Source organism: Anas acuta, chromosome Z (genome assembly GCF_963932015.1).
Source record: "Anas acuta chromosome Z, bAnaAcu1.1, whole genome shotgun sequence".
Classification (NCBI taxonomy): domain Eukaryota; kingdom Metazoa; phylum Chordata; class Aves; order Anseriformes; family Anatidae; genus Anas; species Anas acuta.
In genome coordinates, this window is record NC_089017.1 from 62,700,923 (window position 1) to 62,773,011 (window position 72,089).

At 38.8% G+C, this 72,089-nt stretch overlaps 1 long non-coding RNA gene across 1 annotated transcript; it reads right to left on the reverse strand.

Annotated features, from left to right (window-relative positions):
* Nucleotides 1-12,286: 12,286 nt before the first annotated feature.
* On the reverse strand, nt 12,287-33,812 carry LOC137848439 (uncharacterized). Its single transcript, XR_011091352.1, has 4 exons — nt 33,175-33,812; nt 19,676-19,822; nt 13,623-15,976; nt 12,287-12,446 (listed from the first exon to the last, which is right to left on the reverse strand). It is a non-coding gene; the product is annotated as an uncharacterized lncRNA (long non-coding RNA).
* Nucleotides 33,813-72,089: the final 38,277 nt, after the last annotated feature.

Sequence of the window (72,089 nt, forward strand, 5' to 3'; positions counted from 1 at the left end):
ATAACCACAGGTCTGACCACATCACATTAATATTATTATAAGCCTTAGATCAGTTTAACAGTTGCTAATCACAGTGTTCAATTCTTTGATCTCAGGTCTGATGTGCCTGTCTTCAAAATTGTGTTATATAGCACATTACTGTATGTGTTCCCTGTTGTACTGTTTATCCTTTCTAGGGGCTGGTTTAAGGTTATTATTTTGCTGTACAGTGTAAGACTGGCTTATGATACAATAAAATTACTGGTCATGAGACTAATTTGGCATTTGTACTCAGTATTGATGTCACCTTCATACTTAAAGAAAGTATATATCAGAAACTATTAATAATTCCACTTTTTAACTTTTCTCCTCAGGGAGGGATAAGTGGAAATACTTTTCCCCACTTCTTCACTCTCCCTTTCTCCTTCACCTCCCCCTTCTCTTCCACGCCAGGTACGATAGCTCTTCTAAATTAGAATATCTCTGGGATGTTCAAACCAGCATGTTCCTATTGTTATGTCTCCTGAATGTGTTTCAGGATTTGTTTGAGGTTAAATTACTACTTAGGAATGCCATCCACAGACCTCTCCTGAGGCAGGATAGTTAGGAGTGGCAGGGAGTGTGGGAGGGTATGGGCAGGCACCTCCAGCAGAGGGCACCTCCAATGCTTTGGCACTTCACCCCTGAACAAGTGCAGAATCCTAAAAACTGCTATAATGTTTGAAAAGGTGTGTCATAATCTGGGCAATTCCAAAGAGACACAAATCACTGCAAGATGCAAGGTCTTGGCCTATGCAAAGTCTTTTAAGTTTAAAACTGTTGAAACTACCTGTTGGAAACCTTTAACTTCTCTTTTGAAGAATTCGTAATGAATAAATGAGTAAAAGGGATTGAATTATACAGAATTAGTGTGTTTCCAGAGAACACTCCCTGGAAGAGGGAGAATGGGGGGGAGGGGGGAGAAGGGAGGGAAGGGGTCTTTAATCTACACCAGAAGAATCCTTATTAGTTTGTGATTTTTATTGTCCTTAACTATTATTTCATAATTATTGAAGGGGTATATATAAATTGCAAGCTTACCTGTATTTAAATATTTTTTCCTTTATTCAATAACAGTTATCCCTTATAAATTTTCGAAATAAATCCCTGTTGTGGGATTTTATGGTTGTGCAAGCAGACAACCGGCAATGTTGCCACCCAGATTCACCATCAGAATTCACAATCAGAATGTTGCAGGAAGGCATTGTGCCACTCTAATCAGTGATTGTGCAGACTCCGCTTGAGTATCACGTATGGGTTTGGGCACCACAATCTAAGAAGGACTCAAACCTATTAGAGAATGTCCGAAGGATGGCTATGCAGATGAAGAAGGGTGCAAAGGGCAAGATGTATGAGGACCTGTTGAAGTCACTTGGTTTGTTCAGCCTAGAACAGAGGAGGCTGAGGGGAGACCTCATCATAGCCTCCGGTTTCCACCCAAAAGAGAGAGAGGTTTCCACTTCCTTCCTTCCTTCCTTCCTTCCTTCCTTCCTTCCTTCCTTCCTTCCTTCCTTCCTTCCTTCCTTCCTTCCTCCCTCCCTCCCTCCCTTCCTTCCTTCATTCCTTCCTTCCTCCCTCCCTCCCTCCCTTCCTCCCTCCCTCCCTTCCTCCCTCCCTCCCTTCCTTCCTTCTTTCCTTCCTTCCTTCCTTCCTTCCTTCCTTCTTTCTTTCCTTCTTTCCTTCTTTCCTTCTTTCTCTCTCTCTCTCTCTCTCTTTCTCTCTTTCTCTCTCTCTCTCTCTCTCTTTCTCTCTTTCTCTCTTTCTTTTTCTCTCTTTCTCTCTTTCTTTTTCTCTCTTTCTCTCTTTCTCTCTTTCTCTCTTTCTCTCTTTCTCTCTTTCTTTCCTCTCTCTCTTTCTCTCTTTCTTTCTCTCTTTCTTCCTCTCTCTCTTTCTTTCCTTCCTTCCTTGTTTCCTTCTTTCTTTCATTCATTGTTTCCTTCTTTCCATCCTTGTTTCCTTCTTACATTGTTTCCTTGTTTCCTCCCTTCCTTTGTTCCTTCTTCCTATGTTTCTGCAAAGACCTTACACTTCTCAGAGAAAATCATTGTGGTTTCTTCTTCTTGTTGTTTTTTGGTACGTTGGTTTTTCAATTGCCAGGGCCACGTGGATTCCTGGCTTATCGTCTCTTTTAACAGTTTTTCCTCTTTGTTGCTGTGTAACCTGAGCCCCTGAAGCAGACTCTGGACTCACCGTTACCGACAACAACCTGCCTGCTCACACCATGTGCCCCAAAATAGCCTGGCCTGAGCTGGTGACATCCACAACATGACGGTGCTGAGACTAGCCCATTGCAGCACCTGCTAGCCTCCATGCAGGCAGACAGGTCCTCTGGCTCCCAAAGGGTTGGCCCAGTTCCAGGAGCAATTTCAGGGACAGAGTCCAAAAGTCCACTCTTATTCACAAAATTTATTATGTCCCTTATGCTCTATTATTTAGCATAATAAAGTTTGCTTTCATAGGTCAAAAAGCAGTATGAAGAAATGAAACTGGTATATGTTTGTCTCAACTGAGTAAGCAAAGGATACACTCATAAGCTGTAGCTTTTGAAAGCTAGTCTAAAGAAGCAAAGTAACAAAAAATGCCAAAGTAACAAAAACTGGCCAAGATGCCAGGTCTTGGCCTATGCCTCCAAAACCGCAATCAATACCACTACAACCCTTTGACAGCCATGGTCTACAGCCATTCCAGTCCCAGTGAAAGGCCCCACTGCCAGGCCAGGCATCCAACAGTGACAGCATCTGTTGCTCCTATATGCAAGATGAAACAATGGATGAGAAAGTCAGGTCATTTAGAAAGCAGAGGAACTCCTACTAAGAAAGGGGAGGAGAAGAGCGCAAGGCAGGCTACTCTGAAGTGGCTGGCCCATCAGACAAGCAGGAAGATGAAGATATGAAGGCATTAATGACTCCTGAAGCATCGCCTGGTGCACCTCTGTACTGACATTGGTGTCTGCAGGGAGGTTTCCCACTCTTTGCTCTCCCAGCTGCTGTTGTGCAGCAGTTTTTTCTAGTTTTTTTCCCTTTTTTTGGATGTGCTCTCACAGAGGAACAAACTGCATTGCTCATGGTTTGCCTCTGGGCAGCAGTGGACCCCTTTGGAAGCGGCTGACACTGGCCCTTATTCTCACAGTGGCCACCACTGTAGCCCCTCTACTACCAGAATCTTGCCACATAAACCCAATACACTGGGGCAGCTAGCCTGTAGAGTACCAGGGCTTGAATTAACTAATGAAACCCCAAATATAATGGGGTGTAGAGGGGGCTGGGATAACAGTACTACTCTTGGGTGACACCAAGCTGAGTCTAGGGACAGAATGCTCACTGGGCAATTATTGTATGTACCCGAGGCAGGGACTATATTGTTGGGAAAGGATTTGATAATGAAAGTGGGCATTCAAATAGTGACTTGTTAGACTGGAATAACGGTGTTATTAATGGGTTGCCTTTGAGAGGAAAGACCCTGAAATGGGGCAGAAGCAACAATACAGATGGACAATTTTATCTCATGGATTTACAGGGCCACTGAACTTATTTGGGCAAGTTCTAGAACAAATTTTGGAGTAATTCCAACCTCCTGAGGAGGTGTTACTCTTACAATATGTGGATGGTTTTTTATTGTCAGAACAGAAGAAAACAGCTGTGAAAGAAGCTACTAACAAACTATTCAACTTTATGGGAAAACAGGGCTTGAAAGTATTGGAAAATAAATTGCAATACGTGGAATGAAAAGTCAAGTATTTAGGGCATCTAGTGTTTGAGTGAGAACAGAGAATAAATCCAGAGAGGATTCTGGAATTGTTGAGCTACCCCTACCGAAAGCTAAAAAGAATGAAAAAGTATGAAGAGAAAGAAGTTTTTAAGGAATTAAGAGTCACGAAGTCCAATGGAAAACAGTTACTCCCTGGTGAGAGAAATGCTGAATAAAGTGATAGCGAGGCAAATATTAACTGTTTTGCATCAGTAAGGTCATTGGGAAATTCAAGCAATGCGTGATGCTGTGCTATGGAAATATGTATGTGTAGGATTATATGTACCCTGGCTGAACAAGTATGCAGGAGTTGTGTAGTATGTCAAAAGCTAAATAGGAAAATTATTCACAGTCAGCCCAAATGGGGGTGAGAACCAGGAATTCAATGCTTCCAAAAGGTGTAGGTAGATTTTACAGAACTCGTAAGAGTAGGCAGATTTAAATACTTATTAGTCTTGGTTGATCATTTGTCAGGGTTATTGGAAGCTTTCCCTTCAGTATCTGCTACTGCGAACATAGTAACTAAAGTAATTCTAGAACAAATAATTCCCAGGTATGGAATTATTGAGAATACTGCCTTTGATCAAGGAAATCACTTTATATCAGAAATATTGCAAGGGCTAACGTGGACTCTAGGAATTAAGTGGAAATTTCACACTCCTTGGCATTCTTCCTCTTCTGGAAGGATGGAGCAGATCAGACAGTAAAGAAGCAATTGACTAAACTCTGGAAACTCAGCTTCCCCAAACAAAGTGCTTACCTTTGGCACCTCTCTGAATTCAAACTGCACCAAGAAAAGATGTGGGAATTTCACCACATGAAATATTATTTGGATTGCTGTACCTGGACAAAGGGAATGAATTACCTCAATTTGAGACAAAAGATGCTTTTCTTAAGAGCTATATACTTGGGCTGTTGTCCTCTTTATCATCTCTCAGGACCTACAGACTGTTAGCTCAAACTCCACCCTTAGAAGCCCTGATCCATCTAATCCAAGCAGATTGGAACATGGAGAGAATGAAAGCTGCAACCTGAGTGGGATGGACTGTTCCAAGTGCTCCTGAGTACTGAGATGGCAGGAAGAACAGCTGAGAAAGGGAGGACTCACACCTGGGTAAAAGCATCAGTTAACCCCGATACCTGAGACACTGTGTTAACAAAGACTTTTAAGGTTAAAACTGTCAAAACTATTTATTGTAAACCTTTAACTTCTCCTTAGAAGAATTCATAATGAATTAATGAGTAAAATGGATTGAATTACAGAGAATTAGAGTGATTTCAGGAAACACTCCCTGGAAGAGGGAGAAAAAGAAGCAGAGGGGTGGGGGATGGAAATAGATAAGGAAAAACAGGATGAGCAGTACAAAATCAGTAAGAACAAAAATCACAGGCCCTCCAGTCATGAGAGAAGAAGGAAAAAAAAAAAAAAAAGGAAAAAGAGGAATCAATGGTTGATCAAATTAAACTGATTAAACTGTACATATATGGTATAAAAGTGTGTTGAGTAGGTTGTGAACCTGTAGTACTCAGCCAATGAGGAAACAAGGGAGAAATCAGGTGTCAGGTAATAGGGAGTATAGTGTTATGATAAACTTTTACTGTGCACTCCTGCTTGTGGGACACCTGCCATTGCAATCACGAATAAAATAGTTTCACAGAAGATCCTGTCTGAAGAAAATTATTGAGATTTTTTTTCTCACACAATGGTAATTAAACATTATCAAATGTTTATCAAATTAACAAATCTCTCTGTCCTGAATCTAAGACTAATGGTTTGTTTAAAGGACCCCCTTGCCCAGGATGGAGTAATGTATGGTGGACAACCACTTGTAAAGTGTGAACGTATACACCCAGTCCAAGTGATACCTTAAAGTGGTTAAAGAGCCAAATTAGCATATTTAAAGGAACTGTTCAGTCCAACTGTCAGCTTCTATAATGTAATCTCATAATTATAACAATTAATAAGGCTGATGACCATATTAACCATACTTTTGGTTTCAGAGCAAATGTGACAGGGAAAGGTCCAGCAGACAGATTTAGGATAGCTATGTGGGAACCGTCTTCCAATGTCACTAAAAACAGGGATAGGCTTGAGAAGGGAGCAGGAGGTCCTCTTCAAAATCTAGCAGTTGTCACAGTTAAGGAAATAAAAGATCTGAGGCAAACATTTGAAATTGAAATGGGTTATGGGGATGTGAATGCCTGGTCAGATATACAGTCCAGAGTCTCAACCACAGCAATTGCTATGCTTGTGCCTCAGGGTGACTGTTTGCCCAGATAGTGCCCTTCCAATTGGAGTGGAGCAAGGATTCCCAGGGGATGCAATGTATGATTGCATTGTACCAAGAAAAGACTGCCTGGGGAAACGAGGCCTGTAAGTCTCTCTGTTATTCCCCTCGTTGCATGTCAGAGATACCAGGATTCCCCCTGTATTCTCCACAGCCGTAGGTAACCATATAGCTTGCTTCTCACTGCACGGCGTGAATGCTACCCGGCATCTGTGAGAATTTGTGTTGTGCACTGGGACCCTGAAATTTACCAAGGACTTGATAGGAAACTACTCAAGACTTGAGATCCCCAGGGCAGATTTCTGGTGGTACTCTGTGGAGGGAAGATCTTATGGTCCACCCTACTATCTAACTGGGTAGGCATCAGTGCACTTGTTCAGTTAGCTATGCCTTTCAGTCTGGCATTTGAAAGAGCACCATCACATGTATCCAGAAGAAGTAGAAGAAGTTTAGGAATGCCATTTGATGAAGGAGTATACATAGATTCACAGAACTCCTAGAGGAGTTCCCAATGAACACAAAGCCGGAAATCAAATTGCTGCAGGTCTGAGTCATCACTGTTCTGGTGGGTAATAATCAACAAAAAATGGATTGGATCAATTACATGTATTGAAATCGAGAGATTCATAAGTTACACAAGGGATGCAATAAGAGGAATTGCTGAGCAACTAGATGCCACCAGTGGAATGGCTTGGGAAACCAGAATAGGATTAGATATGATGCTCACACAGAAGGCAGATGTGTGTGTAACACTGGGCAACCGTTGTTGCACGTCTATCCCCAACAGCACTGTCCCAGATGACACAGTAGCTAGAGCATTGCAAGGCTTACCATCCTTGCTGATGAATTTTCAGAAAGCTCGGGGACACTTCCATCACAGGATGGTTGGAACCTTGGTTTGGTAAATGGAAAGTGATGGTAATGTCCATATTTACATCCTTGATCATAGTAGCAGGAGTTTTGACACCCATTGGTTGTTACATTATCTCCTGTGTGAGATAACTGGTCCAGCAGTTAATTGAAAGAGCACTACTGAAACAAACGACCATGGAGCCACCACCTTACTCAAATAAGATGATATTAGAGGAGATGGAAAGCGAAGGAAGGGAAGAAGAGGAAGATATCTACCAAATTACACCTTAGAGAGAGTTTTGCAAAAATCAACAAATTATAAAAGAAAGGAAGGGGAGAACTGTGAGAACAAAAATGTTGTTTTACACAGAATCACAGAATTATTAAGGTTGGAAGAGACCTGCAAGATCATCCAGTCCAACCATCACTCTACTACCAATGTCACCCACTAAATCACGTCCCTAAGCAACACACCCAACCTTTCCTTGAACACCCCCAGGGACGGTGACTCCACCACCTTTCTGGGTAACCTGTTCCAATGACTGACTGCTCTTTCTGAGAAGAAAAGTCTCCTAATTTCCAACCTGAACCTCCCCTGGAACAACTCGAGGCCATTCCCTCTAGTCCTATCACTAGTTACCTGTGAGAAGAGGCTGACGCCCAGCTCCCCACACTTTCCTGTCAAGTAGTTGCAGAGAACAATAAGGTCTCCCCTGAGCCTCCTCTTCTCCAGACTAAAACTTAAAACCTCATTCATCATGTGTAGGAGGCTGAAGTACACAAGCTCCAGAGATAGCCCTAAAATTGTCATTTTCCAGCTTTTCACTACGGTACAGAGGGAACATGGCAGTAGTTTGGCTAATCAGAGCTGCCCACAGAACACCGCAGGATTCAGCAGGATTTCTGAAAGGGAACATCAGGAGTCACAAAGGCAGAGCTATTCGTGAGATTGTCTTTGCCCAAGGACCTGGGTGCACTTTTTAGGTGATGTGAAAGGGTGGAGATATCAGGTATGTGCCTCAGGGACATTTAATCTTGGGAAGAATATAGTCTGTAATCTGAATTACATGTATGTGTTGCAGGAAGACACTGCAGAACCAATGACAGGTCATCTTTGCAAGGAACCAGGAAAGTGCAGCATTGACTCAAGCTAAGGCAGTGCTGGCATCCAGAAGTCCTGCTTCTCCTGTTCTGAGCGACCACCTTGGCAGAATGAGGCCAAAGTCCTTGCCACTTCTTATGGACTTTTGGGGAGAGGCTTATAGGATGGGGAAAACATATCTGTTAAGGACAGGGAATAGTGGTGATGTGAATGTACATATCTGTGTGTTGGATGGAACAATGATCAGATCATACAAATGTACTAGAGTATGTGGAATCTGAATATGACACAAATAGCACGGTGTAAAAGGTGGAGGTTATGCTGCATCTGGCTGGGATGGAGTTAACTTTCCCAACAGCAGCCCATACAGTGCTGTGCTCTGCACTTGTAGCTAGAACAGCGCTGGTATCACACCAGTGTTGTGTCTATTGCTGAGCAGTGCTGGCACAGCATCAGGATTCTCCCCAGCTGGACAAAGCCAGCAGGCTGGAGGTGGCAAGAGGTGGGGAGAAGGCATCACTAGGGCAGCTGAGCTAAAATAACCGAAGGAATATTCCATACCATGTGGTGTCACACTCAGCAATAAAATGTGGGAAAAGGGATGGAAAAGAAGGGAAAGGAGAGAGAGAAAAGGAAGGAGAAAGAGAAGGAAAAGGGGAAGAAAAAGGAGAAGAGAAAAAGGAAAGAAAGGAGAAGGAGAGGGAGAAGGAGAAGGAGAGGGAGAAGGAGAGGGAGAAGGAGAAGGAGAAGGAGAAGGAGAAGGAGAAGGAGAAGGAGAAGGAGAAGGAGAAGGAGAAGGAGAAGGAGAAGGAGAAGGAGAAGGAGAAGGAGAAGGAGAAGGAGAAGGAGAAGGAGAAGGAGAAGGAGAAGGAGAAGGAGAGGGAGAAGGAGAGGGAGAAGGAGAGGGAGAAGGACAAGGACAAGTTGTCCTCCCAAATAATTGTTACACATACTGAGGCCTTGCTTCCCAGGACATGGCTAAACATCACTCATTCATGGGAAATAGAGAATAATTGCTTCTTCTATCTCTTCACTTCTGCACAGCCTTTTCTCTCTGTCTCTCTCTCTCTCTCTCTTTCTCTTTCTTTTCCCTTTAATTAAATTCTCCTTATCTTAACCTGTGAGCCTTTTCCTTTCTCATCACACTTTCTTCCCTACCCCTTTCCCTTAAGGAGGCGGGGTGGGAGACTGGTTCTGGTAGAATTTAGCTGTCCAGGAGGGTGAAATTACCATAAGGATTCCGTACAAACTGTGGTTTTATTGTAACTTCATGTCCCATTTACAATGGTAAAAATTGAGTCATTCTTACAAATCCAGCAGGGGGCGATATTTTTCTACAAACAAGCAGAGACCCCCCCCCCCCCCCCCCCCCCCCCTTTTTTTTTCTATTATTATTATTGAAAAAAAGAAAAAAAATCTACGCGTAAACTCACCTGAACAATGGACCAATTCCGTCTGGACGTTGTGTTATTCAAGCCATTTTTGTAAGTAAGGACTGTGATTCTAAGTTTATTAACACTTTTGTTGTAGCAGCACTGATTGCACAAAAATAAAGTAGGACTTCTTTCGTCCTAACAACATATTATAAACACTAGCAGTAAAGCTGGCACTCCATCACGCAGCAGTGGAGGCTAGAAGATGTGAAGGCACACCTACGTCCTCAGCTGGGTGCACTTTGGCCCACCTGGATTTCGAGAGCAGGCTGCATGCTACTCATCCCTTACCACACATACATTGCTGTATTCCTGATAAACACTAGATGGCATAAATTTTGAGTAAGGTCAGAAGTAATTTGTTCTTCAAATATATTTGTAGCTCTTTATCAGTGCATTCAGCACTACTGTTAGCTCTCATACAGTACATAATGTTTTCTGTGTCACTCATCTACTACAAACTTTGATACTTTATTTATATATATATGCACACATATATATATCACCTTGTGAATTTAAATTGGATTCAAAATTATCTTGTTTTGCTAATATCCTTCTTCTGTGGAAAGGTTATTCAAGATTCTACTTGCAAAATTTACAAAATCTACATAGATAAGCATAAATAAAAAGTTGATATACTATGGTTACATTCATGTACAGTATACACAGATGGACTTCATTCATAGAGAAGCCCATAAAATTAAACACAAAATGGTGACCTTACTGAAGGATTCCTGCAGAATTGCTGCAGTGCAATAAGAACAGTATATGCTACATAATTCTGTGTTTTTTGAAAAGCTGCAGAAACATACAGTTCTCTATTAAACACGGAAGTTGTTGGGTAGTTTCTACAGACAACTCTTTGCAAAAGATATGGAATTCTATTTTCCTCTATAAGGTAGCAAGAACAGAGAAAAATCTTAATTTATGGGCAGTTTAGGGGCTGGCAATCTCCCTAATTTTTTTAATAAGGGAACTGTTCACATGGTAAAACATAAAGCATCATTCATGCTTTTATTCAGGTAGTAATACTGTACTCTTTCCACACCGAGTATTTATTCTGCTTTGAATGCACTTACACTGTTCCACTGCTATTGCACTATTTCCTGTGCAACTTCAAGGCATAAATGCTTGATGAAAAAAAAAAAAAAAAACCATGAGAAATTTCAAAAACCCATTGAAGACTTCCTGCCCTCTGTTGAACATGGGATGAAAACTCTTTTTGAGATATTTCTTTGCGTCTTGGAAAGTTAACAGTAGTTCCACAGAAATACTGGGGCAAAAGTTCATTTCAACTGAGCTCAGCTCAAAGATTTCTGATGGTGTTTGTGAAAATTACAATATGAGGTGTGCATAGCTGTGATAATCATTTTTTTTTCCCATGTGGGCAATAGCCAGCTAGTGGAGGAACAGGTGTGAGCCTTCAGCTCCCTGCTATCACGTCAGAATTGTGGTAATGGAAGGTGCATTAAGCAGTGAATTATGTGCTGGTGTTATCACGGATTCGCCTCTCTGCAATAAGAACACAAGGGGGCGCCGGTTACCTTGTGAAGACATTTGTTTTCAGAAACAACTGTCTAAGTTTGGGGTTGGAAAAGCTAGAGGTAAACACGCTGCCCTGAAGAGCTGTAGGCTGGAAACTGAAGTGATACGATCAAGGTAAACAATCTAGATGAAAGCACTGAAAGACCTATTTATAAACGCTGCCTTAACAGAACTGAAGTTACAGATAGGTATTATGTCTTTATTGTTTGCAACATCCATCATGCTTTCTTTGTCATTTGAAATCAAAGACAATAACATAAAAAAGGATCCAATCTTGTAGCACCATTACAGTAGATTCTAGACATTTGGATAAAGCAGCTGTGGTAGCTCTTCTGGATGAGGCTCTTGCAAAGTCACCACTGTTCAGAAATAACACTGGAAATCCTTCTCCTCAAATTCTGGATGTAATTTTCTACTCCCATTTGTCCAGGTTTCCAACCTCTCATTAATGAAAATATACTTATCCAGGTGAAGTTAAATATGTATACAAATGAATTCTTGTATCCTATTCTGCAGCAGAAGCTGGATGTGGTAGAGTGTGCATTGTGTTTGTGGGGATATTTTTGGAGAATAAATTAGCAGCCAATACAGAAATGATAGCATCAATTTACTGCATTATGTGTATCGTACATGAAAATAGGGGATCTGCACAGGTGAGTAGCCAGGAGCCCAAATCACCTTCCAGTTACTTAAGAAAACACAGTACATTGCTTGAAGAAATACTGCCTATAAATTAAAATTTATCCAGATTCAAAATTTATACAAAATTTATCCACTTTGAGAAAAGGAGAAGACATTTAAACATACACATGAGCAATTATTTGTGCTCTTAATGTTAATTTCTTGTGAATCATATATATCTATCAGTAAGTTTTTTGACTGTAAAACAAGGGTGTAAGAAATGTTGAATTTATTTACAGAAAGTATAGCTACTCGTGCTCTGTAGAGGAAGAGACATTTGTGTTTCTGCCTTTTTATTTATTGTGGTTAAAGAAAGATACATTTTGAAGTGGGAAAGATAATAAAAGAATGATTTGATAATATATTAATTTTAAAATACGTTAAATAAATTCTTAACAAGACATTTCAGAATTACTTATGTGCTCACACACATAGCTATATACCTATGAATCAACCAATAAACTATTTTGTATACACATATGCACACAGGTCTGCAGCAGAAATAAGCAAGTTTTATCAGGTGATGGAAAAGGAGGGAATAACTGAAATAGTTTTCCTTCTGTACGTGCAGACTTTCTTCCAATTCCTTCTTGTTCTTCAGCAATCAGAAGTACTTTTAGTACCATTATTAACCTTACCTTGTCTTTCTTGAATACTTTTTTCCTTCTTGAATGGCAACAAGTAGTCAGTCAAATTCCACTTCTTACCCAATTATATCCATCTTGTTTCTCCTTGCTCTCCAGTTTGGTATGTATTTCAGCACTAGAAAATCTTGCAGCTCTAAACACAGATGTAGCAGTGAACATAAATAGTAAACCCCCATAACTTAAATAAGAAATTAATCTTAATCACTTAATAGTGTGGAAATAATCAATCAGAAATACTGCAATTTATCCCTCAATGACTAAAGATCAACATGCAGAATTAACAGAAGTCATGAATAAAACTGCTTCTAATTACAACAAAAGTAGTTGGTATTAGGGAGCATAGTCGTATCATGGCTATCAAAAACTGAGTATTATTTAAGTGCTAGCATGAGTACAATCATGCTAACAACCATGACTACACATCATGCTTGAGTACAATCATGCTAACAATCTAAGAAATTACTTGGTTATGAAAGTATTTTAAGAAACTAACCAACAGTGAACCCAATATTCAAACTGACATAATTTAATCAAGGTATGACTTCGTATTATTCTGTATTTAAATTTATACTCAGTAAGACAAGCCAGCAAAACCTCTGTGATTTACTGGGGGGAAAAAAAAAAAAAAAAAAAAAAAAAGTGAAAAGCAATCGGTCGTTGAAAGCTTGGAATATAGTGCTTTGTCTGAGGAGCATTTCTTGTTTTGATTTATGTGGTAGGTCTGTGTGTGCTATGAGAAGTTATAATACTTCTCTAATAAAGAAGATTTGCAGCTGATTTGGATGAGGATAGGCTTTTGTATTCCAGAGCAATTTTGACAGCTACTCTTAAGACAAGTCAATGGACTGAAACCATTTTTCATTTGTGCCGTAATTATAAAAGTATGAAACCTTTGATACTTTGAAAGTACCAATCTTTGTTCTGTGCCTTTTCTCACCTCCCTGCATCTCTCAATTGTGATAAAAATTATCAAGTAGCCATCATAGAAGAGCAAAATCAATGCTATACACAACATGTAGTTGGTTGAAAACAGACATTTTAAGTTTCAAATCCAGTCCAGAGGGCAACAGGGATCACTGTAGATACAAAGTTTCTGCTTCCTCTCCCATGTTTTTCTGAACCTACTCCATGTTACTAATTTTCAATTACTTTTTCTTTCTTTTTTTTTTTCCTCCTTTTTTTTTCCCTCTAATGATATTTTCCTTTTTTGGACAACCTTTGTGCTATATTGACAGTATGTTTCCACGATAAGAGAAGCCCAGCTTGCCAACTGCTGTTTAATTTTGCTAATTAATGAAGGTTCACCCACTGGTCTGCCTCATGGAGCACTTCTGTGTTGAATTCCCAAGCTCCCTCCTGGGTAAAGTCTCTCCTGGGCAACACACTGAGGCCTCCACGTTCTCTCTGGTGCTGTGTCAAAGGGAGAGCAGTGAGTATATGCACTATGAAAAAGGAGTATTTGTTAGAATGATCAGTGAAGCACAATACCTGTGCATTTTGAATGACTATAGTTCATAAAATAAAAGTTAAAAATAGACCTTGTTAAGAGGAAACTCAATTACACTGCAGTATCTTCATCCTAAACAGAGACAGAACAGTAGTTACGCTGACACCCAGCAAGGTCGGAGTCTCACGCCAGGACTTTGCCTTCCCCTTTCTTGTAATTCTGCCCAATCTAGCTTTTGGCAAGAAAGACAAGAATAATTTTCTTTGTTCTTGTTCAGCTCTTTTCTGCTGCTAATCACCCTTCTGTACATATCAGGACACCTTTAACATAAATTTTAAATATATACACCCACAAAACAAGTAAACCCAGTTAACCTTACTTGAAATGCAGTTATTGAGAATGTTTCTCATGATACAGTATTTGTAATTTGTAGTGTCTGTGTATAGTAGCACTACTGTTTCTACAGTGCAGCTGCTTTCTGCAGAGGTAATGAGATTTTGCCATAATTCATCTATCTTCACAGAATATACTGATTTCTGTGTAGTTTGTTGAGGATAAGGCTTATTGCTTAGGCTCTATAGGTGTATTACTAAAACATTATTGAAGTTGGAGCTGCATCAAAAATATTCACTGTTGCTAAAATATACTTTTTTTCAGAAGGGCCAAGTTCAAACTTTTCACAATGTTTAAAAGTTTCAACTTCTTGGTCTAGTCCAGGAAACCCAAAAATTTTGGAATGTTGAACGAAAAAGGATGTTGGGTTTCCAATCCATTCTTACTTGAATTAAATCCAGTTTAAATTAGGAGACAAAATGGAATGTCTAGCTCACTTAAAAAATATACCTAAACAGTTGCCTCTTCTGATACACTCTGATAGTTGATAGCATTGTTTAATGTCTGATTACAATCAAAAGCATCCTGTAACATGCTCTTTTTTGCAATGAATGGTACTGTATTTCATTTAGTTAACTGGGCTTTAGTTAGTTCAGTTAATACCAACACTGAAACTTATTCATGATCCGCTGTTGAAATGCATTGTTTTCAGAGTGAAGGATATAAAAAACGAGCTTGCATGTCAGTACAGATCCACGTGTTTCTTGCTTGGGTTGTTTTACCAGGAATCACCTTTTTTACCAGTTTGAAGTTACAAGGCAGGAGTAGCCTATGTTTGCATTACAACAGTAATATTTGTTTGTGAAGAGGGCCAAACAAAGCATATTTTTGATTCATGGAGTGCTTTTTGAAAAATGCAACTGTTATCTGAAAAGAAAAAGTTTACTTGTCTCTGATCTGTTACTAAAAATTTGATTCTCAAATGGAATTTTGTGAATTATTTTCCTTTCAAATTTGGAGTTGTCATTTTTTGTTTCTAATTTTTGAGACCTATTCTAATTTAGCTGCTTCATGAACCAACATGGAAGAGTTAGTGCTTCTGCAGCAATTTCGGAAATAAAGAAGGCTGCCTGTCCACAACTGCTAGGCTGTTCTGAGTCACTCACTGGTCTCTCATAATACAGACTACAAAATTCAGCAACATAATCAAAACTTATCTCAAAATGAAAAAGCTGTCAGAAAATATCTACAAAATATTAGTATGCAAGTGTAAAATGATTTATTTATTTATTTCTTAATAAATTCAAAGGGGAATGAAAAAAAAAAAAATGCTTTCTTAAATGGTATTGAGAGTTTTAAACAATTTAACCTGTACCCAATCTGAGACAAGAAATACACGACCCATTCCGTTATCATATGATTAATGAATATAAGTTGGAAAGAAAAAAGAAAAAAAAGAAAAAGAAGAAGAAAAAAAAAAAAAAGAAAAAAAAAGGAAATAGAGTTTAGAGGAGAGAGGAAAATATTATAAGTATACACATAGAAGTCCCGACCAAAACAGTCTTAGGACATGCAAACTATCCTTTACACACACACTTTTATTTTGTAAGACCCAGGGCTACTATATATAATACTCTAAATCTGTGCTTTCCTGGTACTTGCACTGCATTCTGTATCTACCACTTCGTAGGAATAAAAACTAAACTGTATTGTCTAGGAACTGATAATCAAGACAGCATATTCCCTGAAAATCTGCAATCACCAGACAGTCATACCCTGCCTTTAGACAGGAGTAAAGTGCACTGTGATACTCTTCCTAAGCCATAGTTGTAGGAGGTACAGAAAAGGTGTCTTCTAAACAGAATAGCATTTGTTGGTGAACACTGGAAAAAAAAAAAAAAAAAAAAGTTTTAGTTTTAAAAATCTTGTGGTTTTAAATGTTAGTAAAACTACCAAAAAGATAAGAATTTTTCTTTTGATGATTTTTTTTTTGATATCAAGCCTAAATTTTGATCTTGACATACACAGAACACACAGACTATTGAGAATAGCAGATGTGTTATTTTATGAAGTTCAGAGAGTACACTGGATATTTAATAACCTCTTTTTTACATTTAGGATAACACGATCTTCAAATGGGTCTATTCTACCTGGAATTGAAAGAGTTTCTGAGGAACAAGACAACATACAATTATTATGATGCAAAGAAAACGTGCATCAGTCGGTACAAAGCATGATCCGTTCTGTTATTTTTGGTGCTGAGGTGATTTTGAGGCAATGAGACAGAAATGTGGAGCCAGTTCCATTGGCAGTGTTCAGATATCACACTAGTGGTACAATTTCCTTTGGACTTTAATTTTGTGTACACGATTTAAACTTGTTCCCTTTAAAGTAATGAATAATGGTACTCTAGCAAGTTCACTAAGCTCAGCCAAAACAATATATAAATGTCAGGTAATACAAAGGCCTAAGTTCTCTTTTAAGTTTTGAGAAATAGGAGTTTTTAACTTTGCATGAACAAGAATTTTGTCATCTCTGGTTGTGAGGGGCTAGAAGGAACACTTGTTTTACAGCAAATACAGGTCAAACTCAGTACTTAAGAAAACAATCCTAAAGCGTTAGACACATGAGATGTGAAGGGTTGTCACTGCAAATGGAGTGCTGGAAATGTATAAAACCTGAAGTCAATTTTTGCTTTGTTCCACTTTATTTACTTTTTAATAGCACTGCTGCTCCTGATCATGACTCTCATTTTAGATTTTTTCAAAGCATAACTATTTTTGTTAAGTAACATCATATATAGAATGAGGATATGAATTTTATCATTCCAGAAATATGGTAAAATCATTTCATCATTTAAATAATTTAATCAAGAAAATTTTCATTTTTTGTGGTTCCCTTTACAGCAGTCATGACACATTTGTCGTAGTTTTAACACTGATGGGCAGCTAGGCAACACACACTCGCTCTCTCACTCCCCTTCCTGAACAGAAGAGGAGGAGAAAGCAAAATAAAACTTCTTCTGGCTTGAGATAAGGACTGTGAGATCACTCACCGATTACTGCCATGGGCAAAACAGACATAGGGAGATTAATGTAATTTATTGCCTATCACTAGCAGATTAGAGCAGTGAGAACTAAAAGCAAACTAAAAACACGTTCCCACCCCCACCATCCACCCTCTTCTAGTTTCTCCCCCTGAGCAGTGCAGGGGAACAGGGAATGGAAACTGCAGTCAGTCTGCAACACTTTGTCTCTGCCCCTCGTTCGTTCGTGGTCACTGCCCCTGCTCCTCCACCGGGGGCTCCTCCACCCATGGGGGAGCTGCAGCATGGAGATCTGCTCCATGTGGGGCCCATGGGCTGCAGGGGGACAGCCTGCTCCACCAGGGGCCTCTCCCTGCACAGGTTGCAAGGGAACTGCTGCTGCCTGCCTGGAGCACCTCCTGCTGCACTGCCCATGGGGGCTGCAGGGCTGGCTCTCACCCCTCTCTCCCAGCTGCTGTTGCCCAGCACTTCTTTCCCTTCTTTAGCTCTGCTCTCCCAGAGGGCCACCCAGCATCACTCCCTGGCTCATCTCTGGCCAGTGGTGGAACCCTTTTGGAGCTGGCTCTGCTCTGACATGGGGCAGCTGCTGGGCTCTGCTCACAGAGGCCACCCCTGCAGCCCCCCACTACCAAAACCTCACCATGTAAACCCAACACAACCTTCTTCAAGACTGTTTTACCGATTTATTTATTTATTTATTTAAGATTGGAAAAGTATCAGTGAAATCAGATGACACCAAGCTATGCGCATGTGTCGATCTGCTCGAGGGTAGGAAGGCCCTGCAGGAGGATCTGGATAGGCTGCACCGATGGGCTGAGGTCAACTGCATGAAGTTCAACAAGGCCAAGTGCCAGGTCCTGCACCTGGGGCGCAATAACCCCAAGCAGAGCTACAGGCTGGGAGATGAGTGCTTGGAGAGCTGCCAGGCAGAGAAGGACCTGGGAGTGATGGTGGACAGTCGGCTGAATATGAGCCAGCAGTGTGCTCAGGTGGCCAAGAAGGCCAACGGCATCCTGGCTTGTATCAGAAACAGTGTGACCAGCAGGGCTAGGGAGGTGATCGTCCCCCTGTACTCGGCTCTGGTGAGGCCGCACCTCGAGTACTGTGTTCAGTTTTGGGCCCCTCGCTACAAGAAGGACATCGAGGTGCTTGAGCGGGTCCAGAGAAGGGCGACGAAGCTGGGGAGGGGCCTGGAGAACAAGTCCTGCGAGGAGCGGCTGAGGGAGCTGGACTTGTTCAGCCTGGAGAAAAGGAGGCTCAGGGGCGACCTTATTGCTCTTTACAGATACCTTAAAGGAGGCTATAGAGAGGTGGGGGTTGGCCTGTTCTCCCACGTGCCTGGTGACAGGACGAGGGGGAATGGGCTTAAGTTGCGCCAGGGGAGTTTTAGGTTAGATGTTAGGAAGAACTTCTTTACTGAAAGGGTTGTTAGGCACTGGAACAGGCTGCCCAGGGAGGTGGTGGAGTCACCATCCCTGGAAGTCTTTAAAAGACGTTTAGATGTAGAGCTTAGGGATATGGTTTAGTGGGGACTGTTAGTGTTAGCTTAGAGGTTGGACTCAATGATCTTGAGGTCTCTTCCAACCTAGAAATTCTGTGATTCTGTGATTCTGCAAAATGCAGCTACAACATTTCTTTAGTGGGTACTCATTCATCGACTATGATGGTATTCTCATTGCTCAAAATCCTTTACCTGACAGTTCTTACCAGAAAGTACAAACATTAAAAATGTGTATGTGTGTGTAGAGGGGAGAGAGTATATAATCAAGAGTATGGGCAAAAAATTATAAATGGAATTATTCCTCATGAAGGCTGCCAACTGATAACTCAATTTCTCTCTACACAGGTACAGGCAAGGCAGTGAAATGCTCAATGCTTATCCTGTCCCCTGACAGACTCCTCAGACCTTCCCAGACCTTTTCTTTCTGTATCTCTACACTAACTTTTTCAGAGCAAGTTAAACTGTTTGTCATTTGAGTAACAAAATGTAATCTGAAGGAGTCCACATTTACACAATGAATAACCACTTGCCAAATTAACTCAAAGATGGGGCCAGAGAAATAGCATTTCAAGATGTCTGTAAAGACTAAACCTGTTCCAAATGCCCATTACAATGTAGACTTTGCCTCTGCCGCAAACAGACAAGAAAGATGACAATATGTTGGCATAGCAGGTTTTTAGGTCAACAGCTATGCCAACATCTTGCCTCCTCTCCAGCTCTGCATAAAGGAACTTCTTGGAAAGGCACCTGTGGGAATTGTATAATTTCTTACTGCAATTAGTTTGATCTGAAATAGAAAACCAAAATTCAGGTAGAAGCTTCATATTTATGTAAAACACATGAATATCAATCTCACAATGTGGTGTACAGTAACTTTCATGTGAGATGGTTTTTACACTTCAGCCTATGTGATCTCAAAAAAGCCCTGTCAAAGGGCCTTGTTTTGACTTCTGTGCCTAGGACAGTTGCAGAGCAGAGTCAGTGGTTACTTAACTATTTTTCATAAAGAAACAATGTATTAAGGACTCTTCTTACCTATGCATCAACAAAATCCAACGTGGAGGACAGGAGATGTAGAAAAATATCCTCTATACAGAAACAGAAGCATATTCTGAGATCCCTTTATTTAATATATATACATATATATTTTTAATTTGGTCAGTCTCTTCATCCAAGATCCACCTAAAAAAAAGTGATGGCAAAGCAATAGACTTAGAACACAACCATTTACAGTTATATATTATCAGCCTATTCCATACTTAGAAATTATACTTCCACCTTCGTGTAATCTACTTCCATTTGCATGTATATGTGTAGAGGGTTTTTTAGGGGCAGCATTTGCCAGGGAGAATTTTCAGGAGGAAAGTGGTTGGCATTAAGGACACAAAGCCAATTTATTTTGCCCTTTGCACCACGCTTACACTTTTTTGTCATTTATTTTGTTGTTCTTGCAGTTTGTTTTTAATTTTACATAAAAGAAGGTAAAAATAGATGTTTGAATATATTTCTGTTATCATGTACCTTGTACTATACAAAATGATTGAAACGTAGGAGGCTAATAAGTTTGACATTTGATAACTAAAACACATCAGCTACGTTGGTCATTTGAAATCCTATACATACAAATGTTTACTAATCAGACGATGATGTCTGTTTGTACCTTTAATTTTCATTTTCAAGCTCTGTATTCAAACTTGATGCTTAATGTTAAGGGAAGGGAAGGGAAGGGAAGGGAAGGGAAGGGAAGGGAAGGGAAGGGAAGGGAAGGGAAGGGAAGGGAAGGGAAGGGAAGGGAAGGGAAGGGAAGGGAAGGGAAGGGAAGGGAAGGGAAGGGAAGGGAAGGGAAGGGAAGGGAAGGGAAGGGAAGGGAAGGGAAGGGAAGGGAAGGGAAGGGAAGGGAAGGGAAGGGAAGGGAAGGGAAGGGAAGGGAAGGGAAGGGAAGGGAAGGGAAGGGAAGGGAAGGGAAGGGAAGGGATTTATTTACATTGGCTGCACCACCTGCAATACGAAGGAGTGCATTCAAGGTCACAAGACAACATTTTATAAGTAACCTGAAGAAACTGTGTTACAGAGAGCCCTTTTAGATCTGTGATTGTTACACAATGTAGCCTTCTCCAGGTATTACTGTACTATCAGCAGTACAGTCAAGGAGCAATTTGCTATTACCATATACAACCCAGAACTCTTCAAAGAGAGGATTTTAGACAGGAAGGCGTGTTTTTCTATATTTCATAAATAGAACAGAAACCATTATATAACAAAGCACTTTACCACATTTTAAAATTCTGGAAGAAGGCATTTTGTTGTTTTAACACTTGTGTCTTTAATTAACATTGCAATTAGAATGCTAGTTGACATTATCTTACACAATTGGAGGTTGTGAGGAACTGATTATTCTCTTCTAGCAAAACTAGTGCAGAGTTTAGGATGTGAATGAGACTACATTCCAGAGTCTCTTCAAAATTGCTTTTAAATCCAGTTTAAGGATTAATCCACCTTTTAAATCTCCCTACTGGAAATAAGTGAATTTCATTATAACTTTCCATTTGGACTGCTCTGTCTCAGGATGGGAAAGAAGTTTAGTTGTTCAAAATGCAAAGCAATTTTTAAGTACAAAATGCTTATTTTATAAAAAGTTATGGATACGTGGAAAAAACATGCTTCTTTGCCTTCATTTGCCTAGTTTGTCTTTGCCAAACCTTTCTGCCCTTAGAATTTTGGTTTTAAATATCTTCAAAGCAGGTATGCTTACATACAACTTTTCTTCACCATAACCTTTTTATCTTATATTTATCTTATATTATCTTATATTTATAATTTATCTTATAAATTAGTACAGTTAGGAGAAACTTCTGCAATATCTTCTGCAATATTTTCTTAAACTCCTGACTTTTCAAAGACTTTCTTGTCTTGAAAACTGCCTATATTTGGGACCTGATTCTGCAGAATATTTGCATGTAAGTGTACTCACATCAGCAGAGGGTTTTTATACATGACATGACATACAAAAAACAAGAATTAAACTAAACCGCAGTGTCAGCAGACAAGATCAGGGTGTGTTAACACTGATGTTCTCTGACCTGCCACTCTGATGTCTCATACAATCACTTCTGTCCTAATGAAGCCTGTTGTTTTGGAGGGCAGTGTATAAACTGAAGCTTAGTCTGGATTTAAGCCAAGGGAGGTATTATTTCAAAGCTGCACATCCTAGCTGTACCACTAACCCAAAGAGGATTTGGCATGCTGTGATGATCCAAAATCTACTAATCAGGTCAAAACACTGGCAAGGTTATGCTTTGCAGCAGTAACAGGCTGCCTCTGGAAGTTAACATCCCATTTCAAAATCAGCTCATGAAACTGAAAGCAGAGCTCTATGACTTGCAGAACTACAATTAGCATCTTGCAGGACAGGGCTTTTATGGCAGTCTACTGATAAGACACAAAGTCTCTTGTGAAAGAATAAAAGAAGATGTGAAAAATCTATGGTGACCTATGGGAAAAAAATGCTATTTTGTAGATTGTGTTGCTTCTCCAGAGACCCTAAGAGATAACAAGATAAAAAGGTAAACTCCCGGCAATACGTTAAATATTACCAAAAGCAAAAAGCAAATCAGCTGTTGAAAGACCCATTTTCTGATAAAGTAGAGAGTTTAATTTTGACTGAAAACAATAGAGGTGGGAAGGGTGAACGTAGTCGGTAGATTTTTCTTAACGACTTGCCATTTTTACCTATTTGCTCCCTTAAAAAGTTAATTAGCACTATGCAGCTTCTCCTCAGTATGGTCAGACAAGAATAAGACAGGGGAAAGCAAACAGGCTACAGGCTGACTATGTTAATGCATTAAAACCTTTCCCTCTCAGGCTGCTGACATACAGAAGCAAGGCCATATACATAAGGATCTTGAAACAAAGGCAAAGCTCCATACAAACATTGCATGCTAAGTTTTTTGGAAGGGAGAAGGGAAGGGAGAACCAACTATGGTTAATCAGATTCCCTGCGACCTTGCAGCAGAGAACACAAAGATGCCTTCCAACCCCCTGCATCCCCGTCATGCTGTGTATAGACCTGCTCTGAGCAGGTTTAGACAACCAATATTTGAAGTGCTGGCGGCCGCCTGGAGCTTCTTCTATGATACAGCTCCCACCATCAGAACCAGCACCTGAACTGGAATTAGCAGTGTATGTGTGAGGGAAAACACCAGCAGAAAACAGGCAGCCTTACAGGCACAGTTTAATCCCTGTAATTATGCAGGTCTGGTAATGTAAAGGTCCGCAAATAAATTCTGAAGCTCCATAAAACTGGAGTTTGGGACATTCCCTGAAGGATCTTTATTTTAAAAACAAGTATTTTGGCAGCCTCTGACATGTATTATCCATTTCAGTGTATTTTCTCACTAATTATAGAGAGACTATGCCTAATTTCCTCAGAATAATAGCCTGAAATTTCTATAGATAAGAGTCTGTCATAAAATGACTTAATTGCATTTTAATTAATTTTCATTTATTGCACTGGCTAAAGAATTTTTCCCCATTAAATGCAGAATAAGCACATTTTTTGATGAGAGGAAATACTTTACTTCAAAGAGACTAACACTACTTATGCACACACAACATTGCTGAGGTGTCACAGTCTTAACCCTATGGAACTGGTGAAAAATCAAGAGGTGTTCCAGATTGTAGGGAGATCAAGAACATGGTGATGGCCACTCTCCTGTGGATTGGTTTGGTAAAAGATTTCTGAAAATCTGAAAATGTTCTTCACCAGAAAGAAGATGAAGGGAAGAGGCAGTTAACTGCTTCCAAGCAGATTCTGCAATCAGAACTTCCATGTGAAATTTTCAGGCAGGCATGCACCAACAAAAGAAAAGCAGCATTTGGAAACAGAAAATATACAGAGCTGATCAAAACATTCACTTAGGGAAAACTTGAGTTTTGTCTTTTTTGTTTGGTTGGTTGGTTGGTGTTTTTTGTTTGTTTTTTTCTTTTTAAAGATTCGTATATATTCCTCTCATACCAAATTACTTGGCCATGGAAAATTTTGTAAACCATTCACCCAGCAGTCTTTGTTCACTTATTCCAGGATAATACATCATTAGTTCTAATTGGACTTGACTGAGTAGAACTGTCCTCCTTCTGCAATTACAGGATTCTTCCATAGTAAGTTCTTCTCAGGTATTCTTCAAGCAAAATTTAAAAATTTACCATTTTCTTTCCACTATTCTGAACAATTATGAGATTCCTCAAGAGCCTATTCTACATAATTTTTCTGCACAGTCTCAAAAGCTGCACTAGATTCAAAAGCATGCTAAACAGATTCCAACTAGTTTCCTTAGGTTTTGAATGAACTGAGCCCAGTAAGTCTAGGTGCTCTTTTTTTTTTTTTCTTCATTTTTAAGTCCTAGTTTTGACTCCATGAAATTAAAAAACAAATACACACAAATGTAACTCACACAAATTTTTGTGGACTTATATCTCCACATTGAAGTCGACTCAGGAATGACTGATTCTTAACTTCCCCCCCAAATCAGGATATCCATCTCTTTGCCAATTTTTAGCATACTTTGAGCTTATAAGAGCTGAACTAATCTTTTTCTATACTGTTATTTTTGTCCTTCAAAATTTCTAACTTTTTGCTGGTGGATGTGAGAATAACAGAAATGCATAGTATAGAATATGTCTTTTGAGAAGTGTTGTGGTATCTGTCTGTCTGGATAACGAAAAATGTGCGGAAAAATACTGCAGCATTATTAGTCTGGAGTTTGTACTTGTATTTAGAAAAGTTATCAGGTTCAGATCCTCAGCCAAAGTGCTGATTTGCATTTCATTCAAACTGTTGCTCTTTCTCCTTTCTTTTTTTTTTTTCTTTTTTATTCTTTCCATTCCCTCTCCCACCCCTCAATGAAAACCACTGTACATGAGCAATACAAAAATTTTACCCTAGTGTGTACATATTTAGAAAGACTACAACTGGAAATAAATAAATAGATAAAACTCGATATATATCTGAATAATAGTGATGCATTAAAAGGGGTTATCAGGATTTTCTTATTTTGTTTTGTTTTGTTTGTTTTTCTACTAATGTTTGAATGGATATCTCTCAAAATCTCTCAAAATGAGAGATTATCTGGAGGATCCTGGTTCACTGAAGCTTCCCATGGAGGCCATTTTTTTCAGATTTTGCTTAATTTTAACCCTCTGGAAGAGTCAGCAATCTTAAAGGTGGCCCAAAAAACAAGAAACTGAGGTAATTTGAGTTAGATGGGTTTGTCCAAGCACTTAAGTATGCAACACTGAACTTTGACAGGCTAGTCCCTGACTTCACCTCACACTGAGGAGTAATCTGACCCTTACTCAGATGTCTGATTCTCACTACTCACTTAAAAGAAAAAAAAAAAAAAAAACAACTGACCAGTTGCATTGTTTAAATACAGTGTAGCTTCAGTTTAACTTCATTCACTTATGTTCATATTTATGCAGATATAAATAAAATACACATTTTATCAATATGTGAACTAACCAATAAGCTAGCCTTGTTCCAATGGTAAAGCCTGCAACATGAAGAACAACTTTGAACACTGCATGTTAGACAAATAATAATAATTTAAATGGTATCAACTAGAACTGGATAGTATCAAAAAAAAAATAAGCAAAATAACTGATGATATAGACCCGCAAATATACCTGTCATCCTTATTTAATCCCTGCAATTTTAATGTCAGCCCTCATATTAAGAACTGCTTGAAAGACAAAAAGCATTGTTTTTAAACTTTGCTGCATGTGGTGCAGCTCCTCAAGTAACTTTTCAGCTTTTCCAGTAAAGTTCATTTATATCTACTCTTAACACCTAGAAGTGATATTATATTTTCAGAAATGTATGTTGGATAGCTAGAAAGTCATCACACCTGTTACCCAAATTTGAACCTTTTTTTTTTTTATGGATATAAAAATCTTAATTTATTAATTTAATATCCCTTAATTTAGGGATATATCCATAAATTAAGTCACACAACTAACAAGGAAACGAGGCATAAAAAATATTTTTCAAAAAAATTATATCTATTTTTTAAGGCCACCAGTTAATCCAGTAAAGACGTTTCTTACAATTTTGTTAAAATTTCTTATGTATCAGATTAAAAGACTAATCCAATAGAAATACTTTTGGATTACAGGTCCTCGGTCTTCCATTTGAATTTTGTGTCAGCCTGAAGTGAACATTCCTCCACCTTACTAGAGGTGCAAATCCCAAACATCCATATCATTTAGTGGTTGACAGCATGGTCTTCTGCATAGGCAGGATTTTGCCACTAAATAGGGGAACACATAAAGAGATGACTGCTTATGTTTGGAAATCAGGTTGTGAATTAAACTAGAATTAAGTACATGTAATGGTGCTTCATTCCCCTGTACAAATTATCTTTTCAGCACACTTTGTGAGGCATTGGTACTACATGGGGAATAATACATTCACAAAACAAAAATAACCACACAATCAACAAAAGGAGTTTAGATTCTCTGAGTATTTCTCTTCCTCCAGTGAGAACAGACGAGGTTTTTAGCTGACATATGCAGAGCGAGATGCAATAGTGTGTAAATTGGCTAGAATATGATGTCAGTGATGTCATATTTCCCACAATCTTCAGACAGGAACAGGACATTCTATGAGCTCCTATTAAATTTAGCTTTGTTGCTAGAATTAACAACAGTAATTTGATCATGAAAATTATGGACGTGATTTTGTTTAATCAGTATCTCGTAAACTTCAAGGATATATTTCCACAGAGAGAGATCTATGGGATAGCTTGTCTACCTGTTGCTTGACAAGCTCACGAAGAATTTTGATATGAATGACAGATAAAACTCCTTGGAGGAGCCACAAGGGTAAATGCTGTTTTGCAAAAATGTTAGCCCACTACATATTTGTATGTTCTCTTTTGGCAAAGCAACAGCTTTGGTTGTTTCCTTTATTTGTTCACAATAGACTAAAATGAAGCAGTTCCCAAACAGTGGGAAGATTCAAATGTGCTGTGACAACAGGGAAGTGTTACCCACATTGTCCTGTTCATCAAACACATTTGTTACTACTTCTGTCCTAAAAAGGGAATCCCCACATGACATGTGATAGTGTAGGACGCATACACTGAATGGTAATGGGACGTAGCAAGATATCTGGCAACGGCTTTGGTGCATAAAATTAAATTCAAATGCACCATGATGCATCACCGCTGCACTAAAGGCACAACTAGGTGTGAACAATGAACCAAATGAACCAAAACATGTAACAGCAATACTCTGTCATCAGTAGGTTATGCTAACTAAGTCTTACAGAACCAAAGAGCAAGATGCAGCTCTTGTTTTGCCAAGCTGCACAACACAGAACTGTTTGAGAATTTGTTAGCTATGTCCAAGCCTTTTGCGATTTCTGCCTTGTGAGTTCCACAGGGCATTTACAAAAGACATGCAGTGGATAGTGCCGTTAGTTATTGATCTCCTGCTCCTCCACGGTTTAACAACCAAACCACTAAATCCGGAAATATAAATCAGGTACACCAACATGAGGTATAAATTCTTCTGCAGCTTGCAGGCTATTTGTTGTCCAAGTCATTCAGCCTGTTTTTTTACACCTAGCATAGAAATCAGAAACTGAGTCCTACGCACATGAAAGCACAGTGGCTGTCAATAAAGTTACTGCAGTGTAGTCCCTAGGTAGGTACCCAATATGGGTCAGGCTGCCTCTATGTTATGATTTCTTCATGTTAACCATAGCACGCATAGAACATGCTCGTGCTGCCCACCATAAAAATGACTGTTGTCACATTTTTTAGTTCACAAACCAAGAGAACTGCAGCCTGTTACAAACAAATGCAAAGACAGTGCATCTGTCTATCAGTCTTATAAGAGGTTGGAGATTCGAGAACTTGTAGTGATTCATTAGCAAATTTGCAAACAAAATTTTTTGAAAATGTTGTAGTTATGCAATAAATTATGCTGTGATCTTCACTGCCTTATTTTACTGTTCCTGACCCCGTCTATCCCAAATTCTCTGTTACACTTTAGGGAAAGGTGTAATTTACTACTTTTGGATACCTTCTTAGAGGGGCAGGTGTCTTGCAAATGTGTTCTTGTGATTTAAAATATTCTTTAAATAGCTTGCTGTGGGCAGCCTATTCCTAAGTAGGTCTAAGAAACAGTGATTAAATAAGGATCCCTACTGTGTCAAGAATATATTCATTGGAACGAAACTGCAAATTAACTGGGGTTCTGATTTTTAAATATGGTTTAATTCTTCTCCAGGCCTATCCACGGAAGTTTCGCATTTCTGTTTTGGGCACAGACCTTCTCAGTTCACTGCGTATAAAGCTGGCCACTGTCTACCACAGCACTGCTTTTGTACCCACTCATTCAAAGGTCCACATTTAGGACATTGCTGGTAAAGACAGGAATGGGTTTTGGAAGTCTTGGTGAATCAGTGACAATATGCTAGGAACACGGACTCTGGTGCAGGAAATGTGCATTTTGTTACATTCTCTTGATCATTAATATGAAGTTTTGAAAGGAAACACTTTAACAACTTTATAATGCTGAATCAGAATTGTAGTGAAGTGGAAAGGATTACTGTTATGAGAAAAATAAAAATTGTGTGGGTAGCACATAGGAATGAGTCTCCTTCATGCAACATACTTTGAAGAACCAATCTCTACAGAAATACATTGCTGGGGACTACCAGAATTATGGCTGGTGTATATACAAGTAATCCCATCTACAGTGCAGCAGGCACCACTACAGAAGACTTTCCAGAGAGACCGACCCTTTGCTGGAGCACTCCCTGGGCAGCCACCGCTGGAGGAGACCCACAGATCGGGTGTCTGAGGGGTGGCATACGGCAAGACCGACACAGAAAAGGAAGCTAAACGATTTTTTTTTTCTTTGTCTTGTTCAGAAGCATGACAAGATCTTCATGCTCAATAGCTGTTTTACAGATATCTAAGCATGACTAATTTTGCCAGGAAAAACTCTGCACTAAAACACTGGGATTTCAAAGTCTTTGTAGTTAATGAATTCCCTTTTTGTGTGTCTGTGTGTTTATGTGTGCATACTCACTAACAAAAAGATTAAACTAAAACAGTATCTCATTGGAGCAAGTATATATAAGAACTGCCAAGGAATGTTAACCTTAAAGTGAAATAATGCCATAGGGTTTTATTGCTTATATGGAGCTCCTTCCTCTTGTTAGGTCTACTTAACTAAATCTACAGAAACACACCAAGTTAGTCTGTCTGTTCTTTGGAAATGAAGGGAGCTACCATTATCTGAGTTTCTAAATTGTAAGATAAAAGGAGGAATCATACAGTCATTTTAGACATATTTTAAATTTAAAAAGCAGTATCATATTGGAATTTTCTTGGGAATTCTTTCATGTTACTAAAGTGGGTCATAAGTATGCACATGGACATGGTAAGGATAGCTTTTTTCCCCTAAATCATACCAGTCAATTAAAACAGGTTTTGATGGTCCTAGCATCTTCATTAACACATTCAAGAAAAAAAGTCATCCTACTGACAACTCCCAATCCTGCATCTAATTAAAATAGTATAAATACAGACATTCGGCTCTAGTCTTACAGGTGGCTTTTAAGTTATTATTAATTTTTTTTACTACTTTTAAGTGTTCATGTGTGTTTGTTGGCTTATGCAAAGAAGCTTTAAAATGTATTCAGAGTCATAGTTCACTACTAATTTGCTTTATTTTTAAACTCTGGCCTCACATATTCTACACTCTGTAATTTTCACCTTGAAAATTTGCAAATACTATTTGTGTGAACAATTGTTTCTTGTATTTTAATACATGAATTATTAGCTCAATTTTTCTGAAGGTCATGAGACCTCATTTGGATAACCAAATTTGTGAAAATGACGGGTGCATAGCACTTTACCAGATCAGATCTCAAGAGATACTTATTTACTGCCAATATGTACTTTGTTTCATAATTCACTAAACTTCATAAAGAAATTGGCATTTGTGTTAACGATAGTTTCTAGAGTCCACTCAATTGTCTATGTTCTGGGAAATCAGTAAGCGCAGTACACGAAAGGACAGAACTTCAGCTCACTTTGTTGCAGAAGTTACAGGGTATGTAGTAAATTAAATATAGGGGGGAGAAACAAGGAGAAGAGCGATCTTGTTGTACAGACACTGAAGGCCCTCTTATCAAAGTGAACTCCTTTTCAAGACTGCAATTCCTACACAAATCTAAGACTTGACTCCTCTCAAAGTTCTCACAAATGCGAGAATTGTTGTTGTTTAATAGCTGGGACAAAACACAGAGCCAAACAGATGTGAGGAGAAGCTCTGTGTTTTGCTGTAAAAATAGTCCCTTAAAGTATTTCATACCCAGCTGCGATACCCAGAACTGATTGTATTTGCCTTAGTAACTACCATAACTAAAATAGGAGTAACTAGGTTTCTGTGACTTGCAGGTCTTGTGAAAATTAATCAGTTTGTTACAAGACACTCTAAAACTACAATTACAATACTTGTACTAAATGCACGTTTAGAAAGAGATAAAATATTTCATCTTTGGTGCAGAATGGCTAAAATTAAATCTAGGACCTAATCAAATAAATCAGGTGCAAGATATAAAAAAATGGAGAATAATTGTCTCACCAAATGAAGGTGGAACTCTTATTAGGGAAAAAAAAAAAAAAAAAAAAAAAAAAAAAAGACAATTTGTGGCAATGTAAATATTACCAACACACACACAGGCTTTTAATATACATACATGGATACATGTGCAGGAAGAAATTAAGTCTGCCTGTGCTACCAATGCTGGTATTTCTTAACAGGAGTTCTTGCCTTTGCAAGTCTTCATTTCTTTTTTTTTTTTTCTTTTGTTACAACAGAGAGGTATTTTCTTCCCAAAAAAGAATGGTACCTGACTTAAAATATTTAAAGCTTGTATCTACATATCTATAATACTGAAAACAACAAAAACGAAATCCAGAGAAGAAAGGTTTACTTACAGTCAGACAGCACCATCTTATCATTTAGCATTGTGTCTCTCTTAATAACCAAATGGCAAACTTCAATAACTCATTCATCTGCCCTATTCTCAAACTTTTCATAGCTCCTTCCTATAACAGCATTCCTCCTGCCACTAACCTTTCTTACTAGGAAAAGTTCTCACGGCATCTGTTCATCTGCCAGCTGTGCAGCATCACTAACAGATGAGGGAACAGCAAGACTTGGGAGAAGAAATTGCTAAAGCTATTCTGAACTGAGCCCCACGTTAAATTCACCTACGCGTTAAAGGCACGCTCCTTTGTCTCTTTCCATGAATCCCCCCCATAGAACAACAGTATCACTTTCCACTGACTTGTATGTTTATTGTGGGTTTTGAGTTGCCAAGAATAAAATTTTTGTTTGATTCATCAGTTCTGCCCATCCTGTAACTCCCCCAACTCTCAGAGTTACTTCTTACATAAAGGGAGGGGATGCAGTGACTTGCTCTGACCAGAATGTGACAGACCTCCCTATCTATCTTGAAGGAGAAGCTTAACTTGTGGTTTGCTGAGGAGACACAGTGATAGCCACATAGATTGCAGAGACAGATGGAAATAACATAGGAAAAGGAATCCCTACGACAACAATTGGGATTTATGCACAAATTTATTTTATTCACTTGATGCATAAACATAATTCATTTCTTTTAGCCCTCTGCCTTGTCCTTTCTCAGTTCCTTCATGCAATACATCTCCACCATGAAATTAGAATTGCACACACAAACCAAACCTCATTTCCATACGTGAGATTTTAGAGTTATAAGAAACCTCCAAAAATGGGACAGCTTGCTTTATGTTTTGGGATAATTTTGGTCAAATACAAAGAAAGAGAAACTTCAGCGCAAGGGACTGCCAAAACTGAGCAGTGACAGGGCTGCTTCCTGTAGCTGAGGCTAATGCTTGCTGATTCTTCACTTTGTGGCCCAGCATCCCAAAACACTGACACTCACCACCTTAAAGCAAAAAACTCTTGTTCTGTTCTCAGGCTAGAAACTCTGCTGTAACTGCAGTTTGTCCTATGAATACCTAATGCAACCTGCTTGTTTTACAAAGCTTAAGAAAGAAGAAAAAAATAAAAAAAAAGAAAGAAAGAAAGAAAAAGCACAACCCCCCTGCCATAGTTACTTGCCCAAAGTCCAAAATCTGAGGTCAATCATTGTGCTAATGCACTTCCTTTCAACTTTAAGGTTGTATCCATGTTCTGCAGCTATGCAAAGACCAGAAAATTTCTCAGTTCCTACACACTGTTACGCTGTCTACAAGGAGAGGACTACTGCTTTGAAGCCAACACTTACCTTGTTCCCCTTGATAGTGAAAAAACACTTGACTTTAGAGGTTTAAAACTTTTTCCCCATGAAGGAAAGTTTTATTTAAATAGGAGACAATATTAAACTGGTCTAATTATAATTGCCTATCTAAATTTTCTTTACTCTTCCCCATGCACGATGCATGAAGCACTAAAAAAAAAAAAAAAAAAGGCTACACACAACCATGATACATGGCTAAGTATCAAGACGTCAAATACTGAAGAATTAAAGATTATACTTCCTCAGAAAGCACTTTGGCTAGTCATATTGTGTAGAAATATGATTTTTTTTTCTCCTGTTTGCACCTAGTCCTACTCACTTTCACCTGGACAGTACATGGGCTTAGATTCTCTTCAGCGTTAACAGTTAGAGAAAACTTTTATTTTAGAAAAGCGCTGAAAACTATCTTACTCATCATTAGCATGAGTTCTATCTTGAAAGAAACTGTAAATAAAACTCTTCCTAAAAATGTGTGCACACACAGTTCAAACACCTGATTCTGCTTTAGTGTTATTGTTTTATAATTGTTGTATTTCAGTCAGTTTTCTGAAAAACAAATATAAGTGGACATAAAGTGATTCACTGCAGGGAATTTGAATGATAAGGTGACACAGCAGTAGCTGTCAGTAGCTCCTTCTCAACAGAAAATGAAGAAAAAATGAAAATGAAGGATTTCAGCACACCACAGGCTGCAGGTCCGTAGCCTCCTCCACTGTTTGCCAAATTAGAGATCTCACCTGATGAAGATGTCAATGGCAATCCGTACCAGAAACATTTCAGACACATTGGTACAGGGCAATTCTTGGCTTGCAAAAAAAGGCACATTGAAAATAATTTATTGAAGTAGCTCACAGACAAAAAAAAGAAAAAAGAAAAAACAAAAACAAAAACAAAGCATACATAGAGAGAGAACAGCATGGAAGTGCAAAGTTTTGAACTGTTTATAAGTTAGGACTTCTTGCTTAGCAAAAGCATACCCTTCAGAAGTTTATTGCGCTATGGTCTCATACCTAGAGCGAGAGGACCCAGTTAAACACGTTAAAGGAGTCCTCGCGTGAATAACAAGCTGCACAGTTGGCAGTACCTGTAGAAAGAAGTATTTCAGAGATCTGCACGGCGCACAGTACCAGGCAAAGCAGCGTACCTGGGGTTAGCCCGGGCAAGCACCTACCTCCACCTGGGAGCCGCGGCAGGTTTGCCCCGTTCCCCGTTACTCGGGCAGGAGAAATTCACTCTTCCAGCGATCCTCGACGCTCGCCGCAGCCCCAGCCGGCGCAGGCGCTTCCCTCGCTCCGACAGCCGGCCGAAAAGATTAAAAAAATAAAAATAAATAAGACACTTTCGACAGCCGCCTAGCCGGGCAGAACACCCCTTCGCTAAGCCTTTCGGGGACTGCCGCGCCGGGTTTGACAGCGGGAGCCCCGCGCTGGGGCCGTCAGGGGCTGCGCTGCCGCCGCCCCGCGAACCAAAATGGTTCTGGCAGGGCCCCAGCGCCGCCCGGGGAGCCAGCGGCACGGCCCCGCCCCGGCCCGCCCCGCCGCCCCCGGCCTCCCTGCCCTCCGCCCGGCGGCCCGGGGGCGCCTCCTCGGCCCCCACGGCGGTGGTGGGAGCCCCCCACCCGGCCGCCCTTACCTGAAGGGTCTGAAGGGTCGCGGGGTGCCGCTGCCGCCGTGTGCCTACACCTGCCGCCGGGCCACCACGGCCACCGGCCCCTGTGCCTCGTCTCGCCCTGCTGGGAAGGGGAGGGAAAGAGAGGAAGGGGAGGGGGCGCCGAGCGGCGGGGCCGGGCTGGGGGTCGCGCCGGCTTTCCCCCCGGTCCCCCCCTTCTCGGTGGTGTCAGGGCGACGCCTGTGGCCGCCGCAGCAGCCGGAGGAGCTGGGGCAGCCGGCTGCTGTCAGTGCTGGTGGAGCGCAGGGGCACCAGTGTGTGCGCCTTCGAGTGAGGGCACAGCTTCAGATCCGCACAGCTCGGGTCTGATCCTTCTAGCCGCTGCCCTTCGCCAGCTTTAGCCGTTTCCAGGTTAGCTTAGTTTCAAGCAGAAAGTTTTCTGGGGACTGCCCAGAAAATCAACAGCACTGCACCTTTCTGCAGTTAAGGTAGTGAAGGCAAGTGTGTAGTAATCTCTCTTCAGCTATTATTTTTTTTTTTCTTTTTAAACACAAATGTCTTCATTTTTGTCAATGCAGAAAGAACATTGTTCATCAGACCTGCCAATGCAGTTAGGAAAAGCAAACACGTCTTTTGACCTGTTTCCCTGCCGTGGCTGAAAAGAAGCAGCAAAATGCAAGATTTTAAAAAAGGAAAAAAAAAAAAAGAAAAAAAGAAAGAAAAAAAAAAAAGGACAAAAGAAGTTAGATACAATTGTTTAAGTAATCAGTTGGGCTGCCTGAGAATAAAGGTGGTGAACACCTGCAGAGCAGAGTAGGTAGGTAGGTGGGTTTTGTATCTTGTTACTCATAAAAAGGTTTCCCTTGTAGTTTCTCTCCGGTGTTTTAGTTACAGTCTGATTTGTCAAGTTCGGGGTGGAAGTTGCAATACAGAAAAGCTTAAAAAATAAAAAAGGGAAAAGCCTGACTTTCAAGCTAACACTTCCACATGAGATAGTCAGGTCTGAGCTTACATTCCAAGAAGTACACAGGCACGCACCTTAAAGAAGCATGTTGCTAATTAAAAGTCATGCCAATTTCTGAATTTAGCTACACTTACTTCCATTATATTCTATAATAGATCAGTGATTAGGCAAATGTGTTTTCCTTTATTCCAGTTCTCTTTTGTACTCTAACCAAAGCTTTGTATACAGTCATTTTCAATATTTCCTTCTATGTTCAGTTAATTGTGTAGTTCCTTGCTCTTTTGTGCAATGCTTTCACAGCAATTTGAAATAAAAAGAAACTAATTGTAATCCCACAAAACTGATGGAGTAACTAAATTTTTTAAACTCCAACTCTGATTTGGACTTTGAGTTGACAGCTGTATTTTAAGATACCTCACTTGGATGTGTTTTAGTTATTTCCTTGATGTAATTTATTTCATTTCCCTAACACAGTTGGTACACTGAAGAAAAGCATACGGTTTCAGGTTGAGCGATCATAGCCTGGAACTCTGCCTCACGTCCCCTTTTCTCTGCAAGCATAAAGCACATTAGAGCACTCTTTTTTTTTTTCAAAAAAAAATTGCAGTATTTTGCCTCACTTTTTTTTTTTCGGGACACAGTGTACAAAATAGAGGAAAAAAATAACATTTTCAAGAGCCTTAGTAAGAAAATTATCAGTTATGCCTCATGTGGACTATTGTGAGCTTTTCCTTAATTCCCCGCTCAGAGAAAGAGGAAGCTCAGGCTTCCCCTTCAGAAGATAGTTTCCTGTCGCAGGTAAACGCACTCCCTGTGTTTGCCTTTCAAAACAACTGGCTGTAGACTTTTTACCAATTGTAAGGTTATGCCACTTTCAATCACCATCTGCTTGGTGAGGGAGGGAAACAACATATGTTACGCGTGTCATCCCTTACTGATTCACTCCATGGCCAAGCAAAGCTTGGACAGACCACCCAGCAAGGAGCTCGGGTGCAAAATCCCTTTGTATCTGTGTCAGGGCATTAGAGCTTGGTGCCGTCCGGTCTGAGACTACTACTGTCATTTCTGACTGTGGGAGCTGCTGCTCAGGTGTTTTCCACAGTGTAGGCAATATTCACATGTGTTGAGCAGGCTTCCTCTGCTTCCAATCATGACTAATACAGCATAACTTCGTGAGAAACACAGAAATCGCTTGCTTGAAAATCTAACATTAGAGGCATATTCTATAAATATCCTGATCATAGCTATAGGGCTACAACTGTGGTGTCCTCTGGCAAAATTATATTGTCTTTTTTTTTTTTTTTTTTTTTTTTTTAATGCATTAAGAGTAGGAACAACCAAGGAGAAAAGAGAAAGAGTCCACCAAACTGCATGTCTCCTTGACAGCTCTCTGCAGACTACCAAGCACTGTCCTGCAGCATTTGTTGGTGCCAAACAGCCCTCTAAGCTTAAGAGCAGTTAGTCTCTGCAAAGACATCTGAGTATACTCAGCTTATTGCAGAGACAGGCCCCTAACAGGAGTGGAATTATAATTATTTTAATGATTAAATTGTGGCCATACCTTTTATATATCAATAGGATTATTTGGAGGAGAAAAACAATGACAACTGCATTGGGACTGAAAAAAAATTGGTTTTATCAGGTTGATCTTATCTTTCACTGTGTTTTTATTTATGCTTAGCTAACTGGGATATATCAGGAGTTGAGACCAGTGACTACAGATTCTGTGGATTACAAAGCAGCACGTGCATTTGTTTCACAGTTATTTGTTAAAATATTTCAGATTGTCCATGCATACTGTGATAGTAATATCTAGTCCAGTCAAATCTACTCCTCACCTTGTAAGTAAAATCAGAGCTATACATGTCCACATGTTCTCACGATACGATGATTTGTTAGGTATTAAGACATGAGCTGAATAGTTGTTGTTGTTGTTCTGGATTTGTTTCAGAAGCTCTTTACTGGGGCAGCTCTCTCACCTTTCAAATTGTGTTTAAGAAGAGTCTCAGAGGGAACCCCAAACTAAAACTACTTTCTGTTCTCTTGTACATCTTCTCATAAGATAAAACCTGAAAGCTTTCAGACAGCTAAAACTGTGGATGAAATGGGGAAGAACAAAAGAGATATACTAAAAGGATAACTGTATTTTGTCAATAAAATGAAAGTCATAAACATCAGTGTAATGTTTAAAACTGTAATTGTACAAAGCATTATATTTTTAGAAACCTACAAATCCATTGGTAGAAATTTATCTTGATTTGCATTGCTTGGCTTTAAACACTGCATTTAGCTCCTTCTGTCTGTTTTTGGTGAATGTTAATGCTCCAAAATGTAAAGTCTAATCTCCAGCTTTGGGAAGCACACATTAATGCAACTTTTTTCTTCCCCCCCCCCCCCCTTTATTTTTTTTTCCCCTTTTATTGTTGTTTTTAAACTCAAGGACATAACCATTGAAGGAAACAGCTATTTGAAATGTCTTCAGTTAATCTTTGTTTTGCAGATCAGAAACAGGGCTGAGTGAACTGGCTGAAGTCCTGTAACAAGTCAGGAGTGCATCTGGGCAACGAGTCCCAGAAAGAAGACTGTACTCTCTTGTCAGAAATGAAGCAGAGCAATTGCAGCCTAGGGTGGGGGGGGGGCAGTTCAAATCAGATAACTTGGACCTTCAGTGCTGATCTCCTTCAAAGACAGAGAAGTTCCCTGTTAGAAACATCTGAGAGGTGAGCACTGAGGAGGGGAAGGTATCTTAAATGACAGCTGTACCTCTGGGTTGCCTGGAATCTTGGCAGTGTGCCGCCTCCTCTGCATCAAGATCTAAGGTGGTCTAGGGGAAGCAGGAAGTCAGTCGCATGGTCAGCTGTATCTGTCCTGCCTCATCAGGTAAAACTGGGAGTTTCATGCTGTTCTGGCCCTTTCCCAACAGCATTACAATGTGGTAGTGCAGGTAAGGATCTCACTCAGAACTTGTAAATTTTAGTTATTGTTCTGTATCCTAGGCAACAACAGAGGAGGTGGAAAAAATATGAAGTTGATTACTGACGATTTGAAAATTGTTATTTTACCAACACATTACACAAAGTGAACTTTCACTCTGACTTTATGGAGTTCCTTGAGAGAAAGAAAGTACAGAAAGCTTATAAAACATTTCACAGCTCCATGGCAATGCTGTCTCTCCCATTTTCATCCTCTTTGGTTAGGACTGACTTCCCCTTAAAATTTGCTTTGATAGAAATCAAAGTGGGGTCCCTCAAGGCTCCATTTTAGGGCCGGTACTTTTCAATATTTTTATAAACGATCTGGATATAGGAATAGAAGGTATTTTGAGCAAGTTTGCTGATGACACCAAACTTGGAGGAGTTGTGGACTCGAATGAGGGTGGAAAGGCCTTGCAGAGGGATCTGGATGGGTTGGAGAGCTGGGCGATCACCAACCACATGAAGTTCAGTAAGAGCAAGTGAAGTTCAATAAGAGCAAGTGCTGGGTCCTGCACCTGGGGCGGGGAAACCCTGGCTGCACATACAGACTGGGCGATGAGACGCTGGAGAGCAGCCTAGAAGAGAGGGATCTGGGGGTCGTGGTAGACAGCCAGTTGAATATGAGCCAGCAGTGTGCCCTGGCAGCCAGGAGGGCCAACCGTGTCCTGGGGTGCATCAAGCACGGCATCGCTAGTAGGTCAAGGGAGGTGATTGCCCCGCTCTACTCTGCGCTGGTGAGGCCTCACCTCGAGTACTGTGTGCAGTTCTGGGCACCACAGTATAAAAAGGACATGAAACTGTTGGAGATTGTCCAGAGGAGGGCTACAAAGATGGTGAAAGGCCTGGAGGGGAAGACGTACGAGGAACGGCTGAGGGCACTGGGCCTGTTCAGCCTGGAGAAGAGGAGGCTGAGGGGAGACCTCATCGCAGTCTACAACTTCCTCGTAAGGGGGTGTCGAGAGGCAGGAGACCTTTTCTCCATTAACACCAGCGACAGGACCCGCGGGAACGGGGTTAAGCTGAGGCAGGGGAAATTTAGGCTTGACATCAGGAGGGGGTTCTTCACAGAGAGGGTGGTTGCACACTGGAACAGGCTCCCCAGGGAAGTGGTCACTGCACCGAGCCTGTCTGAATTTAAGAAGAGATTGGACTGTGCACTTAGTCACATGGTCTGAACTTTTGGGTAGACCTGTGCGGTGTCAAGAGTTGGACTTGATGATCCTTAAGGGTCCCTTCCAACTCAGGATATTCTATGATTCTATGATTCTATGAAAATTCAAGATGTGATTAATGATATTTTTCATGAAAATTGTCTGTTCAACTGGAACATTTGATTGGTTTTATTGGAGGACTGAAAACTCATACAGACATAGAGTTCTAACTCTTTTCCTTTTTAAAGAGCATCTTTCTTTTCCTTATGACCTGAAAATTTCTATTTTCCTACCCAGCTCTGCTCCTATGTTAAAGTGATTTTAAAGCACTAGTGGCTAGGATCTAAAAATTAGCAAGAATCTTTCTTCAGAATGAAATGACAGTGTTTCTTTCATTATGTGTGAATTCTTTTTGCTTAAGCGCATGACTTGGAGGGGGAAAGGGAATCTGGTTTAGGATTTTTGAAAGCCTTGGGTTAGCAAAAATGTGTAGGAAATTTTATGTTCAGAATTCTTAGTTTACAGAAATTAATTTTTCCTTAGATCTCGCTTTTTTTTTTCTTTTTTTTTCTTTTTTTTTCTTTTTTTTTTTTTTCCTGCTTATTGGGAAGAGTATAAGGGATAAAAAGTGTAGAAAAGACAAGACATTCATAGTATGCAGAGTCTCAAATCTGTAACCTGAGGTCTGTGTAAATGCTAGTCCAATCTGAGGCAATAGCAGGTCTTCTTGAGTGACAAGCAGCATAAAGCATTGTGTCTGGGAGCTGATCTGCCCTATTCCTTTGGTGCAACCTATCTCCATTCCTTTCTCCACTACCTTCACATAAATTATTGGGGCTGCAGGCAAGCCATAGAGGATAAATAAATTCAAGAGGAAGTAACTTTCAAAGTCCAGAGCTACATTGTATACTCTAGAAGATACACATAGGGACACAGATGTGATGAAAGACCTCTGAATCCCACATGCTCTGTAATGGTAAAATGTTTGTTTGGCTGTGGCTCTTTGATGTTCTTTTCTCCTTCTTTCTGGGTAAAAAGGACATCCTTTGTGATTTTAATTCCTTTATCTGTAAGATAAAGACAAGAAGAACACATACCTGTTACCTCACAATGACCGACTGAAGCCGCTGCCAGCCCACATAGCAGCAGGTGATTTCTAAAAGGTTACTTGTCAATAAAACTAGAGACTCTTCTCAGAGGAGCAGCAAATTGAACCAGTTTTGTGAGTGTCTCTTTAATACTCAGGCAGTTTATTGTGTTGTACATGCCATTCACGTAGGTTTAAGGTAGAATAGTATTTGCACTGTTCTCTTCAAGTTCAAAGTAAATTCTCTTTATTCCTTTTAAACACAAAATGCAGGTTGAAAAAAAAAAAAAAAAAAAAAAAAAAAAAACTTCACACTGAACTTACTAAACATAGAGCAGATTGATGTTGCTTCCCGCCACCCCATGTCTAAATGTGTCCAAGGCAGTTCTCTTGTCAACAGCTAATCACCATTAACTGACAACTCAAATGTATAAAGCAGAAGAAGACAATAAAGCTTTACCTTTCTTTTTCAGTGGGTACCTGAAGTAAAGAAGATTTCTAGTGATCTAAGATATCACAAGACCCAGTAAACCAAGTCGTTAAAAGATCAGAAGCAGATAGAATGAAAATATATCCTTCATGTAGGAAATAATTCCTCAAAAAAAGCACATTCCTGGGAGGGACACGCTGCAGGCTCTCAGGCAGCATGCTGACAAGCACTGCTTCCAGCTGTGGCTCTTTAGGGATGGTCCAAGAGGGATGATCATGTGTTTATTTGGTCAGTAGCCATTCTCTCTCTCTAGCATGGCAGATAGGCACTGCTGGCCAACCCAAAGGTTGAGAGAAGAGCCTGTTTTGGCAAGCATGTTCTTTTGGCCGACTGCGAGGTCAGAGAATAAGGGTTTTCTGGCTGGGCTTTGTGGGAGGAATGACAGCATTTGTCATCTGGGTGAACAGGATGTAAAGCTAGTAGGTGCCCCTTCTGACTCTCTCCCCTTTCCACCTGTGCTGCTGTGTTCAGAGGAGAGTTAGAGCCTGCCTGTGCATTCTGTGTTAAAGTAAAATCCTATAGATATTACTTGGGTAAAATGCATATTGATTAATACCCTTAGTTTGGTGTTTTGCTCTTTCTCAATGTTGCAGCATGTAGCATTCATTGCTTATTGCACCCTGCTAAAGGTGAAGGACTTCACTGAGGTCAAAGCTAGCTGTGCTATTGTTCATACAAATAATGTCAGGTGTTTTTCCTTTACAGCTACCAGTTAGTTCTTCATTGACTTTAAAACCCTCATAAATATATATTTTATTGTAGCACTGGGGAAGCATTATGAGTTACTGCAAATGTGTCAAATGTAATAACAGTGTGTATGTGTGTATGAGGCTGACCACTAAAAAGGAAATTCTCTCACAAGGCAAGAGTAGAATATTTATTATCTTCCTCACACACTTCAGTGATGAACTTGTGATTTGTCCATTTCCAGAGGCTTACTATTATTTTTTTTCTGACCACAATGTGATAAATTATTGGTACATTGCATATAGGATAGAGATATAGGTTAAAGCACAGTATGTCATGAAAGAAAGATCATATACATATCTAAGTTTGTAAATATCTGTTCTTAAGCACCTGACATAACTAGTTATTGAAGTGAAACATTGAAATAAAAATTGAACAGCTTCATCTATATACATTTTTTTAGCCTGGTCTTTGTAAAATTCTGATATCAGCTTTCTGCAGTTTCAGAAAACTAAGATGCTCTCTGTTTCAGTGCCTGAAGACTGAGGGTAGAAATCAGGAGCCTCAGCTTTCATTCTCACTTGTGTCACTGGGTGGCCTTAGTATTTCACACTCACAAGGTGATTGATAAGTGTCATTAGGTAGGTAGGTATTAAGGCCTCATGTTACAAATGAGGAAACTGAGTCTCAGAGAATGCAGTTAATTCAGATGAGGACACACAGTGTCTTTAAAAGTTTTTTCTTTTTTTTCTGTATTAAAACAGAGAACTCAGTCTTGTTCCCTTATGGAACATTCATTGGCATGGAGTGTACTGATGTAGACCCTAATGTGAACATTGTGATTGTCACAGCTTAGTGACAACTGAATTCTGCAGTGAAATAAGCCTGACAACTGCAATGAGAGTGATAGGTCAGTGATTTTTCATATTATATAGAAGTGAAATTGAAGTTTAGAAAAGATGTCCTTTGCTTGAGTGACATTGTTGTGTGCAATACACCCACAGACAGTTTTAGGGGGCCCCTGCTGATATCAGGCAAACCATGTAATATGGAAGATGTCTCTGGAATTTCACTGAAGTGAGCAAAAACCAAAGTGCCAGATTTTGAGCTAAATCATTCACCTTAACTACATGGATTTCATCAGCCTGTCAGCACCACCGATTTGGGAAGTCTCATTAGTATTTAATTAGAAGATGCATAAAACTATATCATGCAAGAGGAAGGTTGTTGTACATGCTATAGTGTTTTGGGTAGCTTTGCTATACTGAGACATAAAAGGCAGATGAAACCTAGAATACACACTGATCTCTCAAATGTCAACACTGGTGGAAAAAAAATGCAAAACGTACAGTGTTGCATCCTGAGCATTTCAGTCTCCTGTTTATTCAACCAAATTGACTACAGAACAAAATGACTATCCCTGTATAGCCTTTGCCATTTTTGAAAGAGATGAGCTTGGTAACCATTATTTATTGGTCTTTCTTTTCCCTTCTAGGCAGTGAATAGCTGACAGGCTAGAATCTGTTCATCTTTCTGGCTGACTCTCTTTGGGGGCTTCATGCAGATGGTGTTACAGGAAGCAGCAAGGTCAGAGAGGGTTGAAGAGAACCAGGCTTTACTCCACAGCTGCTACTGATCTACTGGGATTCAGCTACGCAATGGCAACTTGTCTTATATGGGATCCATATGTTGTAGAAAGAAGGGAGCAGAATGATGGTGTGGAACTGGTTCCAGCAACTGCAAATGGTTGTCCACTGGTACATGGCTGCCTTCTCCTGGGCATCCTTCTGATTTGTTACAGCTGGAAATTTTTATCTCTTTCCTCTCAACTCAGACCTTGAAGAAGCAATGAGAGGGGACATCGATGAGAGGTAACACACAGGGTTCTGTATACCTCTTTGTACTCTGGGTTGTACAGAAGCAGGAGAGATATTTCTCAGCATCAGAAGAGAATATTTGTTGTCTTTCTGCCATTCTTTTTAGTCTGAGGTGAAAAGTAAGAGTGATTTAAACTAAAAGCATGACAGCTAATTAAGCTTAAGTTAATTTTGTTTCTTTAGTCATCTCTGATGGTATGGAGTGGTAACTCTTGCAACTCTGAACCTTCAGATTGAGTATCTTTTGTATTTCTACTATATTGTTTTTATGCTTATAACTACTTCCTTGGGGCACATACTCTAAAACATTGAATTAACTCTAATCTTTTAAAAAGTTTTTTCTCTTGCTTCGTCAGGTATTGGCCATTCCTAGTGAAGAAGAGTTTGTTTTGTTTTTTACTGAAGTGACATGAAAGTTATAACATTCAATGAAAATACATTCAGAAATGACTACTTATTTTCAATGACTGAACTAAATTAATGCAGAGTGGGGCATTTGAAGACAAGCTACTATAATACGCAAAATCCTCATTCCCTATGCAATTTGAATGTACTAGATTTGTTATCATAGAATCACAGAGGTATAGAATGCTTTGTGTTGGAAGTTACCTTGAAGACCATCCAGTTCCAACCCCCCTGCCATGGGCAGGGACACCTCCCACCGGACCAGGTTGCTCAAAGCCCCATCCAGCCTGGCCTTGAACACCTCCAGGGGTGGAGCATCCACAGCTTCTCTGAGCAACCTGTTCCAGTGCCTTGCCACACTCTGAGTGAAGAATTTTATCCTAATCTCTAATCTAAATGTTCTTTTTTTTAGTTTTAAACCATTCCCCCTTGTCCTGTCATTATCTGCTCAAGTAAAAAAAATTCTCTCCATCTTTTTATAAGCCCCCTGTAAGTATTGAAAAGCTGCAGTGAGGTCTCCCCAAAGCCTTCTCTTCTGTAGGCTGAACAGCCCCAACCCTCTCAGCCTTTCTTCACAGGAGAGGTGCACAAACCTGCTATAATAGGTCCCCATCTCTCTTGTGCTGGGGGCTCCAGATCTGGACACAGCACTCCAAATGGAACCTCACAAGGGCAGAACAGAGGGGGACAATCCCCTTCCTTGACCTGCTGGCCACTTCTCTTTTGATGCAGCCCAGGATGCAGTTGGTCTTCTGGGCTTCAAGTGCACTCTTCTGGCTCATGTTGAGCTTTTTGTCTCACAGAACTCCCAAGTCTGCAGGGCTGCTCTCAGTGCTTCTCCCAGGCTTCTCTTCTCAGGGCTTCTCCCACTCTGTACTCATGTCTGGGATTGAACACCTTAAACTTCCACTTGTTGAACCTTATGTGGTTCACATAGTTGCACATCTCATGTTTGTCCAGGTCCCTTTGGAAGGGATTCCTTCCTTCTGTTATATCAACTGCACCACTCAGCTTTGTGTCATCTGCAAATTGCTAAGGGTGCATTTAATCCTACTGTCTATGTCATTGGTAAAAATATTAAACAGCACTGGTCCCATGAAATATCCCAGAGGGACACCAGTCATCAGTGGCCTCTGTCTGGACATATAGCTGTTGACCAAAACTCTGTCTGTGGCTATCCAGCCAATTACTTATATACCAAATAGCACACCCCTCGAATCTGTATCTGTCCAATTTAAAGATAAAGAAGTCATGTGAGACCATCTCAAAAGCGTTACAGAAGTCCATGTAGATGACATTGGTTTGTCTTCCCTTGTCAACTGATGGAGTCTCTCAGTCATAGAAAGCCATCAGATTGGTCAGGCTGGATTTGTCCATGGTGAAGCCATGCTGGCTGTCTCAGATCACCTCCTTGCCCTGCACATGCCTTGACATTGCTTCCAGGATTTGTTCCATGATCTTCCTAGGCACAAAGGTAAGGCTCACCAGTATATAACTTTATGGGTTCTCCTTTCTACTCTTTGTAAAAATGGGAGTGATGTTTCACTTTTACCAATCACTTCACCTAACTGCCAGGACTTATCAAATCTGATGGAGGGAGGCTTGGTAACTACATAAGAGAGTTCCCTCAGGACTCTGGAATGTATGGCATCGAGCCCCATAGACTTGTAGCTGTTTTGTTCAATCAGGTGGTCTCAAACCTGCTCTTCATTTACAGTGGGAGGGACTTTGCTTCCCAGCCCTCATCTATGTGTTCAGGGACTCAGGAGACATGGGAAGCCTGACTGGAAGTGAAGGCTGAGGCAAAGTTTTAGAGTGCACCTCCATGATAACAATAGCTATCAGTTCAACCTTCTCATCCATCAGAGAGGGTAAAATCTCCTTCCGCTTTCTTTTCTGAGCAATGTACCTATGGAACTCCTTCCTGTTATTATTCGCATCCTTTGCCAAGCTCAATTTCATCTGTGCCTTGGCTTTCCTTATCCCATCCCTGTGTATCTGGACTGCATCCCTGTACTCTTCCCAGGCCACATGTCCCTGCTTCCACTGCCTGTGGATTTCCCTCTTGCATCTCAGTTTGACCAACAGGTCCTTGTTCAACCATCCAGGGCTCCTACCTTTCCCTGGTTGATTTCTTACAGATGGGGATGGAGTGCTCTAACACTCTAAGAAAACTGTCCTTAAAGAGTTGCCAGTTCTGATCAGATCCTCAGTCCCTAAGGACAGTGTCCCAGGGCATCTCATCCACTAATTGTATAAACAGATGGATAAGTTTATCTACATTATAAATGTATTTAATATTTGTACATTCATTTTATAAGCCTGTTTTTTTGAACATTTTGACTAGATTGTATCTGTTTAATACAGGTATTGCATCTGATAATACATGTTGAGGTAAATAAATTTGATAATGAGATGTATCTGTGGAACAGCTAGAACACTGTTAGGGAACAATATCTGATAAGAGTCTAATTTTTTTATTTTTTTTTTAAAAAAAAAAAAAAACTCAATACAGAATACCTCTAGGCACAAGGACGAGGAGTAAGAGAGTGATATTTTTCCTGTATTCCATTGTTATACTGTGAAGCCTGTAGAAAGGCTTCATTTAAATTTAATTGAATATGGATTAGGTTTTCTGGAAGTAATTCAGGACCGCTTACTTGTCAATTCAGCATTTCAATTAATGTTACCTCCTCTTTCCCCCAAGGTTTTTTATTGATAGGACTGATGCATTTCCAAATAGCTGAGGCATTTGCTCTTGACTCCAGATGAAAAAAAAAACAGCAGCTCAATGAGGTCCCAGACCTATTGTCAGTAATGAAGTATTCAGTCCCTAGACATCAGTTCTTGGGCAGGCTCTATTAAGCAAAAATGAAAGAACAAAAAATTCTATATGTCTATCCCAGATTTTCCTGAATAGTTTTATAAAACAGAAGCAATGTTTATTATTTTGGAAAACAATACAAAACTAAAAATAGAAATAAAAACATTATCTTGCATATTCTGAATGTTGAATAAAGAAATATGAAAAGGATGAAAGCCTGTTAGTTTGAGAAAATGGTAATCACTTCAAACTATTGAGAGATTTCTCTGCAGGAATGACTACAAGAAAAATATACAGCCAAGCACTGTGACATTTGAGGCAGATCCTTTCTGTCATTGTCAAAATTTGGTGTTCAGGAAAGAACAGGATTATTCCCAACAGTATCTCCATATAAGTAAAAATTATACTTGTAAGACTACACATAAAGCATATATAAAATATATAAAATATAAAGTGTGTATATATATAGAGAGAGAAAATTTTTGTTTGATGGAATTGCAAAGGATGATGAAAGCATAAGTACTACAATTAGTATAATGCTAACTCTTTAAAGTATGTCAGTATGTACCTCCTTCGAGCAGGTAGTTTTGTGTCAGATCACTTTACCTCATTTGCACTACTTTAGAGTGATCTTTGTGCTTTCTCTCCAGGGAGTTGTTTGAGAGCTCAGGTTGTCCTATCTCACTTAGAGCACTCTTGGATAGTTTTATTATTATTGTAGCCAACAAATAGCAAAAGAAAAGACACTACAGTTAGGATTGCATGTTTGAGCTAGGATTTCTACATTTTCTCTTTGCTACCTTTAAGTTTTCTCCTTATAACTCTCTATTTGTAAGTAAGTGAGTGATTCCTACCTTGTCTTATGTATTTTTGATAAGAACACTGAATTAATTTGAGAGAGGTGAATACAAACTTGGGAGTTCTGCTGACTGAAATGAGATTTTAGGTCACATAGGTAGGGTTTTAATTTGGACAACTGGCACTCCAGGTTTAAATTTCACTGTTGGTGCTAGGGAGTTCCTCAGGTTTATTTGTGCTGCTTGTACATGAACAGCCAGATCTCAGGTAGCACTTTGGGTGGGGTGCTATGGCAGATGTTTCCAGGCATCCCTGCCGATTTAAATTATTCTGTGAATCTGTGTTTGTACAAAAAGGGGAGAAGGTCATGGCTGGAAGCAGCTTGAGGTCTATGCAAGTAAGTATGAGACTTCTTGAAGAGGCTGAGGAGCTTTGTTCAGCAATTTGCTGTGGAGACGTCGCAGTACGAACTACAAAAATCGTCCTTACTAGTGTGCTTACTCCTGCAGTAACCTGTCTTGCACCATGGTGACAATGGACCTGCACCTAAACATCAGTTGTTTATGCTAATTTATTGGCTTCCTCATGGTGTATTAATTAAAATATGTTGTGTAGAGAAAAAAAAAAAAAAAAAAAAAAGATGAAACTTTGTTGTTTCAAGAATTGGAGAACTGGAATCTGAACGAGGAGGTGTCTTGTGTAAGCCCTACAAAGGCATGGTATTGGTATTATGATTTGATCTTGCTTTCACTCTAATTTTTCATAACTTCAATAAGAGTACAGTATCAGAATAGCATATCCTTATAAAAGCAAGAAGTTGGAAAACAAGTTTATCTTGCTTTTCATTTATTTTCCTGAAATAAGTAAAGCAATTGTCTCCTTCTTCTTCCTTTTTTGCTATATACACTTCTTGCTCTAAAATCTGTTTGGCATCTGAGACAACAGACCTTTGCTAGTTGTGATAGATTTATTTCTATGTATGCACTATGTCTCTTCAGAGATTTAAGATTTCTACAAAGACTGTGCAGTTTATTACTCTGCAGTGGTTCAGTTACACATGTGAACTCTAATATGAGATTTCTAAATGAGACCTAAAAGCTGAAAAGAACACAACATCAGAAAAGGGCCTTTCCATAACTTTACACTGCATGAAATAGAAATATCTGGTGCTCAATAAATTGTTTTGTTTTGGTTTGTTTGTTTGTTTGTTTTCTTTAATTTGATTCCTTAGTAGTATCCTCCATCTGAATGGTCAGGAAGAACGGAACAAGTCCCACAGTGTCTATTCATATTATCCTAAGATTCTGTTTATGGATACTGCATTTCAAAATTGTATTACTATTACATACATTTAATTTAATTAGATATAGCATACTATACACATACCTATAGCTAGCTATATGCATATATATTTTCTGGATCAGAAAGATCAAAAAATAATCCATACTTTAAGAAAAATGTAAAATGAATATGACCGGAACATTATTATTATTGTTGTTGTTGTTATTATTATTATTATTGTTATTATTGTTATTATTTAATTCTAGTGGTAGAGTTTTTACCATTATATCTGAAGATGATTTTTTAATATTTTTTTTCAGTGATACAACCTCCATGGGGAAGAAGAACTCCATTTATAAGGCAATTTGTGTTATCGTTGTGACTTTTCTGTTCAGCATAGAGTCTTAAGCAGATGTTTGGAAAACTCCTAAGCAGTTTTGACAATATCTCCTTTAAAAACTGCCTCTGTTTCAAAAGTTTAGATGAAAAGGCAGGGACTGAATGTTATGTGCATATGCTTGCAGAAAGCAGTTGCAACAAGCATCTGTAAGAGAACCGCCGAACTTATAATAAACACAGTTATTCAGATGCGTCAGTGTGCAATTCAGTTTGTTTCAAATTAAACTTGTCAATTACTTCAGTGAAAGTGAAGTTTTTAGACAGGCTGGTGGGTGTGTTTACACTGCGGTTGCTGCAGCTCCAGTGGACACACCTGAGTTAAGCTTCCTAACTGGATGCTGCGGGCAAAGTCAGTGCTGCAGCACAGAGCCCGGTGCAGGCCACTGCATGAATATTTGCGCAGCTGTTGGAGAGAAGGGTTTGCAATCTGCTGAGTTTCATGCTGTTGCTGACGCTGGTATGCAAATGTTTTAAGGGTTGTGGATGCAAAAACCCTGTCCAATGCAACTGTTCTTGGTCTCCTTTGAAAACTGTGGACACTCTTAAACAGTGCATTCAAGTTGTGTTTTATACAAAGAAGCTCCACATGGCACTGAATGAGCATGTTCCAGAACCCACCAGCCACAGAGCTACCTCCGTGGGGCACAGCACTATTGGCAATTAATTACTCTGAGAGATGTAATCAATTAGCTGGGCATAGCAACACTAAATTGAAAAATACAGCTTCAGAGACCTGAGTTGTGCCTAATCTCAAGGACCAGTTGTACTCTGGAGCTGATTGGTTATCTAAGTTTTCATGACAAGCTTCTCAATAGCAATGTAGGGTAGCTGCATACTGCCTGAACTCTCCTGATAACGTTGATACCTTTATAACTTTTTGGAGAAGGTTTCTTTTCTGTAATGGTAACATCTGTCAAGCAGAAATTCAATCATAATGAAACCTACCAGATTTCAATTTTACAGGGAAATGAAATTAGTCAAAATTCTAACCACTTTCCCATAGTCACCAACAAGGCTCTAAAAGACAGACAATAGCATTTTGCAATATCTTTTAGCAGGCAGAGATCTTTTAACAGATCTCATGATGTCCACACCCATTGTGTGAGTTTTTCACTATCAATGCAGCTTCCACAGGTAAGTGCCAAAATAAACATCCAGAGAGCTTGTATCACTGAAGGGAGTGATTGCATCTGTAGGACTGTAACCACTCCCAAGATTGATGGTAGAAATAACTGTTAGCATGCTGCATGTGCACCTCTTGCTTTTTCATTGTTTCTGTTTGTGTTTTAAAACAAAAGCTGTAAGGAAAGCAGAACTGCTTGTCATGTTTAAAGTCACCCAGGATCACTTTTACCTGGATAAAGTGTATCCAGTCTTAAGCAATTGTCCTTGTGAAATCTAGAGTCTGTTTCAACTGATTGAGTTATCAGGTCATTCTGAAATACTTTTTTTTTTTTCCTGACATCCTTTTGTCCCTATTCTTTGTTGTCTATTCTATGTCTTATACATCTTTGGATTCTCAACTGTAGTACTGAAGAAATAATAAGAATTAAATAAATAAAAACATATTTACTATGGAGTCCTTTTACAAAGTAATATGCTGGATAAAAATCAGATGCACAAATATCAGCCACCCTGATTTTGGGAAGTGTTTCAACTGGTGGCAGAAGTGTGATACAAAAGTGGGTGACATTTAAGAATACAACAAAGAATCTGATTCAGTAATAGTCAAGATGTATCTCAAATATGAGTATATTGTAGATATTTAGATAGGTACATTTTGTAAACTAGAAAATATTTTGTTTTTCTTTTGTCTCGTGGTAGTTATGAGAACTGTGCAGCAGAACTTCACAAATCATTTGGAGAAAACATTGGGATATACTATATATATAAATGCAAAATAATTGTAATGAACCTTTACTTTATGAATCATTTTTGTTTGTAAATCTTGGAAGGTGGCCCACAGCATTTCTGGTGACCTGATCTTTCCATGTCATGTCATACCTGTAGGAACTGAAGGAGCTTTGCTTAAGATGTTCACAGTTTATTCTAGTTAATTAAATCTGTGTGGACCTTCGAGAAAACTCTGGAGTCTGACCATATCCTGTATATTTGTTGCCACAGACCTGCTAAAGCTTGATTAATCTAAATGCATATGAAAGGAGTCCGCATAAAGTCTCAGATTTCTCTTAGATAAGCAGAACTGAAGTAGTGAGGTTTTCTTTTCAGAGAAGTACTGTAGTTTTTATTTGCTGTTCTTGCTTTAGTAGGTGTCCAAGGACAACTACACTGATCCATCATGAGCACTGTTTAATCTTAACACAGTTCTGATGAGAAATCAGACTCAGGGTTTCTTTTGTATTAATAAATAGAAAAAATCTGTGTAAAACAGCAGATGAATTTGTTTAATAACAAAGCCAGTACAATCTAGGTGAAATGATGTCTAAGGAAAGCAGACAAAAGTATTATCTGAAAGTTGATATTAAGAAAATATGAAAGCCAGTATTAATATACAAACACATTCTTAACATTATCCTAACAATGTCTTGTGGTTCCTGTGACACATTCTCTGTTAAAGCCTCCAAATAACCTGATTTTTTTTCTGTCTTACTTCATCTTCCTACTGTTTTACCAATCACTATCTCTGATACTAACAGTTTATAGTTCTTCTTCATGACCCCTATTACATTGTTTTGGTTGGAGTTCACTAAATACCCAGGTATGCCTTCTTCCATCTGATTTTTCCTTCTTAGCACTGCTGGAAGCACTGCTGGAAATGTGTAACAAGTCGATGTGCCCACAGTTTTGTCTTCAAAGTGTTGCATATCTCCCTTTATTAGAGATCGGAATGAAAAGTAAACACAATTTTGTATTATCGGTAGCATTTAAAGTGTAATGAGTTGCAGATTAAAATGAATACATTAAAATAAAGAATTCATTTGCAATTTTCTATTATATTTTGTTTTAACAGCTTGGTTTGGTAAGCAGTTGCTGAATGAATTTTTGAATGAGATCAAGGTTTGCAATAAATTCCCTATGTCTGTGATTGAATTTTGATTATTTAGTTTTTAATCTGGTCTAGTGGGAGGTGTCCCTTCCCATGGCAGGGGCGTTGGAATTAAATGATCTCTGAGGTCCCTTCTAACCAAAACCATTCTACAGTCCTATGACATTAATATATTTCTAGGCTTGCAACTTACAACAAGATGCAGAATGTAATAAGAAAATGAGATTTTTGTAGTTTTGGAGATGCAGACCTGAGCAATGCTACCCTGGGTCCTCTCCCTGAATTTTCCAGTCTTTTCTGCAAGCCAGAGTCAGTGATAGAAGTGGAGAATAAGTGATGAGATTGATCTATTTTCTGTAACAATTCTCATATAAAGAGATCCTGAAAAAACACTGTGTGGATTCCAGTAGTTTCTCTTGCTTTTGCTTTTCTCTGCTTTGCTTATTGTCAGCTTATAAGGCTCTGTGAGCAGATGGACAAAGATCAGATATGAGTTCCTTCAAAACCAGGGAGAAAAAGCCTTCAAGCCTTTCTCCTTATGCAATCATAAGTGTGTATAAAGAAGTTCAAACAAATTTTGAAGTGCAAAGCCAAGAAGCAAGAGAAAGGATTGAAACAGGGCAGCCTGGGCTTGGACAGGACTCCTGCATTTAGCAGCAGGTGTGCTGTATACAAGGGAGCTCGGTTCTTCAGTGCTGTCCTTGGCGATGGCTCTAGAGTGTTAGTGAAGGCTGTCTACTGGTGTAAGCCCACTTGAAGTGTGGGCTGAGAGAATCATTTCTGAGACTTGCTCTAGAGTACGAGGGCCTGGGTGGCAAACTGGTAGGGAATCAACAATTCAGTACGTGCAGAGTGTGCCCTACTTTATTTTGCAATAGGTTCGCCATGTAGGCAAGCTCTTACTCGTGCTTCCAAAACAACACACACAGCCAAGCCCTCTGGGGTGGCTTCTGGTGGTGGCAGTGCACATGGCTCCATGCTCACGTTTCTCTGTAGGGGGAATGGAGTCTCCTTACTCAGGATTTTTAGCTTTTTCTGTTTAGCTCTTCCTCATGGTTACAAATAAATAAGTTAACTGACATTTTCTTCTGGTGAAGTAGTAAGCATAATTAGTGGTAATGAACAGTCTTTCACAGTTACAGGGGAATAAGTTTTCCAGAGGGATATTTTTAATATATATTTACAGCTCCTTTACATACCAGTCATGCTTATAAACAATTTGGTTCTCATTTTATATAAAACATGGTAATCAGTAGGAAGACCAAATTCTCTCTTTTACCTTATTTTTTGTTATTATTAAATAAATTATATAAAGTTATATATATATTTATCTAGGTTATGTATTATAAAAGGGTCAAAGCACACACGTTCTTACTACAGAAAGCATGGTACCCTAACTTTAACTTGCTGCCATGGTTTGCCTTTATAGACCAGGTTTGGTTGCTTTTTAGGGTAATGAGCATGATTCCAAGTTGATTAAATTCTGTTTAAAGACATTATCACTCTTTCATTTATGGTAGCCATGAAAAAAGGCTTGCTTAGACATGATTACTCTAATATATCAGGTTTATGCTTAGAATCTTCCAGAAAATATTTATCTGCACATCTGCGGGTGTATTTGCCCTTCATAAGAATAAACATTGTATATGTGATAATTTGTTATCAGAGGGACTTTAAGTTTGAGGTTTTCTGCTTCTGTGCTGCTTTCCTTAGAGGCAAGCTTATCAGAGATTTAAGCTTATTGTTGATGTCTTATACCATAGGAAATACTCTTAGGGATGTTATCATCGTGTGTCTGAAAGATTTCTACATTGGAGAAACAAATCAAGGCCTGCATACCTTTTACATGTAGCCAGTTATTCATGGACTCGGTAGAAGAGCCAATGCATGATGAGGAATATTCTCATAAAGACTATAATTATATATATGTATATATTTTAAGAGTGTTGCAGATACCACTTTTAGGGGATTCAGATTACTTAGAGAATGTGGATTGTTTTGTTACCACTGAAGCAATAGTAATGCATTTTCCTACTAACACAAATAACTCAAGAACGAACTTATTCTTTATGTTTAGTCTCTAGATTTGTTTCTTTCTCTGAAAAAAATGGTTCAGCTCAGACAGCTTGCCGTGGGGCAGTGGATTCAGCTGGGTGTGTGTTATCCAACCAAAAATTTTGTCTTGGAGCACTTTGACAGAGCAGCCTTTATTTGCAGCTACTTTGTTTTCAAGTACAATGAAATCTGCAGATTTCAAAATTAGGATCAGATCCACAATTTAATAAAGATGTCCTCTTGTTTCCCAATATTGTTCTTATGAGCTTGCCACTTGTGTTTCTCTGTGGAAATGAATAAATTTAAGCACCACTTGAAATGAAAATACACTCCACAGAGACAAAACCCTCATGACCTTCTTTCAGTTATTAATAGCATTTCATGGACACCTGGGAAATGCTTTCATCACATAATCTGTGAAATTATATCCAATGCTGAAAGATAATAGCTGCATTTCGGCTGGATGTTGTACACCTTCAATCCTTGACGACTTCAGCAGGACAAAGGAAGGCTTAGGGCCAACAGAAGAGTCTTAATGTTTTTAGTGTCAGGCTAAATTAGTTTAAAATAAAAGAAATCACTTATATAAAACCACCTATACATATAGAATATTTTTGGCACATTTTCTCTCCTTTTATTTAACAAACCCAGTGATGACAAACAAGCCAACATTATGCCAATATGTTAGTGGTTTCTGCTCTTGTTTGTTTGTGTTACTCATGGCTGCATTTACCCTGCATGTCAGTAAGTGTTTTTTCTTTTTGATTAATATTCATACTCAGTCAGTGACATATTTTTTGTTTGTCTTTTAGAAAGCACTGTATTGGAAATGGAGGTTAACAGATCCATAGTAAGGCTGCCTCTGCTGTTCCATTAAGTTTTTACTCTTTATTATAATCTGAAGCAGTAAATTCTTTTATACATCACATATCAAAGTGGCTCGGTACAGACTTTCAGATTACACCAAATAGCAATTTTTCAAAGCTGTCTAGATGCATTTTTTCACTAGAAATAATAAAGTAATTGAGTGTATTTTTTAGTTAAAGGTGGTGTGTCTGTATCACCTAAGTTGCTCTGAATACCACATAACTTTGATGAAATTTTTGGCACCAGATTGTTTTTATTTAGTCCTTAGTTTGAGTTAGATGTGATTTGTTTCTGTTTACTGTAAAATTATTTTACATCTCTCTGAACACAGAAAAAAATATATATAAAATAAGAGTAAATTACTGTTGTGAAAACCTCCTTTAACTGTTAAACATAATCCATAATAGCAGTATGAATTGGAATTGGAATTAGAGAGCTCTTTGTGATGATAACTGAAAGGTTTTGTGTACAAAAATCTTTCCCAAGTCTTTTGCTCATGTTTTGTGCTTTGCTTTCAAATAAATAGCTGGTCAAATCTGGTATTAGTAATGTTAGTTTTGTAACTGAATTTAATGGCCTCATCTTGTTATATTTTTACACAGCACTTCTTGGGACTTGAAAGATACAAACAAAGAAATTCTCTGCTTAGAAACCTATGTATGATCATGGATAGGTGAACTCTGGGATCTCCAAGAAAACTTTGTAGTCAAATGAGAGACTTAGAGCTTCAGAAATAAAACAGAGGGAACAAAAGACTTTGAGTGCTTTTACAGACCTTCCAAGGAGAAATACTTGCTCCAAGACATTAACTAATCATTGGTCACTACTCAGAGATTTCTCATCATTTTGAGCAGGGAAACACAGCTGGCCAAAAATCACAGGTTTTTCTTTGGAATACCTACACCAGACATTTGGACTGTCTACACTACTGAAGGGAGATGTCTTCTGAAAAATACTTGCTTTTCAGTTGAGGATGAAGTCTAGTGGTTTTCTCATAATTAATCTCCTAAATGGATCTTATCAACTTGGAATAAAACCATGAGAATTCACCACATGGAAGCCTTGTCTGAGGTTGGAAGCATGTTTGTGCCTTCAGAAGTGCACTTTTCTGTGTGTAACTACCAATGAAATGGCTTTATTTTATGAACCTCTGAATGGAAACATATTTAAAAGACAAACTATTAGATTTACCAACGTTTGTCATTCACTCTGTCAACAATGCTGTTTAGTTCCACAGTGCTAAGGAAGCAAAAGTAGTATGTTATCATATAAATATATTCCAGAAAGTGGCTTGAGTGGTCAGGTATTTTAAAAAACATTACTTCTCATGTCAACAGTCTGACAAATAGCGTCAGAGCAGCTATAGAGCTTTGGAGACCGATCATCGAGTGATACAGCTGTATTAAAACACAATAATCAAGACACTGATGATTGGGAAGACTCTTCACTGCAAATGTGCACAAAGATGCTCCTCACCACTGGTATCTCCTAATGTTTGTAGCCTGAACACAGGTTGGGCCTGAACTTGTTTGGTGGAACAGAGTTAAAATTAATGAACGAACTGCTGTTTGCATTGCCTGATGTGCAAATGTTATAATAACTTGCGTGCTTTTGAAATATGTAGCTGTTGCTGCTTTTATATGAGATGCTGCTTTGTTTCTTCTCATTCCTAACAGCAAATCCTGGACCAAGGTTCCTATTGCCTGCCAGTGTTCTGATGAACATTTTCTTACTTGAGCAGCCGAGGAAACAAGGTTCCTGGTGCAGTCTGCTCTCTCCACATTTACCAGTGCACTGTCTCAATATTTCAGAAGTAAGTCCCATCTGGCTTCAACACTGTTGCTGCAAGGCAGATGTCAACTCCTGCTTTTCTTTTTTTCTTTTCTTTTCTTTTTTTTTTTTTTTGTATCTTTTTCATTTCCCTTTGATAAGTCCCTCTGTGCTAGATAGGCAATAATCTTCATGGTACGGATGCTTCTCCTTTCACCCTGAAGCAGCAGAAAAATACTTGAGAGGCAGTGGTGACCTCAAGGTAGATTTTTCTTACTATTAATAATTTAAGATTCTGCCTTTGGAGGAAATCTGGAAAGTACCACGTTCTTGGTGGGGCTCTGGTTGATGGGGGGGGGGGGGTTCAGCTGCAGAATGATTGACACATGCTGGAGTAGCAATTACTAGTGACTTACCCTAGGGTTGAGCACCTGGACTGCTAAAAAAAATGTCCTAAAAAATCTTCTGCTGATAGATGCAGACTAGATTGGCCCATTTGTTTAATTTTAAAATCTGTATGTTGTAGTTATAAAACATTGCTCATTTCCAGTTTTAAGTGTGCATTAAACAGCTACTTGTTATGTTGTTCCATTGCAGATATCAGCTGTGATTTCTGCATCTTCCTTGAAATTGATTGTAATCAATTCAATAGGCTGTCACCTACTTCTAATATCTGCCCATTCACTAATAATAACTTTATTAATGTCCAAGCAAAACATCTAAAAGGTGATTTTAAAGGCATGAACAGAAATGAGGTTTCCTCTACCCAGCTGACATTGACTTGCTGTGATTGTATATGTATCTGTCATAAGAAAAGTTCCCTTAACACTAGAGGTGATTGTAAAGTCATATAGTCACTCAAATATATATTTTATTCCAGCTCCAGTGGTTTCCTGATTATTGCCATGTGGAGCATGATGAAAGTGACATAATGACCCAGCCTGTTTTACTGGTACATTTGCACAGAAGAGATCAGGTGACACTTTTGTGCACCTGTGACAAAAAGTAAAGAAAACTTTGTGTTATACTCCAAGGCTATTGTTTAGACACTGTATGAGCAATTGTATGAGTTCTGGCTTAAGAGAGAAATGTGATAGAATCCTGAAATGCAAAGGTAAAGCATAGATCTGTGGTAGTACTAATCCCACTACTGTAAAATGTTGAACGAGAATATTTTTTCACAAGTTGCAGGGAGTATTTTGATAAATACAATTGGATAAATGGATGAATCAGGGTGTAACTTAAATCCAGTAAAGACATGGCACTAGGATGGAAAATAAATAAAAATAAGCAAAATTTCTAAAGTTTCTAAACACTTTGCAACTTTACTTTTTCCATTCTTTTGTGATATTTTGTGTTGTTTCATAGAAAAAATACCATCTTAACATTTTTTTTAGAATGTTAGGAGATTTTCTAATGTCTATTGTAAAGTTACACTTTTCAGAACAGGTGGATTACTACAACATTACTTCCTTTATGTGTACTAAAGAGTTTCCAAATTTAAACATAAGAATTTATAAAAATGCAACACATAAAGAGTTGTACAGTTTTTCTTTTTGTATTCTTTTTTTTTGTCCAGAAAAGGAATTAATGCCAGGTTGAAAAAAATTGTACTGCATTTGTTTTTCATTGCAGAAAAAAACAGTGCCTTACATTCGTCAGGTGTTGCAGGTAATTTTTCCTGGACTCTTAGTATTAATTTATTTTGAACTTTCCTTTAAAAACAATTTTTGTTTTTGTTGTTGTTGTTGGTTTGGTTTGGTTTGGTTTGGTTTTTCCCCTTTTATTAAATGGGTACAAATGCAGGCTCTGACCATGGAAGGAATTTTGCAAATGCTAACTTAATGCATGCAAATGTTCCAGCAGAAGTAGAACAATTTTCATGTTTAATGTAAATAGTATAATTCTTTAAAAAAATATATTAAAAAAATTATAGTGAATTAAAATGTAATAATTAGTCTTATTGCAAAGGTAAATGACAAAGTAACTTCCAACACAGTGGTGAAATTGTGAAATGTAATTTATATATTGATAGTGCATGTATAAAGTCACCATTGTTGACGTGAAGGCATAGGAGATGGGGGTGACCAAGCAATGAACTACATCACAACACACATAAGCATTTGTTTGCACAAGTGAGTCATTTGTATTGTACTGTTTAGATCAATGAGATTTATCCTGTGTAGCAAGCAGCAGTAAACAGTGTCTTAAAAGCGCCTGTCTTAATCTGTAGCCAGGAACATATTATATCCAAATAGAGAGAATATTCCTGAAGAAAAAATTATAAATCTCAAAATCTTTGTGTTATGGGTGGGATTACAAACTAGCCATGCAATTGGATTATATCACTAAAGCTAATGTCCTACCTAATAAGGAAATATTTCTAATCTGTGTATTAAACTAAAGGGGATGTTTGTGAAACAATGGATGAAACAGTAAGATCTAGTTATTCTGAATGTGTTTATAAATCTGATGTTTTTCTGCATTGTATCCTGGCCTCTGGGTGTAAATCTGGATTAAGAAATACAGGAGGAGTTAACATCTAATGTCACCTTGTAGTTGGCCAAGGCGTGCGTGTGTGTATGCATGTGGCACAGTTGCTGTCACCCTTCAGTACCAAGAGCATCTGCTGTCTGCTCCAATAATATCAGTTTTCACTTTAATCTGTTGTTCTGCATTTCTGCTCTTTAGCTGACTTACTGAAAGTTTGTAAGCAAGTAAGGAGTATATAAGGCCAATAATCTAGGATATTACACAAGAAGAAAGTGAATGTGGACTGGCCTGTAGTATGGCATTTTAGGGGAGAAAAAAAAATAATAAGAAGATTTTCCCATGCAATTCCCATGTAATTTAGTATTTGAAGGTGATACCATAATGTGTATTAATTTTTACTAAAGTTGAAGCAAATTTGTCCTAACATGTGTGTAATCTGAATGTTCACTAACACTGCCCAGAATCTTTCCATTACCAAATGTACTCACAAAAAGACAACAGTAATAAACACATTCAAATACATATACCAATATCAAGATTTTAAAGTTGCACAATGCGAGGTGCACAATGCATCCCTCAGTGCTCCAACTGAAAAAAATATATACATATAGCACAGAAATGCTGCCCTTACCTTCTAATGCCTGTCATCTGAGTGTCTTTCAAGGTGGTGACATTATTAATGCTGATAGTTCCTAAAACATGCGATATACGCATTCGTCTGCATGTATTCTCTTTCAAGCTCACATTTTGTCTGGCCAGACAAATAAAAGTCATAGGTAGTTTTGAAATGCAGCAGAATGAGTTCTGCTATCCACATGGAGAACTTTTTAGCCATGGACTTTCGAGACACGTAATTCTTAGTCAGCGAATTGTCCTATGACTGGTGATTGATTTACTGTGATCTTTCTTACTAATCCTTTTTGTGATTCTTCTAATTAATTGATGAGGGAGATTAACCTGAGTGTTTATGGACAAAGGGAAAACCCAACCTTAAGGGAATATATTTCTACCCTTCTCTTTTAAACTTTTTTTTTTTTTTTTAATTTGTCTTTTAGGTAATTACTACGTAGGAAGAAAATAATGCAAATATCAGCTAAAATGACTCATATCCTGGGTTTGCCAGGCACACCTCACTGTAGTATTTTTTTTACACCTACATGTGAATGCAATCGTCTTAAGAATGACAAATTCTGAACCTGCTGTCTGAGGAAGACAAGGTGTTTTATGTCGATGTGTCATTAAGTCCAGTTGAAACATAATCAAACAAAAATAAACTTGATGACGTTGGAAGTACTCATGGGACTTTCTCACTGTTCCAAGGTCTTTGGATGTAATCCTGTTATCATTCTAATGTTGATCCAAATCTTCCTGGGCACACAATTTTATGTGCAGGATTGGTATACAATACAGTGAGTCTTATGCTTTTATGCTAGTTGAGAGATGATTTATGATACTTGACCCTGTATATAATTAGGATTGTTTGGAATGACAAAACTTGACTTTGGCTCTAGCCTTTCACATAAAGTTAAAGCTTCAGAATTATCTGAACTAATATGAACCAGAAAAATGACTTTATACTGGATCAGCACATTGCCACATGTGGCTATAGTATTTTTTTCATGTGGTAGGAGAAATATTAAAGGCAAATTTATTGCTTTTCAGAACCACAGTCTTAAATGAAACTGTTGCGTATGGTGGTTTTGTTTTTTCCCCAAAGAAGAGAGAAGCTTCAGCTTACAAGATACATAGTTTAACACAGTTCTTATAAGAAGTCTATCTCTGAAGTCTTCAAACAGTTTACAGACTTACTGCAGTGCCTGTGAAAGCACTTTTACATCCTGTGTGAAGGTTTTATGTCGTTTCCTATATTTAAAACTTCCTTATAAAGATTCTCATTTTGCTAGCTATAAATGCAATATTTTTGTAAGTAAATTAGCAAAAACTGTCATTTGTAAAGGTAATAACCTAACTTGGCAAGGGAAAGAAGCCAGTTTTTAATATTTAGTTTTCATTAAGAAGTAACTTTTTATGTGCTGCAGTAACTCAAAGAAGTACATATACTCTTCTCAAAGCTTAGGAGGCCTTCCAACTTAAGAAAAGCCTTTTCTGCTTTTTAGCTCTTTGAAGGATGTAATCTACTGCTGTGCCTCATGTGATTGCATGCTGTTATTCTTACTCCAAGTGTGGAGTAACATGAGAAAAGCATCCAAGGTCTGGCTTCTCTTCCCCAAACCAGCACAGTCAGAAAACCCCGGGCAGTGGCAGTGGCCTCAGTAGAATAATATTCAACATCTTTGTGCAAACAGGAATGTCTTCAGTGAGAATCAGGTTGAAAAATCTGTTTAAAACTCAATGATTTCTGAATGTGGCTTTGAATCCAGTGTTTCCAAGCCTAGATGGGAATACAGTAAATGTGTGGGCACTGTCACCAGAAGACGAGTGAACAAAGGAAGGGACTAGAATAAGATGGCTGGGATGAGGTTGTTGAACTTTGGTCCAGGAGGCAGCAGAAGGGAAACAGGGCAATGCAATACCAGATACAAGACATCATTTTAAGACCATAAACATATACACCTTTCCAAATAAAGCTCTACATGTAACCTTGCAAGCAAAGGTTAAACGGATGGATTTGTTCTTGGTGTTGCAAAGTAGAAAACTTGTAGTCACCTGAGAAAAACATATCCTTAAGTGTAGCAACTTAAAGGGAAATTACAATGTTTTAACTGCTTCAGAATAGATGAGAAAGTGGTCAAGGAAAATCTGAGCTTTCTGGGGAAAAGAAAAAAAAAAAAAAAAAAGAAAAGAAAAAAAAAAGGCTTAAAGGGTATATCCAATGAAAGAGAAATAACATAGAAATTGGACTTCACTTTCTTAGTCACAATCATTATGTCTGTGGCCTTCCAGTGTCCTCAGAGCCAACAAAAAGAATGACCGTATCACTGGATGAGTCATCAAAATACTGTTGGCATTTTTACTGTGGGATAGTTCAGGTGGCTCCATCTCTAACAGTCTCATCACTGTTTCTTACTTGATGATTGTGGGAATAAAACTGTATCTGGAAAGAGAGGCCTGGCAACCAACTGAGACACGCAACAACTAGAAAGGCATTGAATTTCCTAGGAAAGTTGAGTTGGAATTAGTCTGAACCAGAGTTACTCCATTATGAAAGGAACAACAGTGTTGCCAAAGGAAGTAGTGCAAAGCCAGAAAGTGATGGATTTCACTTTTAATACTGAACATTTATCTTCTCCCCCTTAGGTAAAGAATTGAAATTAACTTCCCACCCCTCTACACCTCATTTACTCACTGGTGCCCAGGCATCTGGTGATTTAACGCTGTGAAATATGCTAGTTAACATGCATTAATACAGGTGGTTACTGACATTGACACTGCACTAAAGTTTTTGCCTTAAACCGCTGTTGTATTCAAGTGGAAGCTGATCACTTCTTAAGGATGTTGATCACTCCTTAGTCAAACATCCTGCTGCAGGTGCAGGTGAGCAGTATTGAGGTGGTATTGTTCACAGCAAAGGAAGTGTTGCCTCACAAGTGTGTACTAGCTGTGACAGTGCTGGGTCTGAAAGGAGAATTTGAAGACATCGCTTAAAAGCTCTTTGCATTAATGTGTAGGACTTTGAGTTGGGTAATTATTTACTCAGCAAGTGCTGATGTCTCTTAGCATCCAGGGCAGAAGTAGAGTTGTGCCTTCCATGCAAGAGCTGACATGGTTGGGAACTGTCTCCTCCTATGGAAGAAATGCTTACATTTTGGCTTGATGTCTTTGTGAACCTCTTCTTTCTACACTTGGACAGTGGATTACATGTATGTATCCATGACTTGCAGAGGAGATTTCATTGATGGACAACTGTGTGAAGAATGTTTTTGTATAGTCAGTGAGGGTGATACAAAACAGAAACTTCATGTAAGGTATCTAAATTGCCTATAGAAGTAGCTGTCTGTCCCCATTCACTAGAATTTAATGGGTCAACAACATGTCTAACTTTTGAAGAGGTGTTAATACTTTTCAGTCACCTTTAACATTGTATTACAGGAATATTGCTTTAATCCTATAAATAATTCGTTGGGGGTGGGTTGTTTGTTCTTGATTTTTTTTTTTTTTCCATTTTGAAAGAGTTTGTATTTATTATTACAGTTATTGTACTACTAATTCTACATTGACTTTGACATCATCAAGTTAATAATAAAAAGACCATTTGTGACTCTGTGGTTTCAGCATTAGTGTTCTTGTCCTGAAGGATTATTTTTGATAGGACATGTGAGATCTGGGGAGTCAGGAGCAACGAAGATACACTACATCCTCAACAAGACAGATGCTCATCACTAAATACTGTGATCCTCATAGCTTCACATGACCATTGCCACACTTGCTGTGGGAAGAACTGAATCCAACAAGTTCACTTGTAGATTGTGATCTTTTAAAGCACAAAGGTTTGGGGGAATTCCCTCCTGAAATGAACAGTGACCACAGAAAAATCAAACACTTATGTGAGAAGCAGAAATCAAGAAATCTTTTTTTTTTTTTTGATGAGTTTGTACTGCAAAGCCAGATCTTGCAAGCATTAAAATCTAGCCCTGAAGGGCAGAAATATATTTTGTTCTCCTGGCCTTGGCTGCTATTTATTATGAAAATTATGTCCTCTGTTATTCTGTCACTTTTGGTTTAATTTGGACTACTCATTCAAACATAGTTTGTTGGAGTAGTCTGACCTGCTCAAATCTTCTTCCAATATTCACCTTCCAAGTATTTTTTCTTAGTGCACTAGTTTAACCAAAGGCTGTGATGAAAATTGGTGCAATGCTTTTAATCTTCTTTCCTCATTAAGGATTGTAAGATCTTCATTCTCAGTACTGGAGAGACATGGAGATACTGGACAGAGTCCAGTGAAGGGCTAACAAGATAATGAAACAACCAGAGCATCTCCGCTATAAGGAAAGTCTGAGAGAGTTGGGACTGCAGCCTGGAGAAGAGGCGTCTCTGGGAATCTCCTCAATGTCTGTCAATACATGAAGGGAGGATGCAAAGAAGATGGATCGAGGCTCTTTTCAGTGGTGCCCAGTAACAGGACCGGGTGCAATGGGCACAAACTGGAGCAGAAGAGGTTGCCTCTGAACAACATGAAGCATTTCTGTGCTGTGAAGATGCCTGAGCACTGGCACAGGTTTCCCAGGGAGGCTGTGGAGCCTCACTTCTTGGGGATCTTCAAAAGATGCCTGGACATGGTCCTGGGCAACCTACTCTGGGTGTCCATGCTTTAGCAGGGGGTTGGACCAGGTGACTTCCAGAGGTCCTGTCTACCCTCAATCATTCTGTGATTCTCTAATTCTGTGAAAGTAAAGGGAACATATTTTTTGTCCAGCAAATTTTCTTAAAGGCTGCATTGGCATTGAACATTAGGATAAATGATTTCACATTATGGTATATTGGTGATAAATCCAGTTTCAAGCTTCTTAGAAAATTACTGGCCCTCAGTAATTTCTGAGGAGTGTGCTCTGAGCCAGTGAGTGAAATGAACTGTGTTGAAAATAGCCTTCTAAAATATGGAACTGTACCCTTGGCAGCTTAGTCTTTAATGTATTCTTGATGAACAACTTGTCCTGCACCACAGGGAGATTCCTTGGTGGTAAGGTGTCTTTTCTATGTTGTAAAATAGTACCATTATTGGTTTTTATTTGTTTGTTTGCCTGTTGCTCTGATTCAAGTTGTATTGTGTATGAACTTTAATTTCTGGGACTGTAACTGTATAAATTGCTTCCTGACCTTCTCCGGAAAAAAAAAAAAAAAAAAAAGAAAAAAGAAAAAAAAAAAAACAAACAACCAATTATTTATATATTAGTTTGATGATTGCTTATTCTTCATATTTAGTTACCTGATATATAAAATAAAGAAGCTACATCTGTAGATGCTTTCTTTATAGGCTTCTGTCTAGACTGCCAAAAAGCAGTAGCAGAAAATCTGACACAAATGGGATCTCATAAACCACATTCCTTGTGGTTTTCCATTAGTGCAAGACAAAAGGCAACATGGCAATTATGTAAAATCCAGTCTTTCAAACACTTAGTAATTACTCAAGGACAGAAATTAGGCAATGGGATATGTACAGATATGCAGGGTTGTCATCTTATATTGAAAAAGTGATAGTGATATGTGATAGTGAAAAAGTGAAAGAGATTTGCAGTTACTTTCCCTGTTCCTCCCCCATGTCTTCATAACTTCCAATTAAATATTATCAGTACAAATGGCATAAAAGGGAGAAAAAAAAAAATCAGAACATTTATATCACTAAGATGCCATGTCTTGAATCTCAAAAAAAAACAAAAACAAAAAACTGTGGGATATCTCCTCCAACAGATGTATTGGAGGTAGTGGCTTCATTAAATGAAATCTGCCTTCAGAAATCTGGTGTTTTTGACAAGGCAAGGACAAGACTAAGGCACAGATTTCAAAACTGTATTCAGAGAGGATCAGATTCTGAAAGGGACATCATGCTAGACAGCAAAATCTATCTGCTAGGATATTAGTGACTTTAAAAGTACCTTTCCAGGCTGCAAGTAAAAGCTGTGCAGGCTGTGCTTGGGAATCCCTGCTCTAAGTCACCCTGAAGAACGCAATTATATTGCAACAGTTTTGACTCAAGGGCATCTGTGCCAAAATCATTAATCAGATAAAATACTCCTATGAATAGGGACTGCAGGATCAGGCACCAAGTGTAATATAACTGTATCTCCTGACAACTGGAAAAAAAAAAAAGTATTCAAGTTTTAACATTGGATGGGTGTTGTCATTATTGACGGCAGTAGAACCCTGGAATTTGTATTAATTGTCAAAAATGCAATGACTGTACTTTTTAACAGTTGGCATGAGGAAGACCTCATTGAGAACAAGTGACTCATAGAAAGAACTAGGTTTACACACAGTAATTAACTTCTCTTTGTCCTTGTGTATGATCTGTTAGATCCTGGCACTTGGCCATCACGATAAAAGAGATCAAGATACCTGTTGAGAAAAACTGCCTACTCCTTTTTTTTTTTTTCCCCTGTAGTTGCTACAAAACAGAAATTCTACATCTCCCTAAAATGCCAAGTTTGGATATTTAGTAACAGCTTGCGTTAGTTACAAAATTCTGAAGGAAAGTAAAGCAGAATCTGAATATAAATATGATTGTGTGTATGTGGTGATACGTATATGATTTTGTAAACCCTAACATACAAGCAAGTTCTGAAGTTTGTGATTATTTTGAGTTACCCTTCTGGGAGCAATTTAATAGATTTCTGTGAAATGTATGTATGTGTGAGTACTTAACTGAAAAAAAAAATGCAAAACTACATTAGTAAAATAAAGTTTGCAAGATCAAAGCTGTAAAACATTGAAGTTAGACTTCACTATACTTGCAGTTTGTTTGGTGTCCTTATGGTTTATTTTAGTTTCATATACAGTACCAATCACATAGAGAAGCTCAAACATTTGAAAGGTACAAAGACACAAAGCAAATGTTTCATAGCATGATTGCTTTTTTTTTCTGATAGGCTGTCTTCATTTGAGTTACAGCTGTGGGTGCAAACATAAGCAAATTATTTATTACTGGGTATCTTTGGCATTATTTTCATAACCAAAACCTCTCACCTGACTATATTTAGCATAACTTGGTTGCTCTGTTAGGAAAGAGAGAAAATGAACCTCTGTGAAATAGTTATCTAGGTTTTCATTTATAACTTTAACACTAATATATGTTTTTACACCAGTGACATGCAAACACTTTACAACTCTTGTTCATTGTTGGCAAGCGGAAACTAAAAACACATTAAGATTAAACTGATGAAAACTTATGTGACTAATAAAATTTTGCTGTCGAAGATGAAATCCAAAAGAAAACAAATAGCACAAATGAAACTCCTATTTAAATCATAAGTGCTTGCCCCAGTTTTATACATTACACTTAGTGCCAAGAACAACATGTGTGTGTGTTCTAAAACACATTTCTACCTACATGGTGAATGTTTAAATTTTCCTCACAATTCTTTGTTGAGATCAAAACAAATGACATGCTTCACTCAGTGATTTTTATTTTTTTTTTTCAAAAGCAAAATACCATCACCATATTCTTCTTTGATTTATGTTTGTGACCTATCTGACCATGTTCAAAGAGGCAGGGTGAGCAAGCCCTGGGAGAGTTCACTAGGTGGAAAAAGCATCAGTGCTGAATCACTGGCTTATGTTTGACCCACTCTGGAATTCGTATAAGGTCCCTGGTAGCTAGCCCTCTACAGCAGTCCTATAAGATGAAGTGTTTCCAGCTCCCTCTGGTCAAGTGAGGAGGGCACTGTGCACTGACAGGCAGGTATCTCTGATGCAAGGCCACAGGCCTACCACCAGCAACATTGGTAGTGCAGCAGCAGGACCACGCCAAGCACAGGTCACATCAAAAACAAGCTGAGTTTTCAGGGCCAAGGGTAAAATTAATACTTGGTTCAGAAAAACAGAAAGGTAACAGCATTCTGTTCCCCACTGATTCACAGTGCTGCACCATTTAAACAGGGTTCCTGCTGACTTTTTAACTATGTGTTGACTTCACTTTTATTTGTGTCATTACCTTTTTCTTCACAAAAGATGTCTGATCTGCATAGGAGGACAGTATAAAACAATAGATGGCATAGTGATTATTTGTGGGTGTGAGTTTTCCAGTGTATGACTGAAATATGACCAGCAAAGTCCTTAAGCAGGTCTGTAAACATGTATATTTCTGTTGTGGTGAATTGGACTTCTATTGTCCGTAGAGTAGTGCACATATTTAAGTGCTTTGCTGGATCAGGGCCTAATCTTTGAATTATTTTCAGTTCTTTCAGTTCTCAACCTACTGATGTTGATAAGGCTGTGTACGAAGAATAGCTTTAGTTTGATTTTGTCAAGTGGGCCACACCGTTGACATGAACTTTTTGGAGTAAACAGGGTTCTTTTATAGATGGCAGTCTGTATTTTATTTTACTTCTTACATGTTTTCTTTTCCACTTAGAGTAGTAATAAAATGTTATTCCTTCACATGAATTGAGAAATGTCTCTCTAATATCTGAATATGTAGGTATAATGTAGGACCCTTAGACCTACCTGAATGATTGTTCACTAATTTTTTTATTTTTTTTAAATCCATTTTTATTAGCTTTTCTGTTCCTGAGTTTGGATATTTTTTTTTCCCATTTTTCATAAATATTCTTTTCTAACCAATAAGACAGGTAGAGATGCTTCTACTTAATTCTTTACTTCCTTCTCTCAGTTTGGAAAATTAACTATCCAGAAACCCAGCACAATTTTTTATCTACAGTCTCTAGATTATTGACTTGACGTTTTTAACGCAAGTGTGGCAATATTTGAATTGTAAACGTTTTGAGAGTCTATTTGCTTTTTAATCAGATTCTGTTTCAAATCACAGATCTTTTCTAGTCTTAAGCACAGTGAAATTTGTGTGTATAACCTGTCAGTTTTGTAGAAAGTCTTAAATAATTATCCTACTTCAAGAATTACAGAAACTGATCGTTGTGAACTTCTTTTGTTGCCTAAGAAAACAAGGCAAAATAATTTTTTTAAGATTTTAAAAAGAAATTTCTACTGAATTGCATGTAAAGTAGATATAAAAAGGATAAAGTAGTACAATCTGTGAACATAGTTCACATGAGGTACAAATGCATCTTTAAGCTGAAATCAAGTATACGTTTTCAGATTTGTTCTCTAAATTTTAAGCATGTGTATGAAACTATGACCTTACTAAAGTCAAGGAGAAAACTGCTACTGCTTTCAACAGACTCAAGGTTTCTCCAAAATCAGGAACCACTCTGTAAGATTTTTTTTTAGAGCAAAAACTATTAGGTCTTCACAAGGAAATATGGATTTGTGTACCCCTTTCACTTTAATCATATGGTGAATCTCAGTGACACTAATGTAGAACATTACTGTTTCTACATTAGTTTACTGTTTAAACAACTTTTAAACAACACTTTAAAAATTGTCCTGGTTTCAGTTAGAACAGAGTTGATTTTCTTCCTAGTAGCTGGTGGAATGCTGTGTTTTGGCTGGGATGAGAAGAGTGCTGATAACACCCCGATGTTTTAATTGCTGCAGAGCAGTGCTTATACCAAGCCAAGGACATCTCAGCTTCTTGCTCTGTCCTTCCAGCAGGCAGGTTGGGGGTGCAGTAAGAGCTGGGAGGGGACAGACCCAGGACAGGTGACCCAAACTAGCCAAAGGGGTATTCCATACCATCTGACGTCATGCTAAACAATATATAGGGGTGGCTAGCCAGGGGAGGGGGCCGGGGCTGCTTGGGGTTAGGCTGGGCATCGGTCAGCGGGTGGTGAGCAATTGCATTGTGCATCACTTGTTTGTACATATTATTAGTAGTAGTACTATTATCATCATTGTATTATTATTATTATTATTGTTGTTGTTGTTGTTGTTGTTGTTGTTATTGCTGTTGTTGTTGTTGTTATTATTTTCCTGTCTTATTAAACTGTCTTTATCTCAACTCAAGGGCTTCACTTTCTATTTCTCTCCCCAGTCCCAGAGAGGGAGGGGGAAGGGTGAGTGAACGGCTGCGTGGTGTTTAGCTGCCGGCCGGGTTAAACCACGACAAAAATAAAGAAAAATAAAATATAAATTTAAACTACATTTAACAACACTGTTTAAGTGTAGTCCTACATATGAAGTTTGAATCTGGGTTTGTAAAAACACAAACAAAAACAAATTTTTGACATGCTTTCAAGAAATACAAGTAGGGTTACATTTGCTTCTGATTTCATTGTTTAATGGTATTTGTCCTTGCCTAATAATGTTTATAGCTTCATGACAATAAAGCCACTCCATGACTTACTCCTTTGCCATAAACACAGGCACCAGGCAACCCAGTGGAAATTTAGATTCCATTTCTTGAAAGGACTTTGCATGACTCCCATGTTGTGTTTAGACCTAAAAAATAGAAATCACTCAGTGCAATACCTTAACTTGTTTGTACTATGCAGACCATTACCTCTTATGGAGTATTTGCTAATTTGGTTTGCAGAACATTTCTGTTCTTTAATAAAATATAGACCATACAAGTAGTTTGCAACTGTCTTTCTTTGATGTTATTTCTCCTTGCTGACTCAAAGACTTACCTGGTAAACTGCTGTTGTGCAAATTGCCAAGGGATGGAGAGAGTTGAACCTTGAGGTAACAGGATTCATATGGATGACAGAATTCAGCATTTTCTTTGAAGTTTGCCCTTGTGCAGAACATGCCTACTTAGTATGTTACCCCTCTCGCTGAAGGCTCATATGGAAGTACAAACATTGCACAAATGATATGCTGGACCCTGCTGAGGCCTATATTTTACATATAGTTAATATTCCAGTACTGGAGTTTGCTTTTCTTGAATATTTGTGCCAAGAAGACACAACAGCCCAGAACTGAATGTGCAGATAAGAGATTTCTTAAATACAAACAGGCTAAAATGTTCACTTTCCCAGTGTCTCGTACCAAATCTTCTTTCTTCAGCAGAATCACTCTTTTATACAAAATCATTTTTTGTGACCTGACAGAAAGTTTTTCAGCATTTTGCTACATGTTCATGCCAAGTAAATGCACTAGTAGCTTTCCTTATTGTATTAGAGATCCATGTTCCCAAATCCTACCTAATCTGTCCAAGAAAAAAACGCATGGATCTATATGTTTGACTTCAATTCCCTAATCCTGCCAGACATCTCATTTTAGTCCTAGCAGGATTAGTACATTTCCCTGAGCTAAATGAGAGCATGAAGAAGCTTCAGGACCTGTTAACTAACAATTTCTTTTTCCATGTGTTTGTTTTACAGGAGGTAAAGTGAAGATTGTTCCTTTTAGCAAAGATGTATTTTTTGCAAGAAAGTACTTACTTCTAAATACATTCCATTCATAAAATAATCCAGACTGTTGCACAACTATACTATCATCTGCACTTTGTGATGTATATATTAAAAGGATCTGATTTCAGCTGTTGCCCTAACTCCTCCAAAACATCAGTAATTAATTTCAGAAACCTCAGGAATCAGCTGAAGGTTGGTGTCAGCTCAAAGCAGAGGTATGACAGCTGTCTAGCACTCTTCCTGGGGAAGTGTCATGGATGTGTTGTCCTTCACATGGATGGATATGGACCTATTATAGCAAGTCCAGAGAAGGGCCACAAGGGTGATCAGAGGGCTGGAGCACCTCCCCTATGAAGACAGGCTGAGAGCTGGGGATGTTCAATCTGGAGAAGAGAAGGCTCTGGCGAGATTCTCCTTGGGCCTTCCAGTACCTAAAGAGGGCCTACAGGAAAGCTCAGGAGTGACTCTTTATTGGGGAGAGTAGTGGTAGGATAAGGGGTAACAGCTTTAAACTAAAAGAGATTAGTTTTCAGTTAGATATTAGGAAGAAATTCTTTACTATGAGGGTGTTGAGACACTGGACCAGATTGCCCAGAGAAGCTGTGGATGCCCCACCTCTGGAGGTGTTCAAGGCCATGTTGGATGGGGCTTTGAGAAACCAGATCTAGTGGGAAGTGTCCCTGCCTGTGGCAGGGTGGGTGGAACTGGATGGTCTTTAAGGTGCCTTCCAACCCAAGCCATCCTATGGTTCTATGAAAACCCCCAGGACTGCTTTGCTCAGGAACTTGCAACATGGGTTTGCAATTCTGCTATATAAGATGAATCAGAACACTGACAGCTTCTGCCACTCTGAACCCCCAATTTCCTGGATGTAGAAAGACATCATTTCCACATGACAGAAGTTTTTCTGATATTGATGAAAAATGACAGGAACATTGAAAGTCAGGAAGGATTAGACATCAAGTGAACTTTTTTTATGTTATTAATCATCAAGTGATTCACTTAATAGTGCTTCGATTTGTTAGTTAGAACAGTAATAACAGTCATTTTAACAAATGACCCAAACACAAATATTCATGAGAATCTAGCTCTGAGCGAGGTTTCTTAAAGCAAGACAGGGTTATCTCAGGTTTTCATTCCAAGGTGTGAGAAGAGAATTCATCTAGTGCTTCTGGTCTTAGTATTCATAGATTTAGCAAGAGGAACAGGAGGTGATACCAACCTAGAACTCTCACAGGCTCAGGCTATAAGCAGGATTTCTCAGAGTAAAGAAACAGGTTTTACTCTTTTGCTGTTCTCTTTCTGTTGCAGTGCAACTTCACTGGATAATTCAGTGGTGCTGTACTGTAGTACTAATAGTCATTGCACACAGTGATAATTTTGGAAGACTGATACATGTTCAGACAAGGAGGTTACTTTGCAGTCTCTTCAACATATGTCCAGTTGTTGAAGGACTGCAAATT